We start from the raw sequence: 72,089 nt of genomic DNA, 5'->3' as shown, positions 1-72,089 counted from the left end.
CAGACATAGGAGGAGTGCTTTCTGCAGAGGGCTGGATGACACAATAATAGATTTGGGTTGATAGAGAATGTGAGAGAAAGAATGAAATGAGCCGACAATGGAAAACTCTCGCTGCTTTATTAAAATGAGAAATGAAATATTGAGATGCAAGTGGAATATTAATGCTAGGAATAAATCAGCATGTTACAAAAACCAGGAAGATAGAGACCACAACGCAAAGCAAAGCCTATAAAGAGGCTGCAATAAAGGGCTTAAAACAGACATTTGTATATTATTATTATTATTATAATTATTATTATTATTATTATTATTATTATAGGAGTAGTAGTATTAGTAGTATTAGTAGTAGAATTAGTATTATTGTTGGTGTTGTTGTTGTAATTATTATTATCATTATTGTATTTATTATTATTATTGTTATGAATAGTACTTTTATTATTGGTATATAAACTCAATTAAATCAGTGATAAATGTTTAAAGAAAACTGATTAAAGTTGTTTAAAATCTATCGTTTAGAAAATGTAAGAATAGGAAACCATGTTATTAAAAAAATAAAATAAAATTTAAAGGAGATTACACATTAAGTAAAATCAGGATAGGCTCTCCAATGGAAACGTGTTTTTAGAAGGGGCTTTAAGGAGATCACCGATTCAGCCGACCTGATTTCGCTCAGGCAGATTAGTAGATTAAAAGTCACTAAGACGTGTAGAAAACAGTTCCAAATGAACTGGGTCTAAAGATTTTAAATTCCACAACCAGGTTCAAAATTAATTTCCAAGACTTACACTAAGGGGCGCCCTTCGCACAGCCTGAGCCAAAGCAAATGTGATAGGCAAGCCTCACATTGACTACGGTATATACCTGCAGTGTTGTAAGAGGAGCAAGAAAGATACAGCATATGTTTTCAATGCTTTAGTATCAGACTAATTCCACAGAGGGTCGCACATAAAGGTTTTAAAAAGATGCATTTGCAAGCTTAGGGGCTGTTGAACAAGGAGGAATTACCAGAGTTCTCTTTTATCAAGGGCATTGTGACCAAACTAATAAACAGCCACATAGCACAAACCACACTGTGCATACCCTCAACACTACTGTCTCATTGCATTCACATTTCAGCGCCATGGACAGCGACAGTGTTGACAGCTTCACAGCACATCAACAAAAACTATAATAAAGTGTGCATACAAAAATATATTTGTAGAAAACACTTTATTTATTATTAAATGTAATGTATACAGAGCAATTTGGAGGGTTTCAGCACTGTAAAATGTGTGGCTGTACAATTACAGTAAATTACTGGCTACTAGTTGCATGGATTTCACAGTAATTTACTATAAATATTTCACAGTAATTTACTGTAGACATTTTACAGTAAATTAGAATAAAAGTACAACTAAATACTGTGACTTTACAGTTGCCATGCCCATGGAATTACTGTGATATAGCAGTACAGAGCTGTGGTATTATGGTACCTTGCTGTACATAAATTACAGTAATTACCTGTATTTTTACACTTTTACTGTAGAAGTAATGCAACACATTAGCCAGTAATTTACTGTAAATATAAAAATGTAAATAATACGATATTATATTGTACATCTGAGTTAACTGGGATTTTACCATAACTACACAATTCAATCAGCTCAATCATCAAAGAAAATCAAAGAAAATGCCCATTTTAACTTTGTATTACTCCATTAAAGTGCAAAGTGAATTTCACAGTGTCTTGGACATGTTACGGCCCCAACCTCTACTCTGCGGTAGTGGCTCGTGCTGAGACCCGCAACATGAAAGAATACACACAATAACCGGTACTTGGTAACGAGCATTTATTGATAATCAGCCGTTTGCTCACACAAGCGAAACGGGAAACAAAAAGAGGTCTGGAGGACTGGCCAAAAGGAACAAACAGAAGGAGGGAACCCGAGGCAGCCACACCACGGACCGTAGGACCCAGAGCTCCCCCCTACCAGAAATAAATTATAAACCCTATGGGAAACAAAATAAAGCCGCGGAAACTGGATTACCATGCCCTCCAGGCTAAACATAAACACATCTACAAAAATATGGCCTACAGCTCAAAATGGCAAAGAGGTATTCTAAGGAGAGTGTCTCCCGGCGTTAGGATAGGCGAGACATCCTTCTGCTCCAGCTTCTCTTTATATACACACGGCTGAGTGGAATTTGGAACACCTGGGCAGAGGCGGAGCCAGGGGCAGACCAGGTGCACCTGGGCAGAGGCGGAGCCAGGGGCAGACCAGGGGCCCTTCTCACTTCTCTTATTTTTCATTTCCTGGCTCCTCGGTCTCACCGGAAGTTGATTTGTCTGCGCCATCTTGAGTAGCGTCCCAATGGCCTTATTTTTGCGGGAGGACCGAGCAGCGAGGAGCGAGGAGCGATAATGGAGGAGCTATAACCGAGGAACCACCAGACCATCCTTCGATGAAATCCTCAGACACTCGCCCCGCCCCCTTACTGTGTATCGCTCACTGATTGGACGAGGCAGTGCATGCACTGATCTGATGCTTCTTGACATGAGAGCAGTTTCCCAGCGGAGTGAAGAAAATACATGAACCTCACGAGAGTCACTCCTCAGTTTATACCGTGTTTTGTTTCAATTCATGTATCATTTAGTTACAAATATGTGATATATCTGAACAACAAAGTGGTCAAAAATCATTTTATTCATTTTTTGGAAACATTTTCATGATCGCTTTTTTCGTTTTACATTTTCATTTATTGTCATTTCCATTCAGTCAGTCATTACGTGCTATTAAAATGTTAATTTGCTACATATCCAAACAAACAAACAAAGTGTGCAATCCAATGAATGTTAATCTAACTGGGTTTTGATAGATAACATATCTCTTTTTCTTCTCTCAATTTTATTTCTTTTGTGCACTCTAATCAATATTAATCCAACTATTGTTCGTTTATACATTTTAAGAATGGCGTTTATCTTTTTTGAGAATGAGTTCTTATTTAATTTAATTTATTTGGGTCTACAACAGATGATACAAATGTGTGTGTCAGTAAATTTGTACTAACAGAGGCGGGGGTGTTTGTGAAAATAACGGGGACAGAGCTGCTGTCAGACGATCAGCTGTGCAGCGTCATCACAAACGGATGTCGCTTCACGTGATGCTCCGGAGGAAACGCTGCACAGCTGATCGTCTGACAGCAGCTCTGTCCCCGTTATTTCCACACCCCCGCCTCTGTTAGTACACACTTACTGACATAACATTTGTATCATCTGTTGTAGACCCAAATAAATAAAATAAAATAAGAACTAATTCTTAAAAAAGATAAACGCCATTCTTAAAATGTATAAACGAACACTAGTTTGATTAATATTGATTAGAGCGCACAATACAAATAAAATAATTGAGAGAAGAAAAAGAGATATATTATCTATCAAAACCCAGATTAACATTCATTGGATTGCACACTTTGTTTGTTTGTGTGGATATGTAGCAAATTAACATTTTAATAGCACTTAATGACTGACTGAATGGAAATGACAATAAATGAAAATGTAAAACGAAAAAAGCGATCATGAAAATGTTTCCAAAAAATGAATAAAATGATTTTTGACCACTTTGTTGTTCAGATATATCACATATTTGTAACTAAATGATACATTAATTGAAACAAAACACGGTATAAACTGAGGAGTGACTCCCGTGAGGTTCATGTATTTTCTTCACTCCGCTGGGAAACTGCTCTCGAGGATTTCATCGAAGGATGGTCTGGTGGTTCCTCGGTTATAGCTCCTCCATTATCGCTCCTCGCTCCTCCGGCAAAAATAAGGCCATTGGGACGCTACTCAAGATGGCGCAGACAAATCAACTTCCGGTGAGACCGAGACCGAGGAGCGAGGAAATGAAAAATAAGAGAAGTGAGAAGGGACCCATACACAGACATCCACTCGAAGTCAACCATTTTTCTGAAGAATGTGCTGACATGGGGGTTTAAATTGCCATGCCTCTTTTTGGCTTTCGAGCCAGTCTCAGGGTTAATGCCCAGGAAGCACCGGAAAACATTAAACCAAGACAACAATTTCAATTTTACATAAATGTATATGTTGCATAGTTTATTTTAAGGCACATGCAGCGGTGCCCCTTTCAATTTAAATAAAACAGGAGTTACTATCAACACTAATGATAGTTATCTTTTTATATAAGTGATAAAGGTGTAATTTGTCTTGTACAAGGACACAACAGTGGAGTGAGGGAGATGATAAACAAGCACTTTGTGTACAGGCCAAGTCCTGATAAATCGTCTAATCAGCCAAAATAATTAAAATCCACTGTGTGTGTTTCCTAAGGTTGTGCCAAACTTTTAAGTAAAGGATCTAAACATTTCCTAGAGGGATTTAGTGCTTAAACCATAACTTGATTGACAGAGAATTAATTGCCAACCATTCAAAAGAGAGAGTAGGCTATGTGCTATAAGCAAGTCCATAACATTGTTGGTTTGAGCTTTTGAAATATGAAGATTTACTTTTCTCCCAGTTTTAATTTGATTAAAGTAAATTTGTCAGAATCAGAATACCTGTATTAGTCCCACAGAGGGGAAATATACAAATAAGCCTTGGTCTAGCGTAGTGTTAATTTCGTTGACTAAAACTATGACGAAATATGTTCGTCAACTACCTTTTTTCCATGACTAAACACCACAAACCTGACCAGATACTCTCTGCAAAGCTGCTTTCTTAATCATTCAACCTGTGTTTTTCATCAAATAAGGACAAGATAATCTTATTGTGAAATACATTTGACTAAAATGACAAATTATTGGTGTTGGCTAGACTAGTTTGACTGAAATGTTCTATATAATCTGATGACTAAAAAAGACTCAACAGTTTTCATTGACAAAAAGTAGACTAAAATAATTAGTTTTCTTTGACTAAAATAAGACTAAAATGCTCAGACTTTTAGTTGACTAAAACTTGACTAAATAAAAACAGGATGAAGGTGACTAAATATAATTAAAACTAAAAAGGAAATTTAACAAGACTAAAACTAAATAAAAAAATAGCTGACGAAATTAACACAAGTCTAGCGTTAAGACCGTAAACTAGCAGAAAATGGTGATACATCTAGAGAGCAATTTTACCGTAGACTTGTGTAAAATCTGATCAAATGCAGGTTTGAGGCACTTCCATATTGGCTTTGCAGGCCTGGAGGTTGCCGCTTGTTTGCATCCCAGTAACCCGCACATGGCCTGCAACTCACAGTTTAGATGTATGTTTTTACTGTGTAGTAGTGACAAATAATATACAGACAGGCTTTGGTTGTTTTCAGCTCAACAGTCTGTGGTCCTACGTCTGACAACAATATAGCTTTTTATCAGCTAAAAATGTTCTTTGACTGTGAAATAATCTGGTTGTAGACATCTTTGGCTCGCAAATCCAACTCTATTTTCACGCCTGAAGTTGCTAATCTGACTGTAAACAATTAGAAGCGTCATATACAGTATTTAGTTCAAACAGACTGAAAACTCATCTCTTTCGACTCCACTTCGAGCGATAGAACTATTAACAAAGCACTTATATACTAATAAAGGGCTGGCTTATCTAAAGCCAGTTGAGTAGCACTTGAAATGTTTTTGCTCTATGAAGCCTGATGTACTTATATGATTCTGTTTTCTTCAAGTTTGTATTTTGTTGGTCGAACGCACTTATTGTAAGTCGCTTTGGATAAAAGCGTCAGCTAAATGCAATGTAATGTAATGTAATGTAAAAACAGAACCCTAGATATATAGCCCTTTGCTTCCAAAGGCTTATAATTGCAACCTGTTTAACAATATACTGAAAAAAACTGTATACAACATAATGTGTTTTCACATATGGTTCTTGCAATTGTAGAACTATGCTGAGGCTCTTGTTCAAAGACTTTGTGCTAATGTGAATTTTTAAAGACCTTTAAACCTCCCGTATCATATTTCTGAAATGATAAGATAAGAATGTCATAAACAACATTTTGAAGTCTGAAATGTCAGAAATACCAGTATTGGTATAGAAAGTCAAATTAAATGATTAACTGAAAATGATAACATGACATTTGTGATTTTGTTGATTAAAACCGCACACATGATATCTGAAAGCCATAAAATATAAATAGCGGGTCAGACAAAGGCAGTCTCTGCTTCTGTCTGCAGTCTGCCTCTCCGTTCCTGGATAAGTAATGATCATAGCAACAGAGAAGAAGCCTCTCAAATTGGCTGTCTAACAGTCCATCCCCCTGGGAAAGAAGACCATGTTACACAGTCTGAGCAGTCTCTCTATTGATGCGTGGTGTTGGTGTGTTGTAGCAAAGAGACAGCTGCTTGTTGGTGGGGTAATTGTGTAGTCTCTCCGTATATACGGCAGTGACCTCAATTGCTCTATAGTGTGAGTCTGCATTTTATTGCAGCCACTTTCCAATTCCTCATTTGCACAGTTGTCTTTAGGTCAAGTGTGCATGTAGTCATTTTTGTTCTGTCTGACTAGCAGAATCTATTTGGAACAGATAAGGTTTCAACGGGTAGTGTGTAGCCTACCTGCAGACATGATGGCTTTTCAGAGCGAAATAAAGTATCATATGTTGGCTAGAAGGAAAGATTCAATGGGTCCCTCGACCGCCAAACTGAAGATATCTGATTGAAAATGGGTTCTATGGGTAACCAATAGTCTGTCCTTTAGAGGAATTCCAATGTTATTCTAATCCTATACAGTTTTGGACAAAATCATGTTACTTGTTCGTGGTACACACCCAAGTTTTGCAATATTTTGGTGGTATTTAATTGAAATACCAACCCAGTCTCACAAAAAAAACGTGTAATACGTTGGTCCACAACTTGGGACGTAGTATTTCTACAAAAACGCCTCTGAAATGGTAAGATCCCTACGTTTTTTTTTCACCATTCATTTCCAATGGCTGGCGTCTATGTCACGTGATCTTCAAATTTCTCCCTGCAGAAAAAAAAAACATGGCCGACATTCGTTTTATTCTCAGTGGAAAATGGCTATTTTAAGGTTAGTTTGGCCATTAAAATGCGTTTTGATATCATTTGATACGAGAAATATGAGTTGTTATTTCAGATTATGTGTGCAGTGGATGTACATGATCTTTAGTTTGCTAGTTATTACGAAGATTACTTCAGGAAATGGTGTCCATTCAACGTTTTCATTGTTACCAAGGTGGTTGCTAGGGACGCTGCTATCGATATTATGTATGTTATGTTGTGTAACTGTTTAATGGTGTTATCTTTATTGCTACCCCCTTCCCCGTCAATGTATAGTGTTGGTCCACAGCGCTAAAATTGTGGCATAGATACGTTATTTTCCCCTGTGCAATAGCAGGCTACATGCACTAGGGTCTGAGACGTACTTCCGCCTTAGCCGTTATACTGCTCGGACGCTTCCGGGTTGCTTCTGGTCTGCGTAGCTGAGCGTCCACAAATGTTTTACTGTTTAAATCTGTGGTTTAAATATGAGTCGACGGAAGATTTTCAAAACGGAGCATTTGCAAAGACAAGTAAAGAACTACTCCGAGCACTGCTGTGTCCCACTTTGTACGGCGTCAGCTAAATTCAACGGCGTCCTAAGTTTCCATGGCTTTCCGACCGAACTCGAGCTGCGAAGACAGTGGCTGGTTAAAATACGACGCGATAACTTTACAATCTCCTCTCACTCCAATGTCTGCAGTCGTCACTTCGCTACGGATCAACTAATAGAGCCAAAAACCCTTGATGGCCGTAGGAGGCTTGTGAAAGGTGCTGTCCCAACTCTGTTTGAGTGGAATCACTTCACTGCTCAAACACCGCGGGCTAGTGTTTGGGAGAGAAGGGAGCGGCCCACTGAACCAGTCTCTCGGGAGGAGCAGGAAGAGCACATCGATGTCCGTGACCATGATTACTGCTCAACCCCTGAACCAGCTTCACTGGACATGTCCTCTCAAGCTACAGAAGACAACTCCAAAACATTTGAGGATCTGCAGAAGCAACTGCAGGAGTTAAGAGTCCAGCGAGAGTTTTGCTTACAGCTGGCTCCGACGACAACATCCGATTCTATACCAGGTAATGTTTTGGCTAAATTCTATCCAAGTTTTTGAGATGGGTTAGCTTATAAAGAATCCTGTTTACCTGCTGTTTGACTGCTGACTATTTGCATGCAGTGTTGGAATAAGTAGGCTACTCAACTTAACTGAAGTATAAGTACAAATACTATGGTTTGAAAATACTCCTGAACTGAACATGTAGAATCATAAATCATGTGTTTTCATAAGTAACTAGAAACTATGAAGGTTAACTAAATGTGGTGGAGTAAAACATACTAATACTAACAACATACTGATAATACTTTACTACAAGTGGAAATCTTCAAAACCTTACCAAAGTAAAAGTACATGTCAATATCCACTGCGTTTCTCCCAGTTGCACACTTAAGAATGAAGAGTAAAAGTAGTCATTCTGTGTAAAATGTTCCCTGTATGTTTTAGATTATTATTACTGCTGCTTTAATGTAGTTGTTACATGTTACTGCTGTATATTACTATACCTGCACCAAGTGCCTTCTTAATCAGTCTATTTGAATTGTAATGTATTATAGCAAACAAGAGGAAAGCATTAGCCCATGTGTTACAGTTAACGAGTCAATTAATGACTGACATGTGTCTTTTGTGTAGATTCCCGAGCTATAACCACCTGATGGCCTTCTGGTTTTTGATTGAGCCTTCCATTTATAAATGGTTCGTGTTACAAGAGCGATATCAGCTGCCAAGAGGAATGAAGAAGTGGTTACACACGCACGTCCATCAACGGTAGGCTACGTTTCTTTTAACACACAATCTAAACACAAACTGAAGGGAATTTGCTTTTGTGTAGGCTAAAAGGCTATAGTACTCAATCCTTTTTGAATACATCAGAGAACTAAAACAACTTAATGTTTTTCCCATGGTGTGCTACACTCATGACATTAATATAGTACCCTTTTTTTGTTTATCTTCCAGAGACAGCTGCTTCAGCCAATTGACAAGTTCTTCCTTTTTCTCTGCTTCCTGTCGGTGGGTTTGAAAGAGAGGGACCTTGCAAACCGCTTCAACGTACACCAGTCCACTGTGAGCCGCATCATTGCAACATGGACGAGTTTTCTTACAACTTTATTGGGGTCACAGTGCATCTGGCTTACACCTGCAGAAGTTCAAGCCCACCTCCCAGAGGCATTCAAAGATTTCCCAGACACACAGGTGATCCTGGATTGCACAGAGCTGAGGTGTCAAACACCATCCTCACTCCTCCTCCAAAGTGAAATGTATTCTACATACAAATCTCACTGCACCATGAAAGCCCTGGTTGGCATAGCCCCACATGGCGCAGTGACATTTGTTTCCAGTCTGTGGTTCTGTCAGCGACAAGGAGATTTTCAAACAATCTGGAATAGCTGCGTTGTTGACTGAAAACATGGCAGTGATGGTAGATAAGGGCTTCCTGATCAGCGATTGCTGCAAATGCAAGGTGTACTGCCCACTTTTTCTGTCAAAGCAGAAGCAAATGCCAGCCTATCAGGTGAGGGAGACACAGGCCCTTGCCAGACTGAGGGTTCATGTGGAGCTTGTCATTAGGAGGATAAAAGAGAACAAACTTTTTGATGGTGTCATCCTCCTGTCCCATGCCTACAACATCAACCAACTGTTTGCAGTAGCATGTATGCTGTCAAACTATCAGAACAAAGCACTGGTCAAGAAATGGGTGAAATAAGACAAGATGATGACACCTGTGCAGGTAGCTGTGATTAAGCTGGGTGAGCACACCGTAATCCCGTGTTGCCTGACACACGCTAGTATTTTGTTTGAATAAATGGTAAATAGCAAATTACAATGCGTTGATTTCTTACAAATGCACTGATTTACTATTCATTACACAAATCACTTCACTTTATTGTCTTTTTAAATACAATTGTATATTTATTTACATATATGAAATGTGACAAACAATATATATCAAAAACAAAATATTGAAATCACATTTTGTTGTCATTCAGAACACATGATTGAGGGATTGCCTCCTAAAAACAATGACGGCTGAGCCAGGGTCTAGCAGCTAACTGCTTACAGAGTTAACAATGGCTACAGTGCCCACTACTTTTTTAATGACAGGTACTTCGGCATGTATGTGTAAAAAAAAAAAAAAAGTCTACTTTTTCTCTGATTGCTCTTTGCACTTCTGGATCTGTGTATATTCTTTGCACCAGGTAGTCCTCTTGTACCCACACTACAAAATCACACCACTGCATCCCAGATACAAGAAGTTGACCCTGGACATTTTAATTCAACAAGGCCAAATTGGGGATATTCTGTTGGGTCAAAAACAACTCCATCAGGGGAGGCACCAAGCCAGGGCGTAGAGGGGTGAATGACAAGGCCACAAGGGGAGTAGTTCACGTTTGCCAGTCTACTGTATTCAGCTGCTACTGTGGGCTCCATCTCGGCACCTCTCCTAATTTCTGCAGTCTGCCTTGTACCTTTGAGTATTCGCTCTGCAAGAGAGTTAGCAGAGCTCTCACCTCTGACGTGACAAATCTCTCTAAACCTAGAGGCAGTAACCCTGGGTTTGCGGAGCAGATGCCACTCTGAGCTAGAGCTTTGCTCACGGGTAGCCTCCTCAATTTTGTGAGACATTTCCAAATCAACAGATAAGCTGTTCATATGTAGTTGCTCCTCTTCTGAGCACACCGGCGGTAAATCACATGGCAAGATCACATACCCCTCTATGGGCAAGTGGGGTGTTGGTGGTGTATCAGTGTGAAGTGTGGTGTACCGAGACGTCAAAGCAGGCATCTGATAGGACAGAACACTGCCCTCCTGCACAATCCCGAAGGCACTTTCCACAAGGGGCTTGTCAGGTCTCATGTTCATTGTGGTCACAAGCGGCCTGTCTTCAATGCTGAATGCTGAGTATGCCTCCGTAACTCTGAACAGGTAGGGATCTGGTAATGGCCCCACCATGCCTCTGTAGAATCCACTCCTACAAAGAATGGCAAAGACAATATAGCACATTCATGTGACAATAAAGGTTAGGAATACAGCACCAGAATTATGAATTTTAAAAACACAGGAAACACAATTTTCTAGCTAAAATTACCTTACTCCAGTCTGCACCATCCTATTTGGTACAGGCTTGGTGAAGACCATGGAGTTGATGGGCCCTGGCTTCACACCCTTAAGGAAAAGACAATTACTGTTCGTTGAGTCACTTTAAAACAAAAACTCTGTGAAAGATTACAAGTATTTGAACCTCATTGAAATTACCATTGTTCGCGGCTTGTGCCATTACTGTTCCGATTCAGTACAGCTATGCACAGGTGGCACAACTGGCATGTTCAGTTCAGTGTAGTGTGCTGTTTGGAACAGCAATGCTACTGTGTGATTGCACAAAACAGTTCCTGCAACACAGGAGCACTGGTTGTGCGTGAACACCACTGGTGATGAATCACGAAGCGTTATCTAAAAAAGAGAGAAGAAATACTAGTGATTAGTAACCTCACTTGTTACTATGAGCCAGGAGGTTATTATGAATAGAATTATTGGTTATTTTTACTGACCCATTATCCTAGAAGAAGCATGTATTCCTGAATGCTTAGTGTTACCCTCTTACCCTACAATACCACAATGAACTTTCTTTGGAAACTAAGATGCCTTGAAAATTGTATTAAAGCAGTTTTTACTATATATTTGAACCCCCAAACTTACACATCCATAATCAATGTAATAATATCTGACCAATCAGCTGTGATAAAGCAGGGAGAAGTAGGACACTGTTGAGATTCCCTTAAGGTAAACTAATGTTTAACTGAACTGAAACTCAATAAACAGGGGGGAACAGTGTCAATGCTGCCTGCCTACACTCAAACTGTGTGCTGTCTCGCTCTTCCGCATTGACCTGTAGCACAAGGCTCTCACGCTGACCTGCCCTGTCAGCCTGTCTTTATTGGACACTGAATGAAGAAAAACAGAGCAACAGCGTTAGATCTATACTCACGTCAACACATCTATGGCAACATTGCTTTACAAAAGCTGATACCATTATGCAGTGTGGCTAACAACAAGATAACCTTGGCTAGGCTATAAGGCTATTAAACGATAGTATTTGTTAGCAAAATGGCTAATGTTTTAAAGAATTAACACCAGAAACAGTACATAGCGTTACCCAGAGCCCTATAGTAGTCTACTATAGTAGTAGTAGTAGTATAATAATAATAATAATAATAATAATAGTAGTTATACTATAGGGCTCTGGCGTTACCTAGCTTTTGACAGCTAATGTTAGCGTAACCCGGAGCATAAGCTAGCTGGTTAGTACCGGTTACCTTCTTACCTTCATAGTTGTGTATATATGACGCAGCATATAATTTGATGCCTTTATCGAGTTTGCTGGCTGGGGCTTTAGTCGTCCTGCAAATCCGATGAACATCTGACATTTTTAATTTCGGAAGCTCTTGTAGGCAGCGGGTGTAGAAGGTCGTCATTTTCAAACAGGAAATGAATCGGCCGCTATGAGTAGAATGCGGAAGTGACTGTGCATGTAGCCTATTCTCCAACCCAGTCTCACATCTCACATCACATCGTCATAAACAAATACCGGAAACAGACTGAAAACATTTTTAAAAAAATAAATAATACTTTATTCCGAGTGTGCTTGCTTTTCTCTTTGAAAGTCATCACATAACGGCATTGTAATACACGGTTCGGCTGCATTAAATATTACATATCTGCCGTAGTTCTCTATTTATAGAGCCCTGATGAGAAGACTTCTAGACAAACATGAGGAACTGCCGCCAAAACTGAAAACGTGGCCATAGATATATCAGCAATTAAACAACATCTTACATTTCTTTTCACACAATACGTCTCATTGCAGTATCAACACTAATTCGGCTGACTTTTATATTTGATCCAATTGGTAGATAGGCTATATTTACACCATAACGGTGCACAGCTGATATAAAGGGACACCTAGTGGTTAAAGCATGTTATTGAATTTCATTATTTTTATTATTAGATATTAATAGGATCCCTATAAAGTATATTCATTACTCGTTATTCTCTACTAATAGTTAATTAAAGACTGTATATAATGACTAGTTTGCACATCCCTTTCAAGATTTTCTAAGGTTTATTGACATCATATTCACAAACGGTGTAGTTATGCAATGAATAAAAAACTGGGGTCGCATGTTCCTCAACAGTACATTACAAGACATCTATCAATATGTGTGTATACCTCCAGCAATGTTAACTATGTTGAAGCACTTATTTTAACTGATATTATACATATGTATTATACTCTTATAAGATGTATGTAGATAGTAGGCCTATAAGAAATGTGCAGAATATGACAGTTTAATGGTGGAGGTATACAAACATATTGATAGATGTCTTGTAATGCACTGTTGCATCTCCGACCTTGTCAGGTATTGAACAATCAATAAATAAAGAACACAGAATTATTAAATATAAAACACAGAATTTGTGTGATTATACTAAATGATTTACAAATAAACACCACTGCATATTTACAACTGTTACACATGCTGATGTAACGCAAATGTTTCCAACTTGGGATCAATAAAGTATATATGTGACCTGGTCTATCGAAATCAGTCGCATTGACCCGAAGACACATTTTGAGTTGTATACACTGCTGGAAATAGGAGATTCCTAGCTTTCTATTGATATCAGGACTGTTTATGTACTCCAAATATTAAGCGAAATATGTCACATTATATAATGACTGTCACCGAGTCATCATTTTGAGAAAAAGGCCTTCAGAGTTTCCTCTTCTCTGGAATCCATCGATCTGATTGATTATTAGCGGAGCAAATTATCAAAATAATACGGAGGGAATATATTTTCGTTTGGATTACTGGTCTGGGGGAAGCTCGCGAGTGTGTGTACGTGTATACGTGTGTGTGTTTGTGTAATTTTGCGTTTGTGTGTATTGTGTTTGTTTCCCGGGGAAAACCCTCACGAGAAACACCGGCTGTTGTTATGCCTGCTGTGACGTTAAGTTACTCTGTTCTCCGCTTGTAATTATGCCGTTACAAGCTTCAAAGTTGTATTTATCATCTGAATTTGCCGAAACAAGTTTAATATTCTGAAAGCCAAGACTTTGTTTAATTGAAATCAGATGAAAACAAACTGTAACGGACCCTGCCGTGTTATTTATGATTACTATATGCGTACATTCATAATGTCAGCCGGAGGGAGGGGGGGCGGCGCTGCGGAAGAGCAGATTACGAGTGAGAGGTGCCTGTCTTCATCCCTTATCGTGTGATTTTGGAAATAAAAGTTTCATATTCTGAAAGCCAAGACTTTGTTTATTTAAAATCAAACAAAACACCCGAACCCCGAAAAAATAGTTTTTTACGCAAATCCACGTTTATTTTGAAATGAGCCGTTGCGACTTCCGACTGATTTCGATAGAGCGGGTCACATATTATCTTAAGATGATCGATGGCTACTGCCATATTTGCAAAATGTGCCTCTGAACCTTGACAAGTGCATGTTTCAGGCTTATCAATTAACAACAGGAGGGGTCACAGACATAAGACCAGCTGTTAAATAAAGCTCTTCTGACCTTAGCTGGCATGTGGGTATATATTAATGCTGCCCATTATGGGCACAAGCCATTTTCACCCATTTATTAATGATATGTTTTAAATTTGAGTGTTTCCTATCCCCTAAACCTCCAGGGATGTACACAGTTTAATACTGGCAACTTATTATTATGGGAAATACGAAAACGTCTTTTAAAACTACAATTCCCAGCAGAGACGTGCCATAGAACATGTTGCGAAACACAATAGCCAGCATGTGTAGTTCTGGGGACGGGGTGTGGGAGGGAGGGACGGGGTGGACCCGTTCAAATCCAGTTTTGGACAGTCTGCCGTTGTTCCATCCCATTTCAAGTGCTGTTCGACGCTCGGCGTAACCCTCGGAGCACACTCAAACATCCAATCACAGAGCTTGAGGACTATCACGGGGTTTGTCAAGCGAAGCGGAGAGAATACTTACTTCCGGGTGTAATATTCTCTAAAGCAAATGAGCTGCTCCGAACCTCGGTCCTGACGGACTCCAACTTGTGTTTATTAATCGAACAAATACATGAACACAAGGATAATTATGTGTTATTGTTGAGTAAATGGAGAATTGCACAGGGGGAAATAACGTAGATCTATGCCACAATTTTAGATGCGGATTTTGTTAATAGGTTTGCGCTGTGTGGACCAACACTATAAATTGACGGGGAAGTTACAGTTACAGAACATAACAGAAATAATATCAATAGCAGCGTCCCTAGCAACCACTTTAGTGACAATGAAAACGTTGTATGGACACAATTTCCTGAAGTAATCTTCGTAATAACTAGCAAACTAAAGATCATGTACATCCACTGCACACATACAGTAATCTGAAATAACAACTCATATTTATTGCATCAAATGACATCAAAACGCATTTTAATGGCCAAACTTATGAAGGTAGATATGGTGCAAAATGCGAGAGCGTGTAAAACCTGATGTGAGCACTTGCAGAAAATAAATCTGAATTTGTGTACATACATTTACACTTGTATAAAATATCCACGTAACTGCGAACCAAATTTACACTTGAATAAAATATCCACGTAGCTGTAAACCAAATTCACACTTGTATAAAAATATCCACGTAACTGTGAACCAAATTTGAAGTCACAGAAGAAAAAAAAAGTGTTGTAGCTTGTAGAAAAAAAATTAACTTAGTGATCAAATGTTCACTTGCAGAAAAATGCATATTTTTTAAATATATTTTCCATTACAACTGCAACTTGGTTATTACAACCTCTCAAATCAGTCATTACAACTTGACGAATCTGCTCTGTGGCAGTATAAATCGACGAATCTGCGGTCTTGACTTTTGCTACACTTCTTGCGATAAATGTGTCGCAAAAGTAATTTTCGCCTGTAGATGTGGGGGAGGGAGGGGGGTTGGAGCGAAGGGGCGGAGCTATCAGAACGACGAGGCTCGGGTCAGGCTAACGGTTCGTGTCGCTACCAGTTTTGCCCATTACTTGCCCAGTATTACTTTGAATATTATTATTGTGATTGAGGATTAAATCCGCTTTGAAGACCACCGTTTTATATCGTGCAGTTTAGCGGCAAAATAATGTCAGTTAGCCAGCTAACGCTAGCTTTGTTGAGTTTATGCTAGCTAAACAAGTAGTGGTTGTAGTCTACAGCAGTAATTAATATATTATAGCCTACTGCTTTGGCACTAACGGTTGATAACCGTTTATGAAAATAAAACCAATTGAACTGTACTGAAATAATGACAAGTTTTATAATTGTCTTGGGCTCCTGCTGTGTTTTTAAAGCCTTTGTAAATTATCCATGCTATTTTCTATTTAGAACGAATCAAATCAAATCAAGTTTTATTTATATAGCACATTTATAAACGATTTTTGGTCGAGCCAAAGTGCTGTACATATAATAAAAATAGCCTACAGTAGAGACACTTTACAGCAAATACAACAACAACGAAGACTTCAGAATCTTAAAATCCCGTGACATTTGTATGCAATTGTGCTAAATTCAACTCTGGAATCAAGCAAATATTAATGTTTGGATGACATTAGTTATTTATATTTTGCCATCACTTAATTATACGTTTAATACATTTAAGTCAAGCTAAGGTACATGTGATGGTAGCTAGTTAGTACTCTTACCTGTGATGCCTCCTCCAAACAGCATAATAACCAGACTGTATAATTAAAACTACAAGTACCAGTTCTAGATCCTTGACTTTAGACAATCAATTCAAGAGACAAAATGTATTTAAAGACCAATCTTTATTTGAAGGTGCCTCTTAACCTGGGATATTAGTTATACAGTAATAGTATTGACAATCTAAAAAAACTGAGCAACTCAACTGTCAACTTTATATTTCTTATTGTCTAAGCATTTATTATTTTCATTTTCCCCCTCTCATATTCAGTGTGGACGGATTGAGACAGCGTGATGTCCAGAGAGCTGCAGAGACTTCAGGGAGAAACCTCCGTGTGATGGACGTCATGTCTGTTGGTTTGGAGAGGACTGAGAGTCTTTCCTCAGCGAGGAGGACCAGGCCTGATGGAGGAGCCCATGCTGGGCAAAGCTGATACCAACTGCACAGGTCTAGTCTGTCACGTTATTTAACTAAATGTGTTTACTTATACATTTAATAGGTTTACACCTTCTCTCCATATGTGCTTTTTATTTAAAACATGTTTGATTAACTTTTGGTTCACATTTCAATAAATTGTATTTGCACTCCTTTTGTCCATTATTCTTACTGAAAATGTTAGATTACACATTCACATCTGACTGAAGATTGGCCCCATTTATTTGTGACGTTGCAAACTCTGCGGTACAAGGCACAAGTGTTGTGAAGCTCATAAAGTGAGGCAAATAGAAATAATCAGCTGATGGAGTGTAGATGTGGAAATAGATGCATCTCATCAGCTGACTATGTTTTTGGCCACACTTTATAAGCCTGACTATAACCACCCCTTCTCTGAGGTGCAGGCAGCGTCACAAACAAATGATGGTCCTGATAGACTACAAAAATATTCGGTGTGCAGATCTTTGTTTTCATAATAAAAGTAGTTTCTTAGTGAATGTCCTCATGGTCTTAAAATCTCATAACATCAGCTTTTAATTTTCCTCTTGGATGTTCTTTTTGACCCTCAGAGAAAGAGGAGATGCTGAGTCGTGTCTTTCAGGCATGTCCTTTCCTAACAAAAATGACAGGAAACATAAAACATATTATTGCAGAACAAGTGTGTTATTTATGAAAGAGGTGTGTTTGTGTGTTTAGGGGCTGTTGATATAATTATGTTTGAATTGTAATCAGATTATGAATGAACAGTATGAAATTCATCAACATTGAAATATATTTTATTATCAAATTTAACTGTTATCAAAACGTAGTGCAACTGTAGAAGCTTGCTCTGTTGTCTCACTGAAAGAATAACTTTTACCACGTTTTTACAGACAATATTGAGATAAATAGTAGCAGTTCTCACTATGTGTTAAATAGCTTTGCCTTCAATACATTAAATTAGAAAGCTGACAAAGTCATATTGCTTGTTAACATCTAAATGTAACATTTTGCATGGAAAAAACCCTCAACTTAACTGATGTGTAGGTGATCTAGTATTTAGTATTGTTTAATGGAATGTATATCAGTGTATTAAAGTCAATACTTCATTTATTTAAACCAATATCTTTCTTGATTCTTTGTACAGTATGAAAAAAGAGTATTTGTACCTGTGCTGAAGTTCACTGCTGTGAGGAGTCCAGTTCTGTCTCTCACTCTCTGGTCCAGCCTGTCTGCATCACCTGGACACCTTAAACAAACATATATATATATATATATGTAAAGTACCATGTGTACAAACAATATAACGTATTCTCTTCTGTTGAACATGTTGGATTGTGTATTGTCCGAGTCAGGGTCCTTTTTATTTTACTGTAATTTTGGAAGTTGTGTTACCAATGCTTACTGTTTATTTGATACCCATTTGGTAATACAATTAATAAAAACAACAAGGTTTGGGTTCGTTCTTCAGATGACTGTGACGTTAACGTGTAAGCTCAATAATGAACTCCAGCTCAACCAACCATATTGTAATATCTAAGTAATCATCTTGAAATATGACATTAATAATTGTAATATACACACATCTTATTGTGAGGTTGATTTCACATACACTACTTCGACGTTAGCTAAATAGAAAATAGCATGGATAATTTACAAAGGCTTTAAAAACACAGCAGGAGCCCAAGACAATTATAAAACTTGTCATTATTTCAGCACAGTTGAATTGGTTTTATTTTCATAAACGGTTATCAACCGTTAGTGCTAAATCAGTAGGCTATAATATATTAATTACTGCTGTAGACTACAACCACTACTTGTTTAGCTAGCATAAACTCAACAAAGCTAGCGTTAGCTGGCTAACTGACGTTATTTTGCCGCTAAACTGCACGATATAAAACGGTGGTCTTCAAAGCGGATTTAATCCTCAATCACAATAATAATATTCAAAGTAATACTGGGCAAGTAATGGGCAAAACTTAACGTTGATTGACGCGCCATGTCAGCGGAGTGGTAGCGACCATAGACGGTAGCGACACAAACCGTTAGCGGCCGCAGTCATCCGGTTCGACCTGACTGTGGCTGTGACTGTGACTGACCCGAGCCTCGTCGTTCTGATAGCTCCGCCCCTTCGCTCAAACCCCCCTCTCTCCCCCCACATCTACAGGTGAAAATTACTTTTGCGACACATTTATCGCAAGAAGTGTAGCAAAAGTCAAGACCGCAGATTCGTCGATTTATACTGCCACAGAGCAGATTCGTGAAGTTGTAATGACTGATTTGAGAGGTGGTAATAACCAAGTTGCAGTTGTAATGGAAAATATATTATTAAAAAATATGTATTTTCTGCAAGTGAACATTTCATCATTAAGTTCATTTTTTTTCTACAAGCTACAAAACTTTTTTTTCTTCTTCTGTGACTTCAAATTTGGTTCACAGTTACGTGGATATTTTTTACAAGTGTACATTTGGTTCACAGTTAGGTGGATATTTTATACAAGTGTAAATTTGGTTCACAGTTACGTGGATATTTTATACAAGTGTAAATGTAGCCACACAAGCTCAGATTTTTGTTCTGCAAGTGCTCACATCAGGTTTTACACGCTCTCGCATTTTGCACCATACCGAGAATAAAACGAATGTCGGCCATGTTTTTTTTTTCTGCTGGGAGAAATTTGAAGATCACGTGACATAGACGCCAGCCATTGGAAATGAATGGTGAAAAAAAACGTAGGGATCTTACAATTTCAGAGGCGTTTTTGTAGAAACACTACATCCCAAGTTGTGGACCAACGTAGTTATTACACGTTTTTTTGTGAGACTGGGTTGGAAATACCTACAACAGTCATTTAGTGGAGTATAGATTAACATTATCCCTATTAACATAGGTGACAGTCATATCAGTTTACATTTCATTTGTGTTGTGAAGAAAAATTATAAATGTAGGCAGCACCCGAGTGAAACTTTTGACATGGTAGCCGTTGCGCCCCGGATTGTCTCAGGGTGGAAACTTCCGTCCACCCCTCGTTTCTTCATTGCTGCTGCACCTAATCTGTGTTTTACAGGTTAGTAGTTGGTAAAATGATCAATGTAAGCTGGTGTACATTCCCTGTATTTTAATAATCGTTTTCGTCTAACTTTAGAAACTTTGAAAATACACTATCGGCTTTTATCAGATACCGCATGTTTGACTATCAATGAGTAGGCCTATTTATTTAACCTGGGTAAAGTCTTGCAGGCACGTTATTGGCTGCAAGGATTGTGTTTTTTTTACCTGAGTTGGGACTTACAGGTTTTAGGTTTAATAACTTTACGGTTTTTATTTTGGCTCTTACATCTGTTAATGGCTTAAGAAAATTGGAATAGTGTTAAGTGCTGGATAATATTACTGTTTGATTTTACAGAACTGTACTTGTTATTTTAAAATGTTGATATTGTAATTAATGTTGCTAAAATGTGTATGGATATTTTTGCACTTAAGCTACAAATGATGGAGTGATACAGAAATTGACACTCATGTGATGTTGTGTTATGTGTATTTGGAGGGTATTTGAAAAAGACACAATCTGGCTGTCAAACTGAAAGCTCTTTCTTTCGTTGCTACTTAACTTTATCTGTATTCTACATATGTCTTTTTTATTGCTGTGGTACCAACGTTGGTACCAGTAGCACATGCATTAATGTGTTTTTTTTTCACATAGTCTAAAAGTCCCTAAACAGCAATGGCCTAAATTCTATGAATGGAAAGCTGAGACTCCCAGCTGTTTTCATTTGCGATGTTAGTCCTAGTATAAGACACTTTCTTTCAAACTTGACCTCAATGTATAAAACAAACTGACCTCACAGCCTTATGAAACTCAAGAACCACAAAATAAAGACTGAGGTTATTCATAGGACACATACATTTTGTTTTTATTTTCACAGTTTACTGTATATTTTCTACTATGTAATGCTGTTTTAATTGTATTTTGAGATGTTTAAATTCTAGAATCGTTTATTTCAACTCTTTAATTTCTGCCTTGCTTTTGTTTCCGAATTTGAGATCAATAAAGTACCTCTTATCTTACCTCTTATCTTATCTTATTTCCTAGCCACATTGACAAAAATTAGTTTTCTGAGCAGTTTCCATAACAGAAATGGTAGCCATCCAATTGAAAGATTACATTCTAAATAGATTCCAGTTGCAGCAGGGATTTTTCTGTTCCTCAAGTTCCAAATGTTATATTTTAGAATTTTTAATCAAATCTGTGTTCAGAAATTGTTAAATATTGCACCAAGTCTGTAACGAGGGATACATAATAAAGCATGGGGATGGCCATCATATACTTCATATCCATCATAATGTCCTAAACACTCTAAATTGTGAACATCGAAAAAGGCGCCACCCAATGTTTATTACAGAGCAAATTCACTTAGTGCCGAGTTACATCTCAATTTAATCTTTTGGTTCCCAGCTTTCAGATGAGGTAGACCACTTCCATGTGGAATATGCTTTGTATCTACCCCTAAATATCCCCTTCCCCCTTGAAAAGTACAACAAGGGTCTATGCTAAGGTGGGGGGGGTGAAAGTTAAGTTTACAAAGTTTGACGTTTTAGAGGACATGAAGTTTGCTATCAGTTGAGAATGGGGAAATCTAAAATGCTAAGAGAAAACAAGATATTTCCATTATCTTACTCTCAGCTTCCTTCTGCAGTTATGACTGTTGATGCTATGCCAAAAAAAATCTCATAATGTAACTGTCAAGTGAGCTGGTGGTTGTCTCATGCACACATCAATTCGTAAGTGGGGAAAATGAGATAGACGCAGGTTATTTTCACTGCCTCTGCTTTTCACTCTCCCTGTGGCTGTGAGTCGCTAAACAAGAATACAGAGATGATTCCATGGAGGCTTTCTGAGCCAACTATCAGTGTCAAGAGGTTACCGTGTGACAACTCCAATAACAACTAAGCTCTCAGCTGTCCCGCTTTATCTGACATCCATGCCCTGTTTCAGCAAAAACAGCGAGCCTACTTTAATAACTCAGGAAAAGCCGGCTACATTTATAGGAGGCATGAAAGATATTCACATAAAACTTTACAGGCACTATCTTAGTTTCACGTTGGATATAAAACCTGTGCAGACTATATGGATATGATGATAATTATAAAAAATACATCAAATGAGTACAAAGAACTGATTTGTCTGCACTCTGAGGGAAAAGAGAACAGCAGTTTTTTGTGATAACAGAGAATGTAATAATGAACACAACCAACCATGCGCATGAGTTAATATCCAAATGGATTTTTGCAGACTCTTTCATTCTTAATTTATTTTTATGATAATCTATGATGATATTAGAACTAGCCTGAGTGCAGCCAGAATCCTTTTTTCCTTACAATGATATTTGTTCTAATGGGTGTGCTTGTTCAAATCAAACCATCCATTTATTTTAGGCCAACACAAATTGTAAAATATTAACCAGACTGTTCAAATTCATACCGTGTGTAAACTTGTCTATACTGTTTCCTGTGGTAGCCTCCAGGTACAAACGCGCTACAACCCAAAACACGTCCATTAGGAGAAATGCGCGGCACTTTCAAAAACAATGCAAGTCTAAAAACACGAATACGCCAAAACACATGCAAATGGGAGAAATATCTTCACCAACTCCACATCACATGCTACGCATTTGAAAAACATTCACAAACGAAGGAACCTTGTAATCCCCTAATGTCAACAAGTGCTCAGGGGGGTATACTACGAAGCAGGATTTTCGCTTAGCCGGCTAAATTCAGGGAAAACTCCGGCTTTCCGGTCCTACGAAGCTGGTTCTCTTTTTAGCAGGCTAGATCTCCATGGTAACTTATGCTTAGCGGCTAACCTGGTCGGGACCAGGTTAGGTTGCAGGCTAAGAGCTCAACTCAGTGAAAGCACTGCCTGCTGACCAATCAGAGCTCAGTGTGCGGAGTTTAAAGCGATCAAGTCATATTACATCGTTTTTTAAACTGAAGCGTATTTCTCATAATGGAAATGTTTTGCAACGTTGTAGCGCGTTAGCACTTTTCGGCCTGTGTCACAGTTCCCTGTGTTAATCTAGCAACCTCTCCATTTAGCGTGTCTGTCATTTGTGAGACACTTGTTTTTCATGCGCTGGTCCATTTTGGGCTATTATGCTTCCATAACATGTCTCCTTTCAGACTAGTGGGAGAGAAGCACCTACAATATAAATGTCTGTGTTTATTTTCCTAACTTTGCATTTTTTTCTCCAAAATCAACTAAAAGTTAACATTAAATAATGTCTTGTATGCATATTTTTTTTGTGACCCACTTGTTATCAAATATTGATTGCCCATAGATTGTTTACAGATGATATTGACAGTTCTGAAATGAGTATGTCATAAAAGGAAGATATCCATTGATTTGGGTTTCCAACGTGTTAAGAGGATTATTTTTGTTTGCAGTTAAGCCAGCAAAAAGCCCCCTTTTCTGATTGTTTTATGCATTTAGAGAAAAAACCTTGTTCAGCAATCAATGTTTGGATGGTATCTGAACTCCAATGATCTCAGATAATATTTCAATCACTTGTCTCCTGTTTAAATGCAGAGCATTCCAAAAATATGTGTACATTTGTACCAATAGTCATTGGTTGCACAGAAGGCATATTGGGCTTGGGAACATCCTCAGCTGACAGCATTTCTTGGTTGACAGATAATGTGTATCATTTTGTACTGTATCAATTGCTGATTGTAATTACGTGGTGTATTCTCTTCCAATCAATAACCTGAGTATAGCTTTTTGAAATATGTGGTCCATACTGCAGAGATGCTAATATATCAAAGTCATTTCTTTTGCTTCTTTTTCTTTACATTCCAAAAGTCCACTCCCACCATTTGAACTCAGTAAGACCTTAACCATTGGGTGTGTTGGCAGAGGATGATTCCAATACTCAAAAGAAAGAAAAGCAGGCATGTTGTTTGTATATTTCAAATATTAGAAGGACATCAAGCCGTTGCTGTTGGTTGTATCAGAAAGATAATGTATATGCATATACATGTTTAAACAAACAATTGCAGAAAACTAGAATGACCTTAAAGTAAGTAATCAACTGTATGGGGAAGTTTCATCTTTGTGTTAAATGTTCACCATAATCACCAGTAGTGTCTTTAAAGGCAGTTGTCGTAAAATAAGCTTTTTCTTCTTATACACATATCTCCATTTCAGTCGCACTAGCATATAAAACATCTAAGTTTAATTAATATCTATGTTCTGAAGACTTTTACAAAGGGGTGTGTGTATGTATCTACCATTCATAGCCTCATTTGTGTGTCATTTTATCAAACAGATGGTGGCAAAAGGACAATTTCCTTTGGCTTTTTTATGATTTATGGACAAAAGAGAAATGCAAAATTCCTTCTGGAATGACCTTTGACTCTTAAATGTTGACAACATGAAAGGAGAATTGTTAACCTTGGTGCAAAAATGTGCTGCACTTTCCAAAACGATGCAAATATGAAAACATTTATGGGCCAAAAAACATGCAAATGAAGAACATCTTCACCTACTTGGCAATGCTTGTGCATTATTTAGAAAACATTCAACAACTTCACGCAACATTTGCTTCGTTTTCTGAAAGCGCTGCATAAACGAACCGCTGCAAACACATAACGCTGCAAGAAGCTCAAAACACAACTGTAACGGGGACACTATAAAGTGATGCACACAGCTGGGACTGAGTGCTTGTTGACGTTCAGGGATTATAAAGTTGGCCAACTGTCACTGTTTCATAATTGTAAATGTTGTCAGTATATTTCAAATGAGTGTTACCTATGTTAGTTATCTAGCCTATCGCAGGTATGCAATGCTGTATCATGTGATCACATGTTTTAAATAACCCAATAAAACGCACATTTAGGTAGGTTTCCATGAAAGTGACAGTTGGCCAACGTGATATCAGGTCCCGGCTGTGTGCATCCCCTTTTAGTGTCCCTGTTTCCGTTGTTTTTCGAGCTTCTTTCGTGTGTTTTTGCACATTTGTGTTTTTCTATTTGAACTGTTTTTTAAACTGCAGCACTTTCCTCCTAATGAAATTGTTTTGAGGCATTGTAACACATTTGCCCCTGTTGGCCAGCGTAGATTTATGTTCTTGAAATGTATGCAAACGAGCACATATTGCCTTGATGTAAGGGAATGGGGGTTTTATGATGATATGAATAGGCCTAGATTGTCACCTTGTTTACCTGGGGTGTCTCCCCTTTATCTAGCACACATACAAGCCGTTTTTATATGGCAGCACAAAATAGAGTACTAGAATTTCTCTCATTAACGCAGCAGTCAATCATGTGAGAAGTCATCGCTGTCAGTTTGCTGTCGGCTCTCCATACCAGGTGGTGCAGAGCATCTGCAGTGTTTCACGAGAGGTTAAATAAAACGCAAAAATAATTAGGAGCACTCAGAACATGTCAGACGTCAGACATGCTACCATTAGGGCGGAAACATAACTAAAACCGCTTAAGTGTTAAAAGCTGCAGAATATAGGCTAACCTACTCTAATCCTTCAGTTTTAAAAGTGGAAAGTAGTTAAAGACAAAGGGATTGATATTCTACTTTTGCCCTTGAGTGAGAGGATGAGGGAGGGAGAGAGACATAGATGGGGGGTTGTCAATGTGTGTATGTGTGCAAGAGAGGGAGAGGGGGACGAGTGACAGAGAGATAATCTCTTTTGTATGTTTGATCCCTAAATGTGGTGGTTGCGTCCCCTTATCCCAGCTACTTAGTTTCTGCAGTGCGTAAGTGATGCCATGCACTCAGGGCCGTGAAAAGCAGGTCAGTATGACCACTGAGAGAAAACCACATGTGCATCACATGGATAGCCTTGGGATTATTCCTCACAAAATGTCTTAATTCCTCTGTTCACTAATGATCCAGGGAAAATGCCCTCTAATCTCCATTCCATTAATTAAAAAGAGCATGAGCCCGTGGAAAACCTCACCATCTGCTGCGGCTTCATTCCAGCAGACAGATTGTGTTTTCAGCTTTTAACCAGGGGAAACTGGGTTTCTTTTTTTCAGAGCCAACGGTTGGAGCACGCATTGAGGTGGATGGTAAACAGATACTCCATTTGAGTATTTATGTGCTGAAATATGATGAACAATCTGTTTTAAACATGAGCAATCCTTGCCAGGGCAGTGATGATGTCTGGGAGTTTGAGCTGCCTCCTGAGGACAATTTCACAATTTGAACGCTTCATACCCGTGCTATACATAGAGTCAGTAACAGCCCTCTTAATACTTATAGTCTTTTACATTTAAAGTTACTGCTTCTATAATAAAATATGCACTTCTCTTTTTTTATAGGAAATGCTGCAATGCAGTCCCTGTGTTTTTCTAAAGGATTGCTATCATTCTCTTTTTAATTTAGCAGGACCTTTAAAGCTGCTTTAAGCTGCTGCATCCTCTCTGTTACACTGATTTGATTAAGGTTCCACTGATATTACCATTTCCTCTAATAACATAAACAAATATTAAAGGATGTTCACACCTTCCACAGAAACAGATGCTAAAAAGTTGATTGAAAGGTTTCTAAAAAAGTCCTTTAATTACAAATCTCTAAAAGGACAGTTTATGACATGTTCCCTATCCTGTGCTGTAACAATAATACCTCAATTAGTGAAACATTTCAAATAAACTGATTCATTTAATTAAGTTGAATTAAAAGTGTCATTTTTTTAAATCAATTTAAAGTGAATAAGATTGTTTATATCAGAATATGAGTTGATTGAAAGGTTTCCAAAAAAATCCTTTTATCCCATATCCCATAGGACAATGTATGAATTGTTCTTTATCCTGTGCTAATGATACCTCAATTAGTGAAACATTTCAAATAAACTGATTAATTTAAATAACTTTAATTATAAGTCATGAATATGATGTGTTTATGTCCGATTATGCTGAACCCCAGTTGAGAAATGATGAAACACTCCTGTAAGAAATAGAATCAAGTGCGTTTGACCCGCGGTCAGAGCCGAGACTGGGACATGGATTCGACCGGGCTATAGGCAGGAAAGATTATCCCAGCAGATGTCGGTTCCCTTCTATTGGAACAGTAGGGCCAATAATAAACACGCACACACACAGAGACACACGAAACGCGCACTAATCTGGGAGAGATAGGCTAGCCCTTGCACGCCCCCCTTTCTCTCCTCTCTTTTCTCTCAGGCAGACAGTCGCTGTTCCACCAATGTCAAGTTTTTACCAGACTCTATTTTGCACAATTCTGCCTGAATCATCCTGTAAGCAGTTCTTAGTGTAAGGTGCATTGTTTCATCCAGATGGACACACAAGGGGCAAAGAAAATACTGTTTTGGAGATGGCATACAGTTTGCCTATTTGCGTTGTGCACTTGTTTCTTGGATGCAGTCCGGGGACAGATTCGCTACTCCATCCCTGAGGAACTGGAGCATGGAGCTTTTGTTGGCAACATCGCAGAGGACCTGGGCTTGGATTTGGACAGGCTCTCTGCGCGCAGATTCCGGATAGTCTCCGGTTCCAAGAAGCAATATGTGGAGGTGAATTTGGAAAATGGAGTTTTATTCGTCAATGAGAGAATTGACCGCGAGGAACTCTGCGAGCAGAGTTTGTCCTGTTCTTTCCACTTGCAGGTGGTCATTGAAACCCCCCTGGAGCTGTACAGGGTGGAGATGGAGATTGTGGATGTGAACGACAACTCCCCTAGTTTCCCATGGACCGAGTTTAATCTGGACATCTCAGAGTCTGCTACGCCAGGATCCCGTTTCCCACTTGAGAGCGCACAGGACTTAGACGTGGGATCCAACTCCCTGCGCACATATTTGCTGAGTGTCAACGAGCATTTCCTTTTGGATATACAGACGCGCAGTGATGGCAGCAAATTTGCGGAGCTCGTCCTGCAGAGCCCGCTGGACAGAGAGCAGCAAAGTGCGCATCAGATGGTCCTGACGGCGGTGGATGGAGGCACGCCGGAGAGATCTGGCACTGCGCAAATTGATATCACCGTGTTGGATGCAAACGATAACGCGCCTGTGTTTGACCAGTCCTTTTACAGAGTGAGGCTGGCGGAAAACGCACCTAAAGGCACCGTAGTCATAAAACTCAACGCGTCAGATTTAGATGAGGGTCCCAACGCTGACATCACCTACTCGTTCAGTGGCCATGCGCCCATCAAGGTGCGCCAGCTCTTCAGCGTGGACTCGCGCACGGGGGAAATCAAAGTGAAAGGAGTGATAGACTATGAAAAGGCCAGGATGCATGAAATCTATGTTCAGGCTAAAGATAAAGGCCCCTCCGCTGTGGCAGTGCACTGTAAAGTGCTGGTGAACGTTTTGGATAAAAATGACAACCTCCCGGAAGTGATCTTAACATCAGTGTCCACACCTGTGCAGGAGGACGCCCCCCCGGGGACTGTGATAGCTGTCATCAGCGTGATGGATAAAGACTCAGGTGAAAACGGGAATGTGGACTGTGAGATCCCACATCACGTGCCATTCCAGCTCCACTCCTCCTTTAAGAACTACTACACATTAGTAACTTCTGATTTTCTGGACAGAGAGGCGATGGCTGAGTATAACATCACACTAACAGCGCGAGACATGGGCTCCCCTCCTTTATTCACCAGGAAAACTATCCTTGTCCAAGTGTCTGATGTGAATGATAACGCGCCTCTCTTCAAACAGCCGTCATACACTGTGTATCTGACTGAGAATAACGCGCCGGGTGCATCCATATGCTCGGTGACTGCACTGGATCCAGATTCTGGCCAAAACGCGTACCTCTCCTACTCTATCCTGGAGGGGGACATACGGGGAATGCCCGTGTCCACCTACGTGTCCATCAACTCGGACAACGGGAACATTTACGCACTGCGATCCTTTGACCACGAACAACTTAAAAACTTTCAGATCACAATTCAAGCTCAGGACGCAGGGTTCCCCCCTCTGAGCAACAACGTGACAGTGAACATCTTTATACTGGACCAAAACGACAATGCACCTGTGATTGTGTCACCGATTGTGCAAAACAGTTCCGCGCCAACAGCAGCAGTGCCCAAGTCAGCTGACGCAGGTTACCTTGTCTCCAAAATCAGCGCGGTGGACGCAGACGAGGGTCAAAACTCGCGTCTCTTTTACCAGATGCTCCAAGCAACAGACCCGAGCTTGTTCAGCGTGGCTCTGTACACAGGCGAGATCAGGACAATTCGCCAGTTGGTGGAGAAAGACCCCTCGAGCCACAGATTGGTCATTCTCGTGAAGGACAATGGTCAGCCGCCCCTCTCGGCCACTGTTTCCATCATCCTGTCAGTGGTTGACAGCCTGCCAGATTCACAGCCCGATTTGGGTGACCTGTCACTAAGCCCGCATCACAGCCCTAACTTCAGCCTGTACTTAATCGTGTCTCTGGGCGCAATCTCCTTCACATTTCTGGTGGCTATCATCGTCCTGGTTTCAGTGCGCAGGCTGAAGGGCAGAGCGTCCAGCAGGGAGTCAAGCTTCCCCTCCATCAGCTGCTGCTGCTGCTGCACCAGCTCAGAATCCTCCACCACGGAAGATGTGTTCAAAAAGTCCAATCTGAATGTTCGGATGCCCGCAGGAGCGCCCGGGTGCGTAGAGGCAAACGGCAACGGAGCTCTCCCTCAGGTCTACTGCTATAAAATGTGTCTGACTCCGGAGTCGTCCAAAAGTGACTTCATGTTCCTGAAGCCCTATAGCCCGGTGATGTCAGTTCAGCAGAATAACGCCAAGAGCACGGATTACCTCACCTCTGGCTGGAGCGCAGTGGACCGTAATGAGCTGGCCAACAACAGAGCAGCGTCCCCAAACGAGGTAATAAACTGACATATACCGACGCGTAAAAATCCAAATAACAGAGGAGTTGTTTCTCTTATCCTTCACTTTAATAAGTATACTTTTCCCAAAACGTTATCCACTTACTCATCCTGTTGTCTCACATGAATTAGAAATGACAGAAAGGTTGAGTCAGGGGCAAATGTCAACATGCATTTGCCCCTGACGCTCGAAGCCAATCTTTTTTTAATTCAAATATATTTCAAAAATGGTTTTGTAAAAGGGGTGTTAAACTGTTAAACGCTATTTAATCTGTGAATGTAAAATGTATTAATTCAATTATATTAAAAACGTCTTCAACCACAGTTTGTTAACATTCTGCATGTTGGACAGAGTAGTTTCAACCAACACATGTTGAGACCATACACTATGCAATCTGGGAAGGTTACAGTGTCAATGTTTGTGTTGCAAACTAAAAAGGTGTTGCATGGGTAATGTAATTGTACATTTGTATCCCAGATATGACTGCTGCTGTGTTTGTGCTCACCTCAGTGTAACCAACCACTCATATTTATCCTCACATTAAGCAGATTAGTAACCAAATCATTTAGCTATTTTTAGGAGATGTGGCACCATCTCCCCTCATTAAAATGTTGCACCGGAGAGCTTTTAATGTAATGTGCAGATGTAGTGTGATAGTCTAATTTGCTTAATGGTCTTATAAAAGAGGAAATTCAAGTTTTCAAGTTTTTATTTCACAAAAACATGAATTGAGAATTTCCTTCTATGGACTAAACGCATTTGCACCCAAAAACTTTATTTATAATGGAATGGAAAATGCCACAACATGTGTTGTGATTGGTCTAAAGTCTTAAAACCTGGTTTGGACATATACTTTGTATCCACAATAACACATTGATATATTTAGATCACTTCAAAAAACCCACTTTCTTTTCAATAGTCAAAGTCAGGAGTTTTAAAACATTGGAAAAACGCCAGTACTCTTTTTTTATCTGAAGACGCCAATGTTCTTTTCCATAAAATATAATGATTTATAAAGAAAAACTGCATACCAGATTGATTATTAAAAAGCCAGATTTTGGCTTGTGAACCCAGACAATAATTTCAGTCATGGGAATACTATTCCATTTGCGGGCACACATATGATAACTGTTATTACAATTAAATATCTCTGATCATTTTATCTTATCTATCTGACACTTTTACCTTGCCAATATCTACATGACTGCATCTGGACAATAACGCAGTGCTCTTGTTCTTCTTGAGCTGATCACTAATTGTTGTTTGTGTTCCAACTCTCCAGCTTAAGTATGCAAGTATTACCAACGACTGGACCTTGACCAAGAACCAACGCAACTTGGCATACAAGAGGTGAATGCATTAGTCGAGCCAGTACACACACATGCCCACACACACACACACATGCACACACACACACACACACACACACACACACACACACACACACACACACACACACACACACACACACACACACACACACACACACACACACACACACACACACACACACACATGCCTATACTTATACTTTCTTATTTTCTCCCAAGGTATAGTTCAGCAAATATGGAGGGCACTCTTACCCGTCAACAAAAATACGATGCCCATGGGTTTTCCTGTTCTGTGGCCCCACAGTATTGGACCTGGGGAAGCCATATGAATGGTAGGTGCAGTTTTGGCTCATTGTCATTCACAGGAAGGGGGGGGGGGGGGGGGTGCTTCTCCCTGCGTCTGTTCCTGAGGATTTAGTCTGAAATATAAAATGGTAAACTGAATAGATAATACCAGGGGGGATTTAAATGCATCAACACCAGGATTACTTTTAAGAAGATTCCTTCTTTTTTGCCAAAAAGACTGAAATTAAGAAGATGCCTTTTTTAAAACCACCTTATTTAAATTGAGTATGTAAATAGGAGCTCTTTGCAGAAATAATCTCCCGATACAAATTGTAATTTATGCGCATGTTTTACAGACTGCAAGATATCTCTCCAGGAGGGGACACTCCCTCACTACTCATGGACTCCGAAGTACACTCCGAGTTCTGAAGCGGCAGACTACCAGCACAACGTGTACATACCCGGCTCCACGTCCGACTACAGCACTCTGAAGCTGGCTCCCAGAGGAGAGCTGGATGTCTACAACACCTTCTCTACTTTTGGGAAGAAAAAGAGATTCATCTCAAACTATGAACAATCTTTTGACATTGATGATAGTCTCATCGTGAGTAATGACATCTTCAAATGAACTCTACTGTATTGTACAGTCTGCACCAAATGTGTATATACATTTATGCCATTTATTAGTTCCATTTCTAATTATAAATCTCTTCTCCAGTTGAACAGTTTCTCTGGAGGCCTGACAGACATGCGTCTCCTTTTTCAAGTGGAATTGAATACCACATGTATATTTTTGTAAATACTATAATAAAGTATAAATGAAGTATATTTCTAGTCATGTTGGGAACAAGGGATGACTTTATAAAGTCTAATCAAAAAAGCTTACAGTAAATTGAAAAAGGGTATGCATCAATCACTTTTATGTAGACAACAACATACCTTTGTGTCTTGAAGGTACACACGCCGTGTTTTAAAAGTGTATAGCCTTTTAAAGGAAACGTTTCTACTTAAAGCTATCACATTTAAGATGTGAGATTTAAATTCATAACTTTGCCAGTTTTCTATTTCTTTTCATATATTTTGGTTGTATGACGAAGCAGTGCCACAGTTACAGCTGTATAGGTTCAACGTCTTGCATCCAATCATGCTGCATTACGTTAGTGACGGGTCATTTGTTCAGGTCTATTGAGTGTGAATGCAGCCCAGGCACAAGCGCTGCAAACAGATGGCAAAGGCAATGCGCAGTTATAAATAATTATAAGCACTCATTAATATTAAAAGGCATTGAACCAATAACCATTACCCATTATAAAGCATTGTAAAATGACTTAAAAGGTGAAGTAGCAGTATCGATGCTTTCTTTAGCTGGTCACTCACTGCCATTTTAGATGTAATTTATATATATTTATATATGTGTATATATATATATATATATATATATATATATATATATATATATATGTGTGTATATATATTTTAGTAAAGCAAACAATTATCACTTATAGTGACTTCTAACCAGTTTATAATGTATTATATGCCTTTACATTGGGAAATACAAAATGTATAACACTGCTATCTATCCACTTTTATGTAACTTTTCATCACATTATAATGCATTATAACGGTGTCAAAAATGAATTACAACTATCAGAATTATGATAGAAAACATAATAATTACATAAAAATGACACTTGACCATAAGTGTCTTAAGTGACCATAAAACCTCAACTTAAAATGTGTTTGAAAGGGTTATTCATATTTATGAGTGCTTATAACCAGCAGTTATACATGTCTGAGCAGATTATAACATGTATAAGTATATTGCATTAGACATGAGCGCCATAGAAAGGGTTAAAAGCCATACAGTAGAGAAGAGATCCAATGGCAAATGCATCTGATTTCAGAATAATGACAATGCTTGGATAAGTTGAAACATGTTATGTGTCCATTAACCATGTTTCAGTGAAGGATTTCTTTACAAGGAATTGCACCGCAGCTGTGATTTTACTCTGTTGGCCTGTACTGAAGACCCCTACGTTGACACCTCATCAGCACTAAGAATGGCAATAACAAGGGTGTTGTGCTACTGCAAGTAACACACACCAAATGTCTGATGACACACAATTGCTTTTCAGTCACTGTTATATGTATCCAGATTTGTATTTATCATTTTGTGTGATGTGTGTATCTGCTAAGCCTTACACAGTTATGCTTAGTAGGACAAATCACTCTGTATTTAGTCTATGTATATATTCATATCAATAAATCTGACTTCAACTCTGTACTTTTTTCATGTTGCATTCCTTCCCTTGGCTTGGGGAACTTGAATGTCTTAATTATTTTCTTGCCAAGGACCCCTAACTTGAAAAAAGACAGGTGAGGGACCTTGTACTACATTTGTGCAAAAATGAGTTGCATAATTAACTGCGCCAACAATTACGTGTGGTTGGTCTAAAGTGGCTACAGCATAAACAAACTTTTTCTAAAAAACAACATTAAAACGTAATGAAACAATAACTTTCCTGCAATAACTCTGAATACCTCCGATTAGGCCCTTTTTCCCAAAATAAGACGATGTATCTGTGTCTCCTTGATTAATTATTTATTTGTATTTGATACATCCAACATGTATGTTACACATGATATGTTTGTATTACAGGTTTATAGGGTTCCTTTGGCTTTGCCTGAATGTTTGTGTGGATCAGTCTCAGCTGCTTAATCAAGTGAAGTGCCAACAGGTGTGTCTCATTAAGTCTTTAGCAGGGAGGGGCTGGGCTCTGTCAACATGAAGAGAACAATGTGACAATTCTGCAGTGAATGACTTATAATATTATTATATTGTAGTGCCGAGAGATAGGGAGTCGGAGGCGGTGCATCGAAGGTGCAAAAGGTAACTTTATTGAGGAGTAGAAAAGCACATGTTGGTGGCTTGCAGTCCGAGTAGAGAAGAGAAAGAGAAAGGATGGAGGACACAGTATATACCCCGGAGGTACAGTAAGCATAAGTGTCCGTGCGGAACAATACCCCCAACCTGTAGTTCCATGAGTGGATTATGTATTAATAAGTAATCACTACAATATATTATAAATGTAATGTGCTCATTGGTAGGTTGGCAGACATAGTTGGCAGCTTAGAGATCTTGTATTCATTGTATGTTATACTGTGTGATTTGGGTTTTGCTTTTTATTAAGCCATCCCTATTCTTACCTGGGCAGTTGGTATGTTCCAGTTAAAGGTCTCATGTCATGGCCATTTCTACTGATCATAATTCCATTGTTGAGGTCTACTAGAATAGATTGACATTGTTCAATGTTCCAAACTCACATTGGTTTCTCATACAGCATCTCTGTATAGTATGTGTATTTACTCTCTGTCCTACACGCCTTGTTGGAGCTCGGCCCCCCCCCCCCCCCCTCCCTATGAGCCCACTGTGCTCTGATGAGTCCACCACCGTTACAGCGGAACATCCGTGATTATGTGTTACAATGGCGTTAGCAACCAGAAAATGACACCAGTAATGACAATAGGATGAGAATGCTGCGTGGGGTCTGGGTGTCATGTTGGCGGGACGTTGCACGGCTCGCTGCAGCGAGGAGCGGACAGTGTGAGCTGGGTTAATTTCCTGCTTGCTGCGTGGGGTCTGCGAGACAGCGAGACATCGCGAATGGACACGGGAAGGGGGGGGTGCTGAGGGGGCTGCAGCACCACCATCTGCGAGGCTCCACTAGCACCCGCACCCCCAAATGCGGCGCACCTACAGTGTACAGTTTTGCCGCTGAGAGAGTGTGTGTGTGTGAGGAGCTCCACTGATTGGTCCATTTGGACCAATGGGTCCATTTGGGTATGGTCACGTCACTGTACCCAGGAAGAAAAAGAGAAATGTCCAACGAGGCGTTCTGGGGCAGCACAGACAGGTATTTTCTGTGTTAGAGTTTTACTCGCTACAGGGTGTACTTTAAGGGTTTGTGACTGCAGACCGTTTACATGCAGATCAACTTTCATAACACACAAGGGGACGGGTAATAACCGGAAAAACATTGCAGCAAGACAGGGAGAAAGTAAACCCACTCCTACAGATTCCCTGAGAAAAAGGGGAGTGGCTAATCAAGCACCCCTGAGAGAAACTGGAGGAAACAATCAAGAGAATGATTGGCACCTGTGTGCTGTTAAAAGGAGGACAGCATGTCATTCGAAAGAAGGAGAAAGAAGCAAGAGGAAGTCGGAATCGAACAAGGAGAAAAGTGGATTCTTGAGGACTTCATCAGCTGAATCAGGCTATTTTTTGGGAGTGTTTGCCACTGAACCCAGGAGCTGTTGGGGAAACATTCAACTTTCCCCTTCCAAGTTAACCCTGCAATCCAGTGAGCTATTCTGGCCTGTCACCCTCAGATAAGTGGTTATCACTACACCAATATCATTTCTCCTCCTCTAGCACTCTACACACACACACACACACACACACACACACACACACCACACACTCTGGACTTTTAAAGCTGAACTTTAAAACTTTACTTTCACACATCCTTATCCCCTGAAATACACTCCTAAACTGAGTGACAAAGGACAAAAAAGACTTCTCCCCTCCCCCACACTCACTCACAGTCAATCCCCAGGATGTATTGATGTTTTGTGAGTTAACTTGGCTTATTTGTTTGTGTATGTATTGGAGTTAGGTTTATCTGGTAAATGGTCTGTGACATGAGTATGTTTGTTTGATGTACTGATTTATTATTTGGAGTTAACAAAAATACAGACTTTTTATGTTGAAAGTGAATTGATTTCTTATTTTTCCTGGAAGCCATTCCAAGGACGTAAAATACCTTTTCTTCTATTCCCGGTTGTTAGTTTTGCCCTTATTTTCTTAATCTTTTTGGAAATAAATGACACTTTTTTGCACAAGCCCTGCTTATCAAACTGATTTTTCAATATCCTTTTTTCAAGTTTTCCAGTGCTGTACCACCTTATTCCCCTTTTATATAGCACAGTCATGCTTTTATTCCTATCAAATGACATGCTAAACCGTTGCATTCATGTGGTTCTGAAATAACTGCTAAATGAACCTAGTAGTAATTTCAATATCAATCAATCAATCAAAAACAAAGCAATTAAAGTTGCAGACATGAAGGATTTTCCTCAGTCCCCCTCAAAAGCTGAATTGAGGATTTTTCTGTGTAAATTACATTAAACACCAACTATAGAAGTGTGGAATGAAATGTGTCAAGAGCACGATTAGCTAGTGGTCTTCAAAGGGGCCTTAAGAATAAAAGCTCATTTTGCCTGCACCGGCCTTGCATGTTGCCTCTGAACAATGCCTTTAACAATTCAGTCATTTTGTGCCTATATGCTGACATTAAGATTTGGGCCCAGAGAGGACAGTTGTGTGAACCATGGAGTCATATGTCTTGTAAAACAAACTGTCAACCCCACTGGAAAATTGAAACCATTTTTTCCTAAGTTTCCTGCCGAGATGCAGTCAGGTGTGGTGATCCCAGCCAGTCCCACTAAATCTAGAAGGTGCCGGCAAGAAATCAGGCTTAGTCCGGAAGATTGGAAGAAGTAGGAGCAGCTTCATTTAACCTTTTCTCTTGACATTTTGGACAGTAAACCTGGGGTTTCAACTACTGCTTTGGAGATAATACCTAAAGATCCATGGGCTCTCACTGAGCTAATGCAGACCAGGGGGTTAATCCTGGGCCGGGCCTCACTGCCTGAGCAGAGCTGCTCCAACTGCTTCTAAAAGCTGGGGGCAAAGGGCCAGTTTCACATTTATTTTGAACTCTCTCCAGCAAGGCTACAAGAGATATTATTCAATAAAATACGTAGTATAAAAGAGGGAAAACACATCCCCTCGCTATGTATATAATATTTATATAATTTCATTTTTTTGCTATGCTACAGACTACCACACAACATATCTGCAATTGGTATAAGGTTAAAAATAAATGATTCTAGTATTGCTTCAATTTAATTAATTTACGACTTTTTTTTCCCCACAAAATAGTGATTCTATTCACGACTTCTGAGAGAACGCAAGGCAAGGCAAGTTTATTTATATAGCACTTTTCAACACAAGGCAATTCAAAGTGCTTTACAAAAAATGAAAGACATTAAGAAAATGGTATTTAACATTAAAAAGAAAAGCTAATAAAATAAACATGTATTGATTTGGATATGTTTTTAATGGGCAGAAATGTTTGACAATACGCAGTGATCTTGAATACAATATGTATAATAGGATGTATTGAATTCCAATACCATTATTTAAAACTGAATAGATGTGTCATGAATTTGAATCAGTGCTGCATGCCTGTTTTAAAGTGTAACCTTCAAAAGATAACAAAAGTTGCGGGAAGAATAAATAATGCCTACATATTTGCTGACTCAGCCTACATTACATTAATCAAGAAAAGTAGATTTACATAAGAATGCATACTTAAAAACAATAGTTATGTATAATGCATTACATTTCATTATATAATTGTAATTGTCCGCTGCTCCCTGAATTTAGTTTCTCTTTCCACAAACTAAGTCTATTCCACTATGAATAAGAAAATCACCCGAATGCAGGAAATAAAATGTTTGAGCTTTAAATTCACAATGGAGATAAGACTTCAAAAGGATAAAACCTTTGAGATAAAAAAAATGAATATTCATCCCCGCCATTTAGAGGCGACTAAGAAATTAAAACACAAATCCAGATAGGCCCACCACTATATCCTGCCAATAATTACAGACACCCAAGCCAAGAAGTGTCTTTGACTGTATCACTCAAACAGCCAGGCTTAGCAGGCATAATATGTCCCATATGCAATAAGCAGAAACAAAGCATATGTCTAGCTTTTTTGGGGGGCTTGTTCAATATTTTCAAATCCCAATCTGTGTTATATCTCCCAACAATCCAGAGCTTCCAAAACTCTAGCAGATAAGAGCAGTTCCCTCTTTTCTCCACTAGAGGGGGCCTTAACCTCACAGATGCCTTTTTTATATTTGAAGGAATTTCATTGCCACTTTGGTCTTAAATAATATGTCTCTTTTATTGCCCTTGGATTGATAAGTTTGAATACATTTGAATAGATTTGCAAAAAAGGGTCGGAATATGGCTTGTTTATCATTTAACACGCAGAAACTACTACATGCATTTATGGCATGCACAGTAAATTCAAGACCAAATCAAATTGCTATGTTCATGCCTGATGTTTGCCAGGAGCTCTGAGTTATTCTCGTCTCTGCCCTGCTACACACCATTAGATTGTTGGCAGGAGGCATTGCTTGTATAAACAGTATGTAACACCTAGTTTGGCCGTCACCATTATATTCCTGCTTTAAGTAGCAACTGGGTGAGAATGGCCCCTGGAAATATATGACTGTGAAAGGACAAAAAAAGCATTATCAATCAATGTTTATTTATATAACCCAATATCACAAATGTTACATTTGTCTCAGTGGTCTTCACAGTGTGTACAGTGTTATATGACACGGACATTAATAGATAATAAGGCAGGATGATAGACCTGCAAATAAATCTAAAAAGCAGACAACAACAAAGCAATATACATAAAAACACAGGAGGCCACAAGCAGCATTATTACACAATCCCAAAGCAGCATTACAAACAGGATCTGCACAAAACAAACACCAAATAAAGTGATTCATATGTGGATAATTGTATACCTAAATGTTAAGGTGATCAAAAATGCTTAAAATGGCATTTTTGCTCATTAATATTTCTTCATCAAACTACATGTTAGCATTGGGATGCTGTAGGGGTCTTACCAGGTTTGTATTCTCACTTTAATCAATAAAACAAGATTGTAGCTGTACAGTACATATGAAGTATTTATATGAATTTGCATCTTAGACCTACATGTGAACCATGTGCAATAGGCTACTGGGTCACACTCTTTATACAGTCTATGGTCATACTTCAATAAAGAAAACCTTAAATGTTGATATTTTGGGCCGTGCCAACTTAATATGACTTGATTGTGTTTCAGATTTAGTATTTAACCCTTGTGTGGTGTTCATATTTTTGTTACTCAGCCAGCCAGTGTTCGTGGGTCTGGTGGACCCGCTGCCTTTTTGGGCTTCAATTCAACACAATCAAATAGTTTATGTTAAAATACTCAACAGATGTTTACTTCATCTCAATTACAAGCAATATAAACAGCATGGTTAATATTTGCCCTTTTACATTTGTTAGATCACATTAATGAATTAAAGTGCTACTCGTTTTTTTGCCCGCTGACCGGCTGGACCTGTGGCTCGACCTGTAGCTAGCTGATGTTCAATCTCATCCTCTTCTTCAAAGTCACTGTCGGACTCAGAATTCTCAGAAATTCTCACCCTGTAGGTAGATCATTTGGGCTTGGTCATTTAAAAATTAGCTCCCAAGCTGAAAAAATGTGGGCACCCCTGCTCTACATCATCATCAAATGGTTCTCTCTCTTCCAAAATCATTTGCAAGGCCCTCTGAGCAGAGAATGGTTTGGCCATCTTGATCAGTTGTGATAAGGACCCAAACTGGCAAAGCTTTATTTATTGTGTCTTGCCCCAAATTTGCAGCTTGGATTGAGTGTGAAAAAAATAAAGATTGGTTCCCGCAAAACATAATGCGGGAATATGAGAGCAGACAGGTGTCCGTGCTTGAATTTATCAACAATGTTGCAACCTTGGCAGGGTATGGCAGGGAATGGCAGGGGCAGAAACAAAAGTCTCACACATACACACAAACAAACAAACACACACACAGAGACAAACACACGCACACACACAGGTGCACAGGACCTACAATGTCCACACTTTTGTTAGCCCCGGGTCCAGTGACTCGAACATCCTGTATGCAATATAAATGTGTAGGGGGGGGGAGTACAGTGGGTGGTCATTGAAAATGTGTTCTGATATATGTTCTTCACAGAAAATTAGCCAAGGCCACTGAGTGTGGGTTTGAGAAAATTATTTGTCACATCATTTTTCTTTAGCTAAAAAATGAAAACGGGTCCCACAGACCCGAATACCATACAAGGGTTAAGGCACTTCAGGCAAGAACATTGTTTTTCATGCACTGATTTGAGCTATTTAAAACATGCCTTTTTCAAAGTAATGAAAACCCTAACTCCAAAATACACTCGTAGGTGTTTATTTTACTACACATTTATATATTCAGTTTAATATTCTTTTAATTTGTATTATACAATGCCATGTCTTTTTATGCTGCTGCAACACAAACATTTCCCAAATTGGGATCAATAAAGTACTATCTTATCTTATCTTATTGGCGTCTGTAGATTTCTCCTACATTTTTCAGAAATAAGCATTAGGTATTGCGTCCTTCAAATATTTTTTAAAAAAACGTTTAATTCAATAAATATTTGTCTTTATGTAAGTATTCATCTTCAATACATTTTAGATTCATTAAGTGATGCCATGAGATACTTTCGTGTAAAAACATGTTACTGTTTATGTGAATAAAATGAACCTGGCTATATTCAATGCTCAATGCATGTTATTTTTATTTATGATAAAATAAGATACTTTATTGATCCGAATTTGGGAAATGTTCTCTTTGCAGCAGCATGTAAACAAGGCATTGCACACAATGTGAAAAAGAAAAGGAGTACAAAAACATAAAATAGAAACAATCAAAATAGAAAATAAAAAACAGCCCTTAAAAGTAAATCAAATGCAGTGGAAGTATACATTTTTATATCAGAAGACTGTCTGTCAAATATTAATTAATTAATACCTATGGAGCTGTGAGTTCTCTGGCAGCCAGAGGTGATTTGTTGTACAGGGTTATGGCAGTTTGCTGGAATGTTTTCCTGTACCTCTCTCTGTGACAGTCTGTTGGAGAAGGAGCTCCGCTGTCTGTCCAGCTGCTGGTGGAGAGGGTGGGAGGGGTTATCCATAATGGATAACAGTTTGTTGAGGGCATTTAAGTGCCCATTTCATCTGGGTTGTCTCCTCTAGTTATTGTATCTACAGCCTTCCTTTGTCGTTTTTACCTCACTTTACCTCAGGGTTTCGCCTAAGACACGTTTACCAAAGCAAGTTACATGGTCCTGACATGATGTACCTAAGTTGATGCAATACCGGCTGACTGAAGTGATGTACGTTTGGATAGAGGAGAAAGATACATACACTATTTTGAATAGACACAATAAACAGGGCCAATATTAATCCTGTAAATAGGTAAAGTAGATACAAATTAACATTTTAAATGCATTCAAGTAACAGAAATAAAGCTCTTTGCGTGAGATAGGTGAAGTCCAAATCCTCATGTAATCCTGTATATTTTCACCAGATGGAGCTAGAGGAAAGGAATACTAAGGACCATCCTCATGTTACTGCCCATCATGTCAGTTTATAATCCATTTAGTTAGTGAAATGCAAAAAATCATAATATCAGGGGTCATAAAGTGCATGCTAAATGGTCAGAACGCCCCAATGCAAGGCTTACCAGTATGTCACTGTATGTGACTTTTAATTTGTACATTCTATTTTGTATGTATATATAGTTAACTTATCCTGCATTACTTACACATTAGTCATGCAACATTCTCTTGTTCTATTTTATTTCTACTCTTTTTGCACTATTTATATTGTTTATTGTATTTGTTTTATATCTTATATATATTTATGTTACATTGTTGGAGGAGCCTGGGACTTAAGATGTTCATTGCCATATCTACACTGTAGCTGTGCATATGCAAATAAAACCTTTGATCCTTGAACCTTTAAAAGAAAAACGTTGTATAATTACTATTCATTGTATTGTAAAAGGTTTTAAATCTACTTGATTATTTTTGGGGGCAGGGGCCTGCAAGATTGTAGCTAAGAGATGCAAACACAACTTGAAGTGCATGTTACATGTCTTCATATATATTGATCAAGAAAAACCTTAATGTTTCTTTATTATCTGATTATTATTTTTGATTGGTACGTTCAAAGTTAATTCTGGATATGTCAATTGCAGTATTTCTTTGTACAGAGTGGGAGATTTTTCACCATTAAAAACAGACATCTGGAGAATGTTCACAGGTCATCATCCTGAAAAGACATGAGCTCACCTCAAATCATGATTAGTGAAATCTTAAGCTTAAGCTTGCCATGCTTTTCTATGTTTCTCTATCGTTATCATAATTTATCACATGTAAAATAAGACCTGTATGGGGGTGTGATTAATTTAAACAATAATAAAGATATGGACATGCATGCTATTTGTGTCTTAATCATCCAGGTGCAGGGCCACACTGTCAACAACTTCAATAACTTCCACTCAAAGATCATTATAAAGAAACTTTCATTGTCACTCCCAGTCTGTGTGCTGAAAAACCATTATTAATGTATCTTTGTTGCACTCAGCAGCATAGAGAGATGTTAAAAAGAAAGGGAAGGGGAATGACTGAGGTCCTTAATGCATCCTTCTTACTTTGTATGTTTTAAATCACATGCTGTCTGCAATTTTTAAATTGATTGTATTGATCCTCCAAGGGTTTAGGGGTGATGATGAATAATTTATAATTATGTTTTTCCTTGACTATATCAAGTAAGACAATAGTTCCTTATATAATATATTTGAAATTATACATGATCATGTTATCTAATCCAATCCAACAACTGTATTTATGTATATTAAGAGTCAGAAACAGGTTTATTCCCAAGTAGGTTTACACATAATGGAATTTGCCATGGTATACATGGTGCACATAAACCCAGTTAAAGAAGAGAAAAAGTAAGAAAAACAACCAAAAGATGAAATAAACAATTATAAAAAACTATTTAAAAAATATGATTTACATGAAATCTGGATATACAAATAAACTATGAACAGTATATTAATGCAAATAACTAAAAAATAATACAATACAATAATACATGTGCAGCATTGTTATGGTAAGTCAACATGAAATGTTTTTTTATATGAAAATATCTACTTTTTATTTTTGTGAATTCAAAAAGCCTGTTATACCTTTTATATGTCCCCCCCCCCCCCCCCCCTTAATCTCAGTGCGGCGGCCCCCCCAGCAGCCTACACACTCGCTGCCTCCGCCCCTGCAGAGCAGCGCTGTGAGAGCCCAGCTCCTCCAGCCCTACTGTACCGTGCATGGCCTGCTGCAGCTACAACTAGTGGAGGCAAGAATGACACCGGCGCTCCCCTGCAACAAGACAACCTGATCGTAAGAACGGATCTCTTTTTATTCCTACATTTGACAAAATACACACAATGATGGCGCGTGTCATTGCTCCTTCACGGACACGTTTTATCGAGACTGCTTTCACATTCATTGCACTATGGGGCTGTGCGCTTTCCATCACTCGGTACTCTATTCCGGAGGAGATGGAAGAGGGCTCCTTTGTTGCCAACCTGGCCACAGATTTGGGTCTGGATGTTCGCAGTTTGGTGCAGCGCAGCGCAAAACTCGATGTCATTCACAGTAAAAATTACCTTGACATCAACAAAGAAACAGGGGAGCTGCTAATCCGCGAGAAGATCGATCGGGAGAACATATGCATGACTAAAACAACCTCGTGCTTTCTGAAAATGGATGTCATACTTGAAAACCCAATTCGTATTTTTAACATTGAGTTAGAAATCATGGACATCAACGACAACGCGCCTGTGTTCCGCAGGAAGACAATGCACTTGGACATATCAGAGGCAACCCCTCCCGGTGAGAGATTTTCATTGACAAACGCCGTGGATGCGGACGTGGGGGCGAACTCTATCAAAACGTACTATCTCAGCGAAAGCAAGTACTTCAACATCGACATACAAACGGGCAGCGATGGCTCCAAATATGTCGATTTAGTGCTGAACGGTAATTTAGACCGGGAGGAGCAATCGGTTCATAATTTGATTTTAACCGCTGTAGATGGAGGGGTGCCTCCCCGCTCCGGCACAGCCAGCATCGTTATTAACGTGCTTGACATCAATGACAACGCCCCCCTCTTCAGTCAGCCTGTATTTGCAGTGAATTTGTCAGAGAACTCGGCTGCAGGAACACTGGTCCTGACCTTAAATGCAACAGACTTGGATGAAGGCACAAACGCTCAGTTAACATACTCATATACACTGTACACCTCGGAGAAGACTCAAGAGCTCTTCTCACTTGATCCAAACTCTGGAGAGATCAAGGTGAAAGGGGTGATTGACTATGAGGAGAGTCAGAGTTTTGAGATGCACATACAGGCCCAGGATGGAGGGGTGAACCCCAAGTCTGGGCACTGTAAAGTCACTGTGTTCATCACAGATTTGAACGATAACTACCCTGAGGTGACCATTAAGTCTGTGAAAAGTGCTCTGACAGAGGATGTGGCTGTTGGGACGCTGATTGCAGTGGTCAGTGTCAGCGATGGTGACTCTGGGGACAACGGGAAAGTTGAGCTTACTTTGAATCAACAAGAATCCTTACCATTCCTCCTGAACAAATCCGCAGAGGGTTACTTTGAGCTGCTTGTTTCAAAGCCACTTGACAGAGAGAAAGTAAGCAAATATGACATCACACTGAGGGTGACGGACAAAGGCTCGCCGCCCCTAGCTGAAAACGAAACCATCACGTTAGAAATTCATGACGTCAATGACAATGCACCCACGTTCCCCAAGTCCTTTTACACTATCCATGTCATGGAGAATAACCAACCAGGGGCCTTATTGACATCCCTTAGTGCGTTTGACCCAGATCTCAATGAAAATCAGTACTTGGTTTATTTCATAATGGAGAAGGAGATTGTTAACACGTCTATGTCAATGCTGTTTTCCATCAACCCAGAGAACGGAGACCTTTATGCCCTGAAGACCTTCGACTTTGAGCGAGAGAGGGAATTCCTTTTCCACATCGAGGCTAGGGACTCTGGTGTTCCACCGCTGAGCAGCAATGTGACAGTTCACATCATCATTCTGGACCAAAATGACAACAAGCCTCTCATTGTGGCGCCTTGGCGGGAGAGGGGTACTGTCGTTGAGGAGGTGATACCGAGGTCTACTGATAAGGGGCACCTGATCACCAAAGTGATCGCCATCGATGCCGATTCTGAGCAGAACGCTAGGGTCACGTATCAGCTCCTGCAGATCACTGACTCAACCCTCTTCAACCTGGATCAGTACAACGGGGAAGTCCGGACGACGAGAATGTTCAGTTACAGAGACCCGAGGCAACAGCGGCTGGTAATTGTCGCCAAAGACAACGGTGACCCTTCTCTCTCCGCCACCGTCACCATTCAGATATCAACGGTGGAAAACGTCAGGTCCTTTTCAGAGACCACAGAGTTGCCACTAGAGTATGACGTCTTCACAGACCTCAACCTGTACTTAGTAATCGGGTTAGGGGCTGTGTCGTTTCTGCTGCTGATAACCATCTTGGTTATTATTGTGCTGAAGTGTCAGAATCCCAATCCAAAAGTCATCAAGATCCCCCAACCCAACAGGAACAGTGTGATCAGCAGGAACAGCATGATCAGCCAGAGAAGCTCCACCATCGCAGATTCCACCCTGATCTCCAGCGATGCCTACTGGTACAGTTTGTTCCTCGCAGAGACCAGGAAAGGGAAGGTGGTCGTGAGACAGCCCATAATTCCCAAAGGAGCTGGGTATTTTGTGTCCAGCATACCCAGGAGCATAGGGCCGAGTGAGACCACAGACTCCAGAGCATCCACACTGGAGGTATGTATGTTATAAATACTTTGTGGGTGCTTACAGACAACACAGAGTGGCCGGAGTGACAAGGGTTACAAAGTCAACTAAGTTATGTGTTCAGAGGAATATTTTGTGATGCTTTTTTCCCCTGTAAGGCCAACATATTTCATAGAATTAACTGTGGATGTACGTTGGTAGTACTGTTGATAGTTTTTGCAGGTACCAGGCCTATTGCATGATTGAATAATATAACATATTTGCTCTGAAACAGGCCGTTGTGCAGAATGAGTACTTTTACTCTTTGTACTGCAAGTACATGTTGATGATACTTTTCTACTTTCACAGAAATAGAAGTTAGAATTCAGGTCTCTCTACACTGTGGTATTACTACTTTTACTTAAGTACCTTTCTGAGCATTTCATCCACATATAGATACCACACTATGCACAGTTTTACACAAAAAAACGAACATGTGTCTATAAAGACTTTTGCACTTCATTGATAAACCTGTGGTTCCCAAACTTGTTGGCCTTTTATTCTTTACCAAAACACTCTGTATGTCTCAGTTTATGTCAAAGCATCTTGAATAATTTGGTTAAAATAACTGTTAGTGGCTTGAAAAGTTAAAATGATCTGGTGACCCGCTGAAGGGTGAGGAGTGCATCTCATAATATACAGTCAGTGATATAAAGTTGTTAAAACTAGCACCACCGCAATAACATCAAAATGCTACTGCACATTGATTAGTATTAAGAAAGTAATTATGTCAAATACAGTATGTTAGTATGATTCCAGTGGCAATATTTTCCGCAAAAAAAAAGATGTTCTGCAAATTCTTATCTACACGTTTGGGATGTCAGATACAGGACTTGTATTTGTACTGAAATATATGTGCCATACTTTTCTTAAGACAAGGATTTGAGCCTGAGACCTGAAAAACAGGCTTGAGCTTAATAGGTTAAGACAAGGATGTGAGCAACTGTAACTCTCACACCTACTTCAAAATGCATTTAGCCATAAACCAATGACTGAAAAAACAACAGTTGTGGAGGAAGTCCTCAGGTATTTATTTATTCTAGGCAGCTGATTATATGATTTTATCTACATTATTTTTGCACATTAGTGAGTAGCTTGATCCCTCTAGGATAAATACATTCCTTTTGATACAAACATATACTAATTAATTTGGTGATTTGGTATTGTTGATCTGGAAAAGTATCAAATAAATGTATTGTAGTCTGAGATGTCGTGGATTAGTAATTATATAAAGTAGCAGAATATGGAAATACTTGAATAAAGTACAGGGACCTCACAATTATACTTAAGTACAGCCCTCAAGTTACTTCCACTGATGAAAATCAAAGCTGTATGTTTTAACTATTATTTATGTTGTGTCTGGCTTATTAGTATGGCAACAAGGGTGCGGAAAAAAGGGTCATTGAGAATAAAATGTGAAAATACTGCATTATCCACAGCATTTTTCTGTATTTATAATTTGCAGTAATTTACCAATTTAAAAAGGCAACATAATACAAATCGGTGAAAGAAGTCACAACTAAGAATAACAGCACTGTCATGTTGATGCTCATCATCAGGGTATTTCTGGTGCAAACTACCTGCACTCGATTGCATAATTAGGCCAAACAAATAACCCCCTGAAACAGAAAATATGCCACTGTTCTATGTCTTATGTAGGTCATTTATTGCAGATGCATAACACACAATCAGAGCATAACTGGTGGGTGTGTAATAGGGGGGAGTTACTTCAAAGAAGCCCAGACATGGAGGGGTTCTCTTCAAGGACAAGAGATATCGCTGTAATGAGACGCATTATGCGGGGGGTCTGTAGAGACTGCTGCTCACAGCAGACTGTTATCAATGTGGAAGCGCTCAAATGCATCCAGATGTTGTTTGCTTTTACACAGATGGACCTGCAGACTGAACCCGAAACAAGTGATCTACTGAAAGATTAAACCACATGAATATGCATGAATGTACAGGTGCATGTTGAGGGTGAGATTTGTGAACGATGTGAACTGAGTGTAACACGTAGCACTGAACTTGTCTCTTTTTTCTGTTCTTAAGTACTCAAAATGAAAGGAAGTCCATTCTACAACTGGAGGTATGCTGGTTGCTAACTACATTCTGTAGAGCCACTATAATTCTGCAGACATTTTCTTTCTATTTGGTATAAATTCTTGGTTTGGCTCAAAAAACGGTGCCAATATGGTGTAATCCTCAACATATCTTCCTGATTAAATACAGAAAAAACGAATATTTCAATTGTCCGGTAAGTCTGTGTCTTTCACAAATACAACATTTTGCTCCGGTGCAATGCTATTGTGAGCAATTTAAATTGGCCAGTCTCTCAAGTGCAAAAACCTTTCAGCTCACTGAGAGCAGAGATTAGAAAGAAATTGGCTGCTGGTCAGACCTGTGTCGCGCACATCTGGCTAGCTTGGCGGAAAATCAGGGCAAATTGATGACGCAGATTAAAAAAGAAAAATGATATCAGGGAATGATTTGTCCCACATAGTTTTTCTCAGCATGTAACATACCTGAGAGCACAGACCTACCAACCATCTCTTTGCACATGAGCTCTGTCTTATAATAAAAAATATGGAGCCTATCCTTTTTTATTTCCTGTAATTACGGCCTAGCAAATACCAAATATAGCATTGTGATGCCTGCCTGTGCATGCTTTTAATACACCCTTTGCTTCCCTATTTGGCTTTTTCATATTTTACATTGGCCATTAGTTACAATTCTAAGGGTGATTTGGTTAAATTCCTCAACAACCGATTTGAAAAACTATATAGAAAAAAGTGATCAACTAATCCCTGAATTGAAATGTCCCTGATGGTGGCAGTAACCAGTCACAATCCATTGTTGCATGAGTGAGGACTTTCTACAAGTTAATATGGAGGTTGACTTTCTATGTTTGCTAATTCTATTTTCTGTTTTTAAGCAGCAACCCAGAAGAGAACTGCCATGATATTATCATCTCTTCATGGAGCTGAAATCCTTCCCTGTGACTCACAAAGAAGAACTGTCCTCCCTCTCTGTCCCTCGGCTCCCATTTCTCTCCAGATCCTCCGATCCCACCGCTCAAACATCGACCACGAACCACCTCAGCTTTCTACCTTCTTTTCTCTTCTAAGCATGGGTCTGCATGATTCTACAAGAAAATATTTGGACATAGAATTGAAATCATTTATGTTTGGACATTTCTAGAGTTGCCTCATGTAGTCAATCTTTCTTTCCTTAATGCTTTGAAACTCCTCAGTGGACATATTTGCCTTCTCTCCAGGGTTTTTACGCTGTGTGCTGTAGTTCTAGAAACCATCAGTGTCATCAAGTCGTCGTCATTCAATCTCCTTTTTACTAAGGGTCAAAACACGCCTATTCACAAAGACTCACATTAATCAGGGTGAATATGTTTCTTCCGTAAATATGATAAATACTGAACTGTAGCTGGTTACGTCACCGATTCAGGCTTTGCACTTGGTGTTTATCTTTTATGAACAATACTTTTTACTATATTAAGAGTCCTGCTGTTGAGCAGGCTGTCAAATGGTTACTTACCGATAAAATAATCAATGCTCTGATTTTTTTTTTACAATGTTTGTTGTTCTCAACAGTATTGAATGTGTGAACATGACAAAAAAAGAATGAAAGAAAGCTGTAAAATGGAGGAAAAAAAATATAGGAGATACATTGTTTCTCTTTTATTTTGATTGTAGATATTTTAGCTCTATAGAAATTATAAGGAGAAATACTTTTTACCCGTGTAATGAAAACTTGTATCTGGCTTTATTGGGGAAGAATATACTGCAATATTGAATTTACTGAACTGTTGTCACGTTCAGAATCTAGCATATACTGTTTCAGCCTCTCTTGTTGGGGCGAGAGAGCCAGGGTGAATGGGGGAGGTGTGTCCTCAGATCAAGTTTCTTTAGTTGAAGGACGCTTTGACATCACAACATGGGGGCGGGGCCAGAGTGTAACACGTGAAAATTCAAACATGATAAACTATATTTTTCAAAAAAAGGGGGAAAAGTGTATCAAGCTTTTGCTTTTCACACGTGTAAGCTAGTATTATCCCAATTTAATTTCCACTGATTAAGCTGCCAGTATTATCTGCATCATTCCTTGCACACAAAATAACCCATTTAAATAATTAACTTTCCAAAGCAGTGGAAATTTGAAAAAAAATATTTTGTAATGAAAAATACTCTTGGTTATTGGAAAAGAGTAAAAAAATATCCAAATGTATTAATCTTTGCCATGGTGCAAGGAAATATAAGGCAAGGTATTGTTTTATGACTATTCATGTTTTTATAGGTATTTTATGTATTAACTTTTAATGCTGCTTTTGTGAGCTTATTCCAGGGCGTTTTCTGTTGCTTATTTGTAGTTTAGTGCATATGATGTTGTTTTGATAGTGTACATAAGTTACTATTAAGAACTAGAGTACTTTGTTGACCTCAAAGGTAGCGCTGTTGCACTACTGTGAAGCCCAGGACTTTCCTTCCTCAGAAACAAGGAGCTCATTAGGATCTTATTAGGGTGCTAAATGATAGAATCTAATTGGGCTGATGGGATCCTGAGAATAGTGGTATTTATAGTTGCGGTATTCTAAGTGATGACTCTGCAAGAACACATAGACAGTGCAGTATTAAGCAAGTGACAGCACTTTGAAATATGCACCAGATCTAAATGTGATCGCAGCACGCACACAGTAATGCAGCGAAGGAAGAATATTTCCATAAGTATCAAGCTACGTATTCTGAGTCGGTGAAATCTAACCCCTCTCCTCCTCTCCCACTGTTTCCTGGTGTTAGTGGCGCACCAGGGTTCCCAGACATAAACACAGCTGGTGGTCTGTCCTAAGACTAAACACGCCGTCACGTAATGAGGGATCTCTTGCTGTGGGGAACATGTTATGTGTGCAATCAATGCCTGGTTCCAACAGTGTTTAAAGAATTAATGAATTGCACATGCGATGAGCTCCTTGCGTGCCTTCTGCTTTGTAAAAGATATATGTGACTGTTGATGAATGAAAAAAAGACATGTCATACAATATTACAAATGACTGTGAGGGCTGGGATTGTTCTATTGATTAACTTTCGATGTAATCGGATTGTGAGGAAATCATGTCTCAATACCCAATTGAGTTGTCCTGATTGTCAAAAACAAGCACATTTTATCTAAAATTTCTACGAAAATCTAAAGTGAAATATTCTGAAAGTAGTATGGAAATATTGCTTCTTAATTACATTAAAAAAAAGCTTAGTAATTTTCATATCTTTAAAGTATTTTATCCATAGAGGAGTATAAAAAGTAGGCTTTACCATGTGGGTATTTCTTCAAGACACATTTTTCTTTATTGAATGACCAGAAAACATGCTGTATCGCGATAAACATTGCTATTGAGAATGTTATATGACCTATGTCGCGAAATACAATATCTTAAATGACATATCATATACAAGTATGAAGTTACCTACTGTATATCGTAATATGCAATACAAAATGGCATGTATCATGATATACAAGTATGGAATTACCTATATCATGATATACAAAGTAGGAAATAACATATCGTGATATATGAGATATGAAATGACATATATCAGGATATACACAATTGGAAATGACTTATATCGGGATTTACGAGACATGAACTTCCCTATATCCGGATATGAAATGTTAGCTATATTGCCCAGCCCTAGTCACAGTACCCCAGTGATAAAATACCTTGAATCGCTAAAGCGTTGTTGGATAGGGGCTCAGCCTTTCGGGTTTCAAAACAGATGTTCTATTGAAAACCGGTAAATGCATTTACTGTAAATTGAACCGCTTTATACTTTGTGTTTTTTATACAGTAGACTGTTTTGATATCTTCTGTCTTCACTGTGATCAAATGGCACAGGAGGTGCTTGTGCTTGGTATAGTAAAAGTGTGTTATTTCTCATTTGTACACAGCTCAGTTTTATTTCTCTGCTCATTTGCCAGTCAGATTGTACTGTAGAGTATTCTTCGAGAGTCGCATCAAACCTAATCCAGTTCCGTCCCACTTAGTGGATCAAAGAAAGTATGGGAGAGAATGGTGTTGCTTTATTTTCAAGTCTAGTTAATTGTCGATTTTTGATGTCGCTTATTTGGCTTAAATGTTCTGCCTGATCATGCTAGTTTGAATAAAGCTTTTTAATCTGTCTTTCTGTCTTTTCTGTGATGAAACTGAGTTATCGAGAGTAACTTGGGGAATGTGACACACTTGCTCCCTCGCTCTTAAAATTCTCTTGCATGCACACATTTTGACCCAATTCTCCGTACAACGCTCTGTTCAAGTTCTTGGAAAACTGAATAAAGGGAGATGTGGCTGCAGTTCAAATCGCGGAAGCACACAAATAATAGTTTTGTCAGGATTAATAAAAGTCTGTTTTCTCTGTGACCATGTAGGGCTTTCAGTCTGCAGTCCTACAGGAGACTGATGCGTGAGAGCTCAATGCATTTCCATGAAAGAGTCATCATAATGAATGGCATCTGTCTAGTCTAGGAAATTCTCTGTTTGAAAAGGACGTGTTCACACTCCAAAAAGCCAGAAAGATTGTAAGTTAAATGAGAACTGCTTTTGAAATGTATGAAAGCGGCTGCATTTTTGGAAGATTACATTTAAAATATTCAAAAAAGTTCAATTTAGGATGTTTTTCATGTTAATCAGGGTTATTTTTACTGAACCGACATTATTATAAAATATTGCTTTCGTGTTAATAATACAAATAGGATACAAAATATAGCACCTTTAAAAACTCACTATCTATTGGAGGAATATTTTGGGTGTTTTTTGGGTACAATTATAATAATAATTCATTTATTTTATATAGGCGCCTTTCAAGGCTCTCAAGGTCGCCGCGGCTACATGCTGTTCATCTCCTTACACTCATATTGTGGAATGGAATAAAAAACACACAAAAATAGCAAAGTTAAAAGATGAACTTGACTAAAAGCATACATTTCTTTCTCAAATGATCTTTAGATATTGTGATATTGTGAAGTAACAATCCGAATTGTGACCTCAGTGGCTGAACATAGAATATGAAATTCAATATATGTTGGATAGATGCTGAACTAAAAGACACCCCTCATCTCACCAGCACTTTGTTGTTCTAGCACTACTATGTTAAAGGCCTTAAGCTGTACTTGTGCTGTAAAAGAATTGGGAGCAGGTCGGAGGAAGTAGTGCACCTTTGGCTACGTCCATGTGTGCTGAGCATTGCTGTATTTCTGCCAGTGCTCTTTGCAATGCTGGTGCTGTCCATGGCGCTGAATGTGTTCAGCTGCGATAAAGCAGGACACTGGGGTGCACAACACTCTTTACTTGAGGAGGAAATTAGATTTTAAATCTGTTAAAGTATTTACTCTGCAGAGCTGCAATTTCACACATTATCTCAGTTACTTATTTGTACTGAATCGTATGTAAGAATAGCATGTAGGGCAGCTGTGAAAAGCCACCCACGTCTCCGGCTTGTTCAGGAATTCAAATAGTATCAGTGGTGAAGAATAATAAATGGCAACTCAGGTGGATTATCAGGCTCTGGTTTTTCTTTCACACACATGTCCCAGTGATGTAGTGTTAAAAAATAGATTTAAAAAATGATAACTGATATCCTCTCATGGCTCAAAATGTATTGTAGTTTAAACAAATTACTACTCCCCAACACTGGTTGTGATAAACCTTGATGATAATGAAATAATGATATAATGTTAACTATGCACATATTCTAATCTGTAAATAAACCAACCACCTCTCAATTTGTGTAATCTCCACCTTCCAACATTCATATTTTGAGTGTAATTCATTTTCTGAAAAAAGACAAAAAGCAATGTAACATTCACAGACTTTCTTCTGGCTATTTCTCTATTTCCTGCTATCACAGGGCTCTAGGCCAGATTTGAACCCGGGGCCATGGGTGTCAGGATTCAGCCAGAACACACCAAACCAGGTGAGCTAGAGTACCAGAGCGCGCATTGGCTATTAAGTGTGGCGTTTTTTGTTTTTTTGTTCACCTTTGAGACCTTAAATACTCCTGTTTCTCCAACTTTGCAGATTTTCTCTTTCAGTCATTTTATATAGCCTTTCAATCAATGTCACCTGTGTGCTGAACAGTTTAGCAACTGCAACTCCTTTCTGTAAATCGTACTATACACTATACGTTAGTTAAATTGTTCTTTTTGTAGGATTTTTCACAAATTGGCCAAGACACGAAATGCACAATAAACAACATTTAAGATTAATTGTACTGAGAGCATTTTATTTTATTTATTTTTTCTATAGACATCACAAAACCTTATTTATTTTTGTAATCTTTTTAGTAGCTATTAGCCCTGTTGTTAACTTAATAATAATAATAATAATAATATTAATAATAATAATAATAATAATATATTACATGTTTAAAGTTACTATAAATACTTGTATTTGTATGGAGGGTTAGGGTGCCAACAGCAGTATCGTATCATATTTCTCCTGTCCACAGCGAAATCATTATCAGATGATGTGTGGTCTTGGAAAGGTTTGCAATTAGGTAGTCCATTATACATCAGGAATACTTTACACAGTGATGTTGTCTTCACAATAAGAAAGGCTTGGTTTGCACAGAGCTCAACTGGTAGAAAGCATCGTATCAATCCAGTAAGTGAGTTTCTCTATTGAACACTGTCTGTTTCACTATGGAGTGCTTCAGAGATTGGTGAAAGCTGCTTAAGCATATTTCAACCAGATTATGTGGATTTGCTCAATCCTATATCTAGATAATATAAAAGTCAATTTTGTGTCAGTTTCAATGTATGTATTTGCATGAATCTTGAACTTGAAACTTGGTTCCTGTTCTAAAACGTTATGTACTGTAATGTTGGTTAAGTCCTTCACAGTAGTATTTGGAGGCCAGTCCTTACTTAAAGTAGAAACAGTCAATTCCAGTTTAGGCATGCAGGTATATTAGCAGAAGGAGTTCTCTACTACCCTCTATCTGGGTTTTTCGGCCTGAATCACATGTGAAGGGTGTGACCGTGTCATTTTGCTCCATCATATCAGTTCAAACTATAACTATTATCACACATATCATTTAGATATAACATTTAACTAGGGTTGGGAACCGAAACTCGGTTCCAGATGAGAACCGATAAGAAAATGCCGGGTACCGGGTACCCATACAAAATACACAATTTCGGTTCTGCTTAACGGTTCCTTAACGCGGTAGACCCTGTATTCCAGCGGGTCCGTCTGCACCGCGGTGCTGCGGTGACCCGGTGGAATACAGGGCGGACCTGGAGAATCACAGAACGGCCGGTCGTCAGCGGGCCGTTGACGGCCGGCTCGGTACGCTGACGGCCGTTGACGGCCGGCTCGGTACGCTGACGGCCGGCACCGCCCTTCATTTTTTTAAACGGCATCATATAAATTGCGCTGACAGGCGACAGAGGTCCACAGTTGCCCCGCAGCGATGCTCCCCCGCCCTCCCGTAGACATTTCACGAGCTCAGTCACTTCATAACACCAAAGATAGGTCGCGGTAAACACTCTGAAGTGAGGCTCCACTACACTAAAAAAGAAAAGGCAAAGTGTAATGCCTGTTAATAGCTTGCCACAGGCATAGCTCAGTTAAAATAAAGCACAGCTATTGTGCAATACATTTGTATTGCATGTATATTTTTTAGTAACAATTTCAGTTAAAGCTTTTAAGAATAAATATATTTTTGTTATCTAAACGTTTGACCTCTTTATTTTACAATTTTGGAATCGAAACGGGGAATCGATAAGAACCGGAATCGATAAGCAGAACCGGAATCGAAATCGGAATCGATAAATTTCAAATGATACCCATCCCTACATTTAACTGACCAAAAATGAAACCAACACATCCCCTTCTTATATTCAATATCCTCTGCAATTCTCATAAAATGTTAACACTGAAAACTAAAGTGCTTGTGAGATTTACATTTGTTAATCATGCTATGTTTAATAATGTTTTTTGAATGTTTTAAATGTATTACACTTTTATTTTCTTCCAACTACAGTATTCATTTTAAAGTCCAACAAATCTTTAAAGCAATCATTAATATACTATGATTTTCAAATAAAACACAGTGGAAAAGTGATTATATTCCAAGTTTCATAGTTTAAGATATTAGTTCCCTGTGATGCCAAATGAAAACATATTTGTTAAAACCATGATGTGAGTACAAATGGACACGTATCAGTCAAAGTGTTTGACAGGCTGAGTGACCCATTTGTTTGAGTCAGTCAGCAGAGAAGATCCTCTGGCTGGAGCCCGTTTGATGCACAAGGGGGTCATGAGTGCTAACACCTAGAGCCTGGGAGGATAAAGTGAGGAGGTCTTAGTCCAGAGGCCAGTCCTGCGCTGCTGGAGCAGAGAGCAGAGTGAGGATAGATGTGTCATTAGGGCCCGAGAAACAACAGAGTCAGACCTATTGTAATCCCTAGAATCATTTATTGGCTAAATAAATCCCTATTTTGAAGGCCTGAAAGGTGGGGTAGGTAAGTTTCAGAAACCGGCTCAAGTGCACTAAAATTTGAAAGTACACAGCCGAAAAGAATCCGCCCCTTCCTCCAGACTTCCTTACAGAGCACCTCCTGCAACACACATGAACGCGCACATGACGTCAGCAGACTGGTGAAAGTGGCCGCCTGTTACTGGCGAGTCATTGAAGTACTGCTGCAATGCACGCCCAATGACGGCACGCCCAATGAGGGCACGAGATACATTTGTGCGTGCACGAGATGGAAGGCTGACAGACAGGGCGGCAAAAACTGGAAAAACAGTATTACGGGTTCCACAGATGACATTTTTTTATGGATTTTTTGTCAAAGAACTTCAGATATTCATTGCTATCGGGATGTTAAGAGCATTCCATGGAATATAACAAAAAGTGTATCTCGAGCCGGTTTCTGAAACTTACCTACCCCACCTTTAAATGTTATCAAAATGTGATTTTATTTTGCAAACTTGTCAGGTTTGGTCAAAGTTGACAACAGGCAGCCCTTCACTCAGGTTTCAACTAGAAATGTGAAACTTGTAGGTATATGTAGCATGGTGAGACGCACAAGAAAGCCTTTTGGAGATGTATCGTTAACTCAAAAGGAAGTCGGCCATTTTGAATGTTATGTTCAATATATGGCACATTTTTGCACTTTTCAGGTCCCTTATTTTAACAAACTCCTGCTACAGTTTTTAACTGATCTACATTTCAAATTCGGTCAGTACCATTTTTAAGACCTTGAAGAACAAAGGTTTTAAAAAAGCTTTAATTTACATCGAATGCCCCCGAATTGGCATGGCGGCGAAAAAGCGCCTTTCGCGATAAAACAGGAAGACTCTGTAAATGTGATTTGGAACCCGCCCTGTAACTTTGACCAGGATGGTCATAATCCAACCCAGTCTCACGGCATTTTGTGTTATAGTCACGACATAGTCTATTGATTCGTGTTCACCAACACCATTTTTCCCTTTTTTTCGTGTCACACAGAACGATAAAAGCAATGTATTTCTATTGGTAGTATGTTTCGTGCCTGCAGCACGTCTTTTTGTCCGTTCGGGTCTTGGAAGACCGGAAGCTGTGTGGTTCATAAAAACATGTTCTTACTCAATATCAAGCCACAGTTATTGTTTTTATTTTAAATCGTATAATGTCGGACTTTTTTTGTCGTCTGTGAGGAAAATAAATGGGGCTCAGAGCCTCAGAATACTGAAATCTGTATTTTTTTGAATCTTTTTTTCATTCTAATTTGTTATTCTTTTCTAAATAACACACTGTTATTTACTCACCAATAACACAGAATTATCCTTGTTTTTATTTATTTGTTTAATTCCATAATCTCAGGCTTTTTAGGCGTCCGTCAGGAACTGAATTTCAAAATAAAAATAACCGGAAACAGACGTAGCATCATTGCGATACACAGCCACTGAACTGATTACCCAAGATCCTCAGCTATGGTTTAAGCTCGCTGATTGGATGTTTTAGCTGCAATGCTTGTAGGGATATGGTGTTCATGCCATATCAAATTTTTTTTTTTTAAAAGAATAAAAGAATACTTTATTCCGAGTGTTTTTGCTTTTCTCTTTGAAAGTCATCACATAACGGCATTGTAATTAGGGATGGGTATCGTTTGAAATGTATCGATTCCGATTTCGATTCCGGTTCTGCTTATCGATTCCGGTTCTTATCGATCCCCCGTTTCGATTCCAAAATTGTAAAATAAAGAGGTCAAACGTTTAGATAACAAAAATGTATTTATTCTTAAAAGCTTTAACTGAAATTGTTACTAAAAAATATACATGCAATACAAATGTATTGCACAATAGCTGTGCTTTATTTTAACTGAGCTATGCCTGTGGCAAGCTATTAACAGGCATTACACTTTGCCTTTTCTTTTTCTTTTTTAGTGTAGTGGAGCCTCACTTCAGAGTGTTTACCGCGACCTATCTTTGGTGTTATGAAGTGACTGAGCTCGTGAAATGTCTACGGGAGGGCGGGGGAGCATCGCTGCGGGGCAACTGTGGACCTCTGTCGCCTGTCAGCGCAATTTATATGATGCCGTTTAAAAAAATGAAGGGCGGTGCCGGCCGTCAGCGAACCGAGCCGGCCGTCAACGGCCCGCTGACGACCGGCCGTTCTGTGATTCTCCAGGTCCGCCCTGTATTCCACCGGGTCACCGCAGCACCGCGGTGCAGACGGACCCGCTGGAATACAGGGTCTACCGCGTTTAGGAACCGTTAAGCAGAACCGAAATTGTGTATTTTGTATGGGTATCCGGTACCCGGCATTTTCTTATCGGTTCTCATCTGGAACCGAGTTTCGGTTCCCAACCCTAATTGTAATACACGGTTCGGCTGCATTACATATTACAGATCTGCCGTAGTTCTTTATTTATAGAGCCCTGATGAGAAGACCTTTGGAAAAACTGGAAGAAATGCAGCAGAAACTGAATACTTGACGTGGATCATAAATATATCAACAATTAAACAACATCTTCAATTTCTCTTCACACAATACGTCTCCTTGCAGTATCAACACTAATTCGGCTGTCTTTTACATTTGATCTAATTCGTAGATAGGTTATATTTACACCATAACGGTGCACAGCTGATATAAAAGGACTTGTAGTTTTTAAAGATATTACTGATTTTCTTTGAATATAAGAATGTAAATACTGAGTCTGAAATATTATAGCAATATGCTGTAAAATTATGTGAAAACATGCATAAAACTACACATCTTCAGATGTTGTACATACATAAGTGTCCTACACTAATAATACAAAGTTATTATGGCTGTGTGTACCTTGTGTGCACCGCCTAGTGGTTAAAGCACGTTATTGAATTATTGTTTTTATGTGTTATATTTGATTAAAATAAAAAAATACCCAATATTAGCGGTGTGTGTGTCTGCCCAAGGACAATTTAAGGTAAAACCTAATAGAGGTGTCATACATAATAACCTAATAAAAGTAAATGTAACAACTACTACAGTGCAACAAAAGAGGAAGATTAAATGTGGTCTCTTAAACATAAGATCTCTAGCATCTAAAGCAATATTGGTAAATGATTTAATATCAGATTATAATATTGATATATGCTGTCTCACTGAAACTTGGTTGAGACATGAAGAATATGTCAGCATAAATGAGGCCACTCCACCCAGCCATATCAATACTCATATTGCCCGAGGCACGGGCCGAGGAGGTGGAGTTGCAGCAATCTTTGACTCAAGTTTACTTATCAATACTAAACCAAAATTAAATTATACCTCCTTTGAAAGTCTCGTTTTTAGTCTTACGCATCCGACCTGGAAAACTTTGCAGCCAATCTTATTTGTTACTGTGTACCGTAAACCAGGTCCTTATTCAGAATTCTTATCAGAATTCTCTGAGTTTTTATCAACTTTGGTACTTAAAACAGATAAAGTAATTATCGTAGGTGACTTTAATATTCATGTTGACGATGATAAAAATAGCCTTACTGTTGCATTTAACTCTATATTAGATTCAGAGTGTAAATAAACCAACCCACTGCTATAATCACACTCTCGACCTTGTTCTGACTTATGGTATTGAAATTGAGCAACTATTAGTCAAACCGCATAATCCTGCTTTATCCGACCATTTCTTAGTAACTTTTGAAGTACTGTTACTAGACTACAAAGCATTAGTCAAAAGCTCCTGCAGCAGAAACCTATCTGTTAGTGTTATAGCCAAATTTAAGGAAGAGATTCCACCAATACTTAACTCGATAGCATGTCTGCATGTAGGGGAGGAAACTTATACAAAATGTACACCACCCCAAATTGATCATGTTGTTGATAGTGCTACAGATGCGCTGCGAATAAAATTAGACTCTGTTGCTCCTTTGAAAAAGAAGAAAATAAAACAACATAGATTAGCTCCATGGCATAATGCCGAAACCCGCAAAATAAAGCAAAAGTCGAGACAACTTGAAAGGATATGGCGTTCCACTAAACTTGAAGAATCTCGTTTAATTTGGCATATTACTCTCAATGACTATAAGAAAGCATTGCGTAAAGCGAGAGCAGCCTACTACTCTTCATTAATAGATGAGAATAAGAATAATGCAAGATTTCTTTTCAGCACTGTAGCCAGGCTGACAGAGAGCCACAGCTCGATTGAGCCTTCTATTCCCATAGCACTCAGTAGTAATGATTTTATGTGCTTTTATAACGATACAATTGTTACTCTTAGAAACAAAATTAATGACCTCTTGCCTTTGACCAGTATAGTGTTATCAACAGCTCCCGGAAACGTAAGTTCTAATATTACACTAGATCAGGGGTGCCCAACCAGTCGATCGCGATCGACCGGTCGATCGCGGGGAGATTCCCAGTCGATCGCGAGATGTGTCTAAAAATAGAACAACAATATTCTGTTTTATCGTTAATGTCCTGTAACATAATCTTCCTGTGCCAGAATAATGCACTTGAACGCATCAAAGCTTTGTGATTGGCCGGCGTGACCCCATGTGTCGGGGCGTGGCTGGTGAGCAGTGGGCAGTGCACTAGTTCGCTCACGTTGTCCGTGTCAACAGGAGTGACAGTCCGCACACACACACAAGACCGCAATTATGGCAGAAGCAAAACATATATAATTTTCACTCCGAGTGGGAGGATGATTATTTTTGTATCTATTCCAATTCAAAGTCCATCTGTCTCATCTGCAATGCGAGCGTGGCTTTATCGAAGAAGGGTCATTTAGGAGCGGCATTTCAAAACTGCACAAACGCTACGAGACGGAATTCCCTCCTAATTCTGCCCTACGCTCCAAAAGGGGAGGGGCCTGAAAGGACAGCTAAATGCAAAGCAGTCCATTTTCACCAGGTCAACAACAAGAGCAAGGCTGCTACCAGAGCACCTTATCGTGTCAGTCACGTTCTTGAGAAACACATGAAGTCTTTCAAAGACGGCGAAGTTGTGAAAGAAGCGTGCCTGGAGGCTGCCGATGCGTAATACAAATAACAGTAGCATTTCAACAGGTTTTTGATATGATAAAAACTCAAGTTAGATACCGTTATTAATCAGCTGTAAGTTTGAGTTTGTTTGAACTTATTCATTATAATTATTGTACAAAATGGTATAAGAATGCAAACTTAAATTGATTATAGTCTATTATCAATTCAGGTTAAGAAACTAGTGTTGCTTGCATCCTATTTTAAAGGCATTTATTTTTATAATCTACTAAAATGCAACAAAAAAAGGGTTTGATTCTATTAATGTTGTCTTTTTTATTGCACTGTTGCAGCAGATTCCTGTGTAGCTTCAGATCTGGGTTGTCTTATTAGTAAGCCTAATTTATACTTTTGTAGCAACACTATTTGTATATAATGGCAAAGAAAGGGTTCAGAGTCTTTTCTTTTTTCCATGTGTCATATGTGGCAGCACTGTTCAATGTTTCTTGAAAACATTACCCACTGTAGTGACGTGTGAATAAACACCAACTCTGTATCAACAACACTGTTGTGTAACTTCAGTTAAATACTTGTATGTGTGTAGATTAGAAAGAGGTAAGATAAAGGATCTGCAGTAGTTTATGGAGTATTAATCGTACGAAGGTCAGTTTTATACAAGTAGAAGTGTGTATTTACCTGGTAGTAGGCTGTCAGTAATGGCTACGCCTCTCTATTTGGACTGGTAGATCTCGGCAGACTGGCAATTTTAAAAGTAGCTCTCGGTTCAAAAAAGGTTGGGCACCCCTGCACTAGATAGTAAACTAGAATGCTTTTCAGCCATAAACCTTGAACAATTAAATTCAATGATTCTCTCTTCTAAACCATCAACGTGTATGTTAGACCCAATTCCAACTAAGCTGTTGAAGGAAGTTTTTCCATTAATTAGCTCTTCTTTATTAAATATTATGAATATGTCTTTATTATCAGGCTATGTTCCACAATCATTCAAAGTAGCAGTGATAAAACCACTTCTTAAAAAGCACAACCTCGATCCAGAGGTTTTAGCCAATTATAGACCTATTTCTAATCTTCCGTTCCTCTCAAAAATTCTTGAGAAAGCGGTCGCAAAACAGTTGTGTGATTACTTAAAAAACAATGATTTATTTGAAGATTTTCAGTCTGGCTTTAGAACACATCATAGCACAGAGACAGCTCTGGTTAAAGTCACAAATGACATTCTAATAGCCTCTGACAAGGGACTTGTCTCTCTTGGGTTGCTTTCACTTACTGTACGGCAGCTAAATCACTGGTATCTTTTTATTTATAAAGCAATGTTAGGGAAACTTCCGTCTTACATCTGTTCCCTGATCTCACAGCGTATTGTAAATGGCTACTGCCTGAGATCTAAAGCTGTGGTTGTATTACATGTGCCAACTGCTAGGACTGTATTAGGAAATACAGCTTTTAGATGCGCAGCATGGAACAGTCTACAAAAGGAATGGAAGCTAAGCAGTTTGATTCCATTTCATGTTTTTAAAGCTAGGATAGACGCTATACAATCAGAAAATATTGGTGTCTGTAAATGCTACTAGTATACAAACTGTAGTATCATATAATGTCCTTTGTTTTCTGTCATGTTTGTATTAATGTTTGGAACTAATTGAAGCAGGTCACCATTGTAAAAGAGGTCTATGATCTCAATGGGTTTTATCTGTATAAATAAAGGTTTTGAATTGAATTGAATTCTTGTTTTGCTCGATCTCAGTGCTGCATTTGATACTATCGACCATGATATCCTATTGCAAAGACTAGAGCACTTAGTTGGCATACAGGGAAATGCTTTAGGCTGGTTTAGGTCCTATCTATCTGAACGCTCTCAGTTTGTACGTGTCAACAATGAATCTTCCATGCAAACCAAAGTTAGCCATGGAGTGCCACAGGGCTCAGTGCTCTGACCTATTTTGTTCACATTATATATGCTTCCGTTAGGCAATATTATAAGGAATCATGCTGTACATTTTCATTGTTATGCGGATGATACTCAACTATATTTATCAATCAAGCCTGATGAAATTAATCATCTAAATAAAATTCAAGACTGCCTAAGGACTTAAAAACATGGATGACCTTAAACTTTTTGATGTTAAACACGACCAAAACTGAAGTTATTGTACTTGGCCCGAAGAATCTACGAAAAACAAATTATCTAAAGATATACTAACTATGGATGGCATTCATTTGGCCTCCAGTGAGACTGTAAGGAATCTTGGTGTTATATTTGATCAGGATTTATCCTTTAACGCCCACATAAATTACATTTCAAGGACCGCCTACTTCCATCTACGTAACATTGCAAAAATCAGGCATATCTTGCCTCAAAACGATGCAGAGAAACTAGTCCCTGCATTTGTTACTTCAAGGCTGGATTATTGTAACTCTTTATTATCAGGGTGTACCAAGAAGTCAGTCAAGTCGCTTCAGATGATTCAAAATGCTGCAGCTCGTGTACTAACCAGAGTTAGGAAAAGGGACCACATTACTCCTGTTCTGGCTGCCTTACACTGGCTCCCTATAGAACACAGGATAGAATTTAAAATTCTTCTTCTCGCCTACAAAGCTCGTAATGGGCAGGCGCCATCTTACCTTAAATAACTCATTATACCCTACTGTCCTACTAGGGCATTGCGTTCCAAGAATGCAGGGTTGTTGGTTGTTCCTAGAGTCTCTAAAAGTAGAATGGGAGCCAGAGCCTTTTCTTATCAAGCTCCACATTTGTGGAATCAGCTTCCAGTTTGTGTTCGGGCGGCAGACACCCTATCCGTTTTTAAGAGTGCGCTTAAGACCTTCCTTTTTGATAAAGCTTATAGTTAGGGCTGATTAGATTCAGCCCCTAGTTTTGCTGATATAGGCTTAGTTTGTCGGGGGACATCTTACTTCTTCCTTCTCTCTGTCTATACCTGTGTACTCTCATGTTCCGATTAACCCAGCTTCCCCAAATTTCTTTCTTTTTGGTGTCTATATACGCTGGGATCCGGAGTCATGGATGATCCTGCGCTCCTGTGTCCTGCATCGCGAGCCCTGGATCTTGAGTTGTGGCTGTGGTCCTGGATCATAGGTCCTGGATGGATATCCTCGTGGATTCATCTTCCTATTATACACACATGCATTTCCAAACATCTGGTCTACCTATGTTGCAAATGTATTATCTTTTCAATTTACACACGGCATCTATGGCACGTCTGTCCGTCCTGGGAGAGGGATCCCTCCTCTGTTGCTCTCCCTGAGGTTTCTCCCATTTTTCCCTTTAAAACTGTGGGTTTTCTCCGGAAGTTTTTCCTTGTACGATGTGAGGGTCTAAGGACAGAGGGTGTCCTATTGTCATACTGATATTTTTTACAAACTGTGAAGTCCACTGAGACAAATGTAACATTTGTGATATTGGGCTATATAAATAAACATTGATTGATTGATTGATTGATTGATTGATTGATTGATTGATTGATTGATTGATTGATTGATTGATTGATTGATTGATTGATTGATTGATTGATTGATTGATTGATTGATTAAATATTAAAAGTACATACTTTCATAGGGGGAAAGTAGAAGGTCAATGATAGAAATATAGAATATAAAAAATCAAGAAGATACTGTAAGTGATCTCTACAATAAAACAGTTTAGTGCAGGATGTACAAAGATATTTTGCAAAACAGAAAAACGAATTTATTCAAACATTAAATAATACTTTAGATTAAGGTCTTCTTTTAAATAAGAAAAAAGCTTTGGGGGTATTAAAAGATAAATATTAAGCCTGACAAAGTACTTAACGTCTAATATATTGCTTTCCTGCAATGTTAACTATGTAGAAGCACTTAACTGACATTATACATATGAATTATACTCTTATGTATTTCGATAGTGTAAGAAATGTGCAGAATATGGCAGTTTAATGGTGGAGGTACACACATATTGATAGATGTCTTGTAATGCGCTGTTGAGGAACCTGTGACCCAAGATTTTCATTCATTGCATACTCTATAGTTGTGTATATGATATGTCAATAAACCTTAGAAAATCTTGAAATCTTGAAAGGGATGTGCAAAATAGCCATTATACAGTCTTTAATTAACTATTAGTAGAGAATAACGAGTAATGAATATACTTTATTACTCGTTTCCATTCATGTCAATTGCAGATAAATGTTTAGTCTTCTCAAGCACCAACTATCAAATATCTCTCCTGACTGTTGTTACTTGACAATCACCTTTCCTGAATTTTACTCAGGTGTAACTAAAGTTTGATTTAAGGGTTGTTTATATTTTACATCATTAATCAGAATCTGCAAAAGCCCGAGATTATGGAATTAAACAAATAAATAAAAACAAGGATAATTCTGTGTTATTGGTGAGTAAATAACAGTGTGTTATTTAGAAAAGAATAACAAATTAGAAGGAAAAAAAGATTTTTAAAAATACAGATTTCAGTATTCTGAGGCTCTGAGCCCCATTTCTTTTCCTTGCGGACGACAAAAAAAGTCCGACATTATACGATTTAAAATAAAAACAATAATCGTGGCTTGATATAGAGTGGCGAAGTCCCTCCCCTTCCGGGGGACCTCCATGGGACCTTATTTCTGAAAAATGATGTATTGAAGTCAATGGAGAGAGAGAGATTATCTTTTGATCCCGTTTTAATTGTGCCACGAATTATACATATGATGTTTGTCAATTTAAAAGATAATTTTGCAAGTCAAAAAATTAAAAAGGTGCCGTAAAACTGTGAAGTAACAAATGTTTTCGTGTGAAGCGCTCAATGAACTACAACTCTGGTCTTGCATACGTCACCAACACCAAGATGGCCGTAACGTTAGCACATTTCACCTCTTTCTTTCAGAATGAAGCGAAAAGTATTAAAAGAGGTAAAAATCACTACAAGTCTGGCCATGTTGAGAACTGTACATACACAAAAGGGGAGTTAGTCGGTTCCAGCATGCAGGACCGGCTTTACAAGGTTTCGGTGAGTAACACGAGTGTAATGTGTAACGTTAATGTCAGCTAGCTAAATTCACTTACGCGACTCTGGGATTTGTAGTCTTTCTAGTCGCGTATTTTTCATAGTCTTATATTTCAACAGTTTTAAGACAAACTGACTTTTTTGACATGGAAATTATTTTTTTAAGATTGACAAACATCATATGTGTAATTTGTGGCACAATTCAAACGGGATCGAAAGATAATCTTTCTCTCCCCATTGACTTCAATACATAATTTTTCAGAAATAAGGTCCCATGGGGCGGAAGTAGATGGGCGTGACTTCGCCACTCTATTGAGTAAGAACATGTTTTTATGAACCCCACAGTTTCCGGTCTTCCAAGACCCGAACGGACAAAAAGACGTGCTGCAGGCACGAAACATACTACCAATAGAAATACATTGCTTTTAAAATCGTTCTGTGTGACACGGAAAAAAGGGGAAAATCGTGTTGGTGAACACGAATCAATAGATTAAATGTCGTGATTATAACACGAAATGCCGTGAGACTGGGTTGCATAATCACACAAAACTCTCACTCTTGTTAGTTATGAACTTTTTGTTTGAACAAATAGAAGCAATTCATTCTGAACAGGTGATAAATTAAAGGGGGTTTCTAAATCTGCGAGAGCTGGTGTTATGGCTGCTGGATTTTGAACACCCACTTGTCACAGTAGTGTTATGGCGCATTTCCATTGCAGGGCCTCGCTTGGCTTAGTACGGTGTAGTTAGGCCTTGTTAGGCCAGGCTCACTTTATGCTGCGTATCCATTACAGTTTAGTAGCTGGGGCAGTAACTATAGTAACGCAGTGTAGGCGGAGCCGTGACGTCATCTTCAATGCGAACCACAGAAAAACAACATCAGCCGTTAGCTGTTAGCACTCAAGCTCACAGCTCTTCATATCTGTTCAGAAACTAGACAAAAGTTAAACAAGTACAAACCACAGACTGTCTGTGTCATGGCGAATACAGTCGCTGGTTTATTTATGTCTGTTGTTGTGAGTGTGGACGGTCGGAGCATATACTGTGTTAGCTTAGCCGATCTCCATTTAGAAAACACGCATTTTAAAAGGTTTTTCGCCTGCCGTCTGTCTGCAGACTTGTCAAAGCATTAATTCATGGTTTTTACTAACCGGTATCAGTATGTTGTTACTTCAGCATCATTTTGAAACGTGTATTACAATTAAATCACGGTCAAATATGTTCATTTTGTTGTAGTTGTAGCCCCCTTGCCAGCTATTATCTCTCTCTAGTTTAGCATACTCAGCCCGACTCAGCCTGGTTGTTGGCCCGCTAAGAACCTCGATTTTATGGGGCCAGAAAAACTGTGAAATAGTACCCGCTAGCCGGTACTACGCTAAGTGGAAACGCAACCAAAAACCGGCCGGGCACGGCACCGTACGCTTAAACCGCGCTTCGCGCTGTAGTGGAAATGCGCCATTAGTTAGTCCACTTTAGTTCTTATTATTTTAGGGCACAAGGTCTGACAGAGTGACACGGGACAAATGATAAATATGCTGTGCAGGGCAGTACAAAGCTGGACACCTGTTCACCCTAACCGGAGGTGGTGTTAGATTTCCAAAACATCACTTTCAACCTCCATGTAAAACATAATGTGGATCCTTGGGGCCTGTCTCCAGCGGTCATGGCGCTTTACTGTTGGGTTGACAGGGATCATGGAAGTACACCAACGTTAATGCATAAGTGAGGGCCCAATCATCACTGCTTGCAGCTTTAATGTGTTTTTATTTGTGATGTGTGAAAAGATAAAGCAGTCATCGCATCAGAGCAGAATTGGATTCGCGCAGGTTGTCTCTCTGATTTGTAAACGCAAGCTGGAAAAGACAGGAATACAAATTATTGCATCTGCAAAGTTTTTTATTTATACACAAGATCTCCTCTGACAGCAGTTGTCCTGCTGCCTTCATAATACTGTACACCACTTAGTTTTGGTTTGGAAGAGGCAAACACTGCTGTAGATTGGAGAGAATCATTGTAATATATATAGAAGTGTAACATGAATAAGGAACCAGCTTCACATTCCCTTGGGACCCAGTGACTTGATGCTGATCCGGTGGCCGGCTGAAGCTTGATGGCGTTAAGTGCAGTGCGATTTGGGCTCCATTGAGTGACGCCTGTGGCAGGTTTTTTCATGAGTGGCTGCCCTTGCCAAGGGGTCACTGCTGCACCAGTTTGTGTTGGCTGTGTCAGAGGACTGCGTGTAAGCTGGATTTCTGCCAAAATGTCTGGTACTGTTTTGAACCTGCAAGAGTGGTTTGTGAATTTCAATGGATTAGGCAACTGGTATCACATGTGATGGACAGACATTGAATTGCATATAATGTCAAATGTATATTTGAAATTGCACTGGTATGTTTTTCTGTTGCATGCCTAACATTGCATCCATAGCCTTCTCATTAGTTTGGCATGTAGAAACGCACCGTTGTGTGTGGGTACAGTACATTACATTTAGAATGTTAATCAGAACTGGCTGATACATTCATCAAAATGTTGTTGCTATGGAAACACATGTTCTGAGTCTTATGCAACAATCTAAAATGGTTCCTGTAACAAAGCAGGTGAACAATCAGAATGCATATGTGAATGCAATTGCTTTTTTGACAATATTTATACTCGGAATATCTGTAATTGGTCATTTCCAGATGTCAAGCTTCAACACTAGTACTGGCTTTTCCCAGTATTAGTATATTTTTTTCTATCATTTCGACCACATTACGATGCATCTTTCCTGTTTTGCTGATATTGATATAATGGGCTGTATCTTTTAGTTGACATGTATAGTATAAATGTGTTTTTTTCTAGTGAAAATATGTTTTATAACAGCATCTTAAAATAATTTGGGCTCACTGTGCATAGATTACTCAAAGCAGCCACTATGGCTCTCCTCCATTAGATGTATTCACCCAGTTTACATCTAATGGTTTTGCTGCACATGCCAGAACATTATGGATACCATTCTTTGTGACTCAACTAAAGTTATGTGTGTGCCATATTCATCATTACAGTTTCCTTGTTGGCACATGAAGCAATGCACTAAGGCTGCTAATTATCTCGCTGTCTGATCATCCGATCCCACATTTTACACAAGAGAGGCGATGTTACTGACCTAGCCATCTATGTTTACTCAAATTGTTGTACAACATGCTGCCCCCTTTTAGTAAATTAGATTGCTTAAAGGTGGGGTATGTAATTCACTTCAGAAACACTTTTTGTTATATTCCATGGAATGCTCTTAACATCCCGATAGCAATGAATATATTAAATGCTTTGACAATAAACACATCAAAAAATGTCATCTGTGGAAGCCGTGGCGCTGTAAAAAGCACGACCAATCATTTTAGCCGGCCCGGCTAAAGTAACTGGATGGCCTACCTGCCTGTCAGCCTTCCATCTGTGCACAAACTTATCTCGTGCCCTCATTGGTCATGTGCGCGTTCGTGTGTGTTGGAGGAGGGGCTCTGTAAGGAAGTGGCAGATTTTTTCCGGCTGTGTATTTTCAAACTCTAGCGCACTCGAGCTGGTTTCTCCAAAATTACCTACCCCACCTTTTTAAGTACATTTGAATATGTTTTCATGTTGTCATGTTGTAGAGACAATCCACCTATGAGCACATCTCTGGTAGAGACTGGTAAAAACTATTTTGTACAGATCTGTTTGGTTATATCACTAATAAATTAACAAAATCACACACACCTTTGACAACGAATGTCGTGGATAACCCTATATATGACTTTTATATAGATGTTTTACTTTCTTGCATTGGTTTTACTTCTAATCCTTTTTATAGAGATAAACACATTACAAAAACAGATATTTTCCTTCACTGATGTTAGCAGGAGCATATATTTATTTAAATGTAGTCTGTGATATTTGTTTATGTTGTACTTCATTATCATTCCTTTACACCCTGCCACATTGTGTGTTGTGTGCATGCATAACTGCATTAACATGGGATTTCCCTCATCTGATTAACACATCCAGTTATAGATTGTATTTTAATCCAAGTAACTAGGGGCTGTGACATTTTCCAGCTCTGCCATGAGTATATAATAATTAATACTGGAGTAAACCATACATCTCCACCTCAATTACATTATACATTTGACTGGATTCTTATTTTACACACAAATATACCCAACAAGGTCAAATGCACATTGAAAAAACGTACTTCCCTTTGCATGCAAACATAGCCAGTAAATATACATGTATTGCATTACATTACATTACATTGCATTTAGCTGACGCTTTTGTCCAAAGCGACTTACAATAAGTACATTCGACCAGGAAGACACAACCTTGAAGAAAACAGAATCATATAAGTATATCAGGTTTCATAGAGCCAAACATTTCAAGTGCTACTCAACTGGCTTTAGATAAGCCAGTCCTTTATTAGTATATAAGTGCTTCGTTAATCGTTCTAACGCTCGAAGTGGAGTCGAAAGAGATGAGTTTTCAGTTTGCGCCGGAAGATGTGCAAGCTATCTGCCGTCCTGATGTCAATGGGGAGCTCATTCCACCATCTTGGAGCCAGGATAGCAAACCCACGTGTTTTCGCCGATGGGAACTTGGGTCCCCCTCGCAGCGAGGGCGCAACGAGTCGTTTGGCTGATGCAGAGCGTAGTGCACGCGCTGGGGTGTACGGTTTAACCATGTCCTGGATGTAGGAAGGGCCAGATCCATTCGCAGCACGGTAAGCAAGTACCAGTGTCTTGAAGTGGATTCTAGCAGTTACCGGAAGCCAGTGAAGGGAGCGGAGGAGCGGAGTGGTGTGGGAGAATTTAGGAAGGTTGAAAACCAGACGAGCCGCTGCATTCTGGATGAGCTGCAGAGGTCGGATGGCACATGCAGGTAGACCAGCCAGGAGGGAGTTGCAGTAGTCTAGGCGTGAGATGACGAGAGCCTGGACCAGAACCTGAGTCGCTTTCTGAGTCAGCTGGGGACGTATCTTCCTGATGTTGTATTACATTTGTATAATTATGTCACCTCACCCATCCTGAGCCTGAGGAACTGACCCTGGTGCAGAAGTTACTTCTTGGCTGATGCTTCTTTTGTCATGCAACCTAACCTGGTTTGTGCAAGCATCTATACTTACAGTAACAGTTGAGAAATATGAGAACAATTCAAACTCCATTTCTGAAAACGCCACTCTGATGCTTTTGCATAAACGTATAATGCCTCAGAACTGCTATGTGTTTTTACCATCTCTCTGCAACGTTAACTGGACTTGGAGTGATGCATGATCCAAACTTCCATTAATGTGGCATCAACACCTCCTACTCTTTTCCAACATAAAATAGATATTTAGGACT

At 39.0% G+C, this 72,089-nt stretch overlaps 2 protein-coding genes and 1 long non-coding RNA gene across 6 annotated transcripts; all 3 read left to right on the top strand.

Annotated features, from left to right (window-relative positions):
• The first annotated feature begins 7,355 nt into the window (after positions 1-7,355).
• LOC117552994 lies at positions 7,356-9,400 on the top strand. Its single transcript, XR_004570056.1, has 3 exons — positions 7,356-8,061; positions 8,670-8,804; positions 8,994-9,400. It is a non-coding gene; the product is annotated as an uncharacterized LOC117552994 (long non-coding RNA).
• Positions 9,401-27,467: 18,067 nt separating this feature from the next.
• LOC117552988 (protocadherin beta-15-like) lies at positions 27,468-33,768 on the top strand. Its single transcript, XM_034226727.1, has 4 exons — positions 27,468-29,993; positions 31,279-31,346; positions 31,547-31,659; positions 31,969-33,768. The coding sequence occupies exons 1-4, from the start codon at positions 27,468-27,470 to the stop codon at positions 32,238-32,240; spliced, it is 2,979 nt and encodes a 992-aa protein (XP_034082618.1). The 3' UTR covers positions 32,241-33,768.
• Positions 33,769-43,672: 9,904 nt separating this feature from the next.
• Positions 43,673-52,467, top strand: LOC117552989 (protocadherin alpha-C2-like). 4 transcript variants are annotated; one of them, XM_034226730.1, is made up of 3 exons: positions 43,673-46,274; positions 48,333-48,369; positions 49,219-52,467. In XM_034226730.1, exons 1-2 carry the CDS (start codon positions 43,839-43,841, stop codon positions 48,342-48,344), a joined length of 2,448 nt encoding a protein of 815 aa, XP_034082621.1. In that variant the 5' UTR covers positions 43,673-43,838; the 3' UTR covers positions 48,345-48,369; positions 49,219-52,467. The 4 variants fall into 4 exon arrangements, with proteins under 4 accessions (XP_034082621.1, XP_034082622.1, XP_034082620.1 ...); XM_034226731.1 differs by having other exon boundaries at positions 49,216-52,467; XM_034226729.1 differs by lacking the exon at positions 48,333-48,369.
• The last annotated feature ends 19,622 nt before the right edge of the window (positions 52,468-72,089 follow it).

The sequence above is a fragment of the Gymnodraco acuticeps genome, unplaced genomic scaffold, assembly GCF_902827175.1.
Source record: "Gymnodraco acuticeps unplaced genomic scaffold, fGymAcu1.1, whole genome shotgun sequence".
Lineage (NCBI taxonomy): Eukaryota > Metazoa > Chordata > Actinopteri > Perciformes > Bathydraconidae > Gymnodraco > Gymnodraco acuticeps.
This window is presented reverse-complemented; position numbering and strand designations above follow the sequence as displayed.

Bases quoted from the DNA above. Each gene is read 5' to 3' on its own strand.
- LOC117552988 (XM_034226727.1), top strand. From the start codon at position 27,468: ATGGACACACAAGGGGCAAAGAAAATACTGTTTTGGAGATGGCATACA. The intron at 31,347-31,546 runs GTGAATGCATTA...TTTTCTCCCAAG, and splicing joins CGCAACTTGGCATACAAGAG to GTATAGTTCAGCAAATATGG. The intron at 31,660-31,968 runs GTAGGTGCAGTT...CATGTTTTACAG, and splicing joins CTGGGGAAGCCATATGAATG to ACTGCAAGATATCTCTCCAG.
- LOC117552989 (XM_034226728.1), top strand. From the start codon at position 43,839: ATGATGGCGCGTGTCATTGCTCCTTCACGGACACGTTTTATCGAGACT. The intron at 46,275-48,172 runs GTATGTATGTTA...GCTTTTACACAG, and splicing joins CCAGAGCATCCACACTGGAG to ATGGACCTGCAGACTGAACC.